This window comes from Magnolia sinica, chromosome 1, assembly GCF_029962835.1.
Source record: "Magnolia sinica isolate HGM2019 chromosome 1, MsV1, whole genome shotgun sequence".
NCBI classification, from domain to species: domain Eukaryota; kingdom Viridiplantae; phylum Streptophyta; class Magnoliopsida; order Magnoliales; family Magnoliaceae; genus Magnolia; species Magnolia sinica.
In genome coordinates this window covers 5,788,650-5,860,738 of record NC_080573.1, presented here as the reverse complement: position 1 = coordinate 5,860,738, position 72,089 = coordinate 5,788,650, and the positions used below count along the sequence as shown (strand labels likewise).

At 39.1% G+C, this 72,089-nt stretch overlaps 3 protein-coding genes across 3 annotated transcripts; 1 reads left to right on the top strand and 2 right to left on the bottom strand.

Annotated features, from left to right (window-relative positions):
- The first annotated feature begins 22,215 nt into the window (after positions 1-22,215).
- LOC131237675 (scarecrow-like protein 32) lies at positions 22,216-24,445 on the top strand. The gene has a single exon (XM_058235578.1). It carries the CDS (start codon positions 22,468-22,470, stop codon positions 23,803-23,805), a length of 1,338 nt encoding a protein of 445 aa, XP_058091561.1. The 5' UTR covers positions 22,216-22,467; the 3' UTR covers positions 23,806-24,445.
- A 3,219-nt stretch (positions 24,446-27,664) lies between these two features.
- Positions 27,665-38,472, bottom strand: LOC131237670 (alpha-terpineol synthase, chloroplastic-like). The gene is made up of 7 exons (XM_058235566.1): positions 38,233-38,472; positions 37,687-37,948; positions 35,242-35,617; positions 34,027-34,245; positions 29,343-29,481; positions 28,248-28,496; positions 27,665-28,077 (listed from the first exon to the last, which is right to left on the bottom strand). Exons 1-7 carry the CDS (start codon positions 38,464-38,466, stop codon positions 27,775-27,777), a joined length of 1,782 nt encoding a protein of 593 aa, XP_058091549.1. The 5' UTR covers positions 38,467-38,472; the 3' UTR covers positions 27,665-27,774.
- Positions 38,473-55,312: 16,840 nt separating this feature from the next.
- Positions 55,313-66,892, bottom strand: LOC131237661 (alpha-terpineol synthase, chloroplastic-like). Its single transcript, XM_058235554.1, has 7 exons — positions 66,664-66,892; positions 66,129-66,390; positions 64,240-64,615; positions 60,679-60,897; positions 56,996-57,134; positions 55,890-56,138; positions 55,313-55,713 (listed from the first exon to the last, which is right to left on the bottom strand). The coding sequence occupies exons 2-7, from the start codon at positions 66,199-66,201 to the stop codon at positions 55,648-55,650; spliced, it is 1,122 nt and encodes a 373-aa protein (XP_058091537.1). The 5' UTR covers positions 66,202-66,390; positions 66,664-66,892; the 3' UTR covers positions 55,313-55,647.
- Between the last annotated feature and the right edge of the window lie 5,197 nt (positions 66,893-72,089).

Here is a 72,089-nt window from a genome sequence, read left to right as displayed (position 1 = left end):
TTAGATCTATCTTAACACAATCAGATTCCATCAATTCAATTTATTCCTAAAATATTACTAACAAGATCTGAAATCATAAAAACATTACTTTATTAAAATTGTCTCTACACACCTATAAATGATCGTGTAAATGATCTACACTATCCATTGTATAGATTATGAAGAAATTAGTAACATAATAAAAAATTAAAAAAATTTAAGGATTAAAACTTATCTGATTAAGCCTTCCTAGAATCTCATCTTTATTATTACTAAAAAAAACGATCCCTAAACCTCTCTCTCAACTAAGAATGTCTCTATCAACTTAACTATTAACTTGCTTTTATTTTTTTATTTAAAAATAAAATTTTTAAATATTTATTTTAGTTTTTTTTTTCAATATACCAAAATTTAGGGTTGTTACATTCTATCCCCTTAAAATAAAATCTCGTCCTCAAGATTTAAAAACTAACATCTCAAAATTTTCTTGTTTTAATGACGTTGGTCACGCTTATGTTCTGAATGATTTTAGACAGTGGATTGGTCTTTTAGTTTTTCTAGTAGTGAATTTATAAGTTGGTAAAATTTTGTTAAAAATTACGGTTTATAGAAGATTTAAAAATTCAGACAGTGAGGGTTGTCTAGAAATAAACATTTTTTTTTCCAGTTAAAAATAAAAGTAAATTTGGTTTAATTTTTTTAAAATTTTTAGTTTCTTAATTATTTTCTTTTGAACTCGATTTATCAACCTACGATATGGCCTTTGAATCACCTTAATTAGACTTGTACTTAATTAATTATGAGTTTATCAAATAAGATGATTTTCGTTATTTAACAAAATATAAGGGGCAAATTTTGTTTTTTAATTTTTTTTTATAAATATTATAGGGTCTTAGGTTGAGTTTATAAGTTTTAAACATCACAAAAATCAATGATCTCATATGTTGCATTTCTCGAAATGATCAATGGAAAATTTCAAATTCGGACTGACAAATACAATGTTATTTATGGAATTTTAACATTCGAACCAAAAGTTAGAATGACTTAATTTGAAAAGTATGTCATTAATTATCTGGTGAAAAAAAAAAATCAAATTAAAATCATTACTATTACTTTTACTAGGGTTTTCATCACTATAAAGGGAAAAAAAATCATAATGTCCAACAGTTGAGAAATTATCGTGCACGCGTGGATTAGGTGAGGTAGGGGTATAACAACTTAATGGGCGAAGCTATGAGGCCCACCTTGATGTATGTGTTGTATATCCACACCGTCCATCCATTTTTTCCAAGCTCTCTCATTTTAGGGCATGAATTAAAAAATAAATAGAACCAAATCTCATGTAGACCACACAGCAAGATTGAATTCCCACCAATAGAAACTTTTTGAGGGCACACAAGTTTTAGATGAAGCCGCTATTTGTGTTTTCCCTTCATTTAGGTGTGAACACCATGGAAAGCACACACCAAGTTCTCCTTTTGCATTGAATTATTTGGCCAGGTGAATGGAGTGTGATATTGACTTGAATGTAAAATATGTCTAAATCGCAATTGTTACTAGCTAAGTAAAACTTTGAAATCTATGGTGTGCTAGGAATCATAGAATAACTCTTGGATTTGAGATTCATTTTTACGAGACTCATTTGGTTGATTTGCATCATACATTCTAAGTAAGGGCTTTGGTCATGGAAACGGAATGGGTTATGAATAATTTTTCATTCACACGATGTGTGATGTGGTCTGAACTTTATAAAATATTTTATACTTTGCAAATTGTAGAAACCTCAAACAGGTTAATTGATCTGCCGATTTAACCTATTAGCTATTTCTAAAACCCTTTGAAATGCACCTTAACTTGTGTAGTCCCTCACCGTGTGTCAAGTCCGATGAAGTATTTTTATTGAAGCTCGACTAGAGTCGAAGAATATTTTTCATCTGGTTTTGGGTGGGATGTTTCAGTAGGTCTGTGTATTTATCAACATGTTAGATGGCAAATAAACATTATAAAGGGTGTTAGGAAGGTTTTAATGCTGGGCATTCAATCACCATTGTTTTCCAATAGTGTAGTCCACTTAAGATTTGGACCTACCTCTGTTTTCGGACCATGCCCGAAATAAGCTATAAAACAGCTGGATGACATGGATATACAATGTAGAAGAGGATTGAATACTGAGTAATTTAGTACATGAGTAAACCCCATGGGGCCAGTGTGGATGTATATGTCTTATCCATGCTCTCCATCCATTTTTCCACGTCATTGTAAGGCATAATCTCAAAATGGAAGCATATTAACGTTGACCACACCATGGGAAACAATCGGGATAATGATGTCCATAGTTGAAACCTTCCTAAGGTCCAAAATGATGTTCATTGTCATCCAGTTGTCCATAAGGCCGCGAGAACATGGATGAAGGGAAAACACAAATATCAACTTAATCCAAAATTTATGTGGCCCAAAAAATATTTAATGATAGGAACAATTCACATTGTTGTTTGTGGTGGCGTTTGCTTGAGCTTGGGATATGTTTCAGTTTTGGTCTCATGCCTTAAAATAAATTGCAAAATAAATGGAGTCCTTATTCATGCCTCGGTAGTAGACTCACAGGAGTTTCAACACGTGTTCATGGGTTCGAGTACCCTTCCAGTGTAAGTGCATAAGTGTGTGTGGGGTGTGAGAGGTGTGTAAAACAAAAAAGCTAGTAAAATGGATGGACAGTATAGACAAGAAATATACATGGTGGCCCAGGGCCTCACCAATGGACGTTGATTCCGCGTGAAAGCATTTCACAGGAACTTTCTATGATGAAAAGCTTGGTACCGTGATGTTAGTGGGAAATCCATCTAGTCCATATATTTTGCTAGATCATATTAGAACATGGTCTCAAAATATTTTTCTAGATCATTTTAGAACATGGTCCCCAAATCTCAGGTGAATACAATAAAACATCCTCCGGTCCACCATGATGCTTATATGCTAGTTATATCGTTCCTAAGGTTATTTTTGATGTGATAAAATTGAAAACACAAAAATATTAACCTAATCCAAAACTTCTTTGGTCCCATGAATGTTTTAATAATAGATGTTCAATTCTCACTATTTGCTATCAAGCAGTTCAATTGAGTTTTGGATCTACTTCATTTTTGGGAAATGGATTTCTCACAAACATCAACTATCCTCCCACGGGGCAATTCGACTTCTATATCCAGGTCAATGAGCACGTGACACGTGTATATTGGGATGGCAGGAGTACAGTATTTCTATAGTCTCCAAAACAACCAAATCATCTTGAAAATGGCCCACTGAATCTGAAAAGCACATTCAGATTTGGATTTTGAAATATTACTTTATTAAATAGACAAATAAAAGTTATAGGAATGACGACATGTGAATGTGATCTCCATCAGCTTCCTATACAACGCCAACTTAATTGCAATAGGATACTTCAGATCTTAGCCGTTGGTTAAGAGTCTCTTTCAATGATCCAAGCCGTTTATATGATTGTCCTCACCGTACGTGGATGGAGAATACCCAAAAAAGAGCTCACAGATTTAAATATTTTAACCCCATGATCACTGAGATTGTCCATACTGAAATGTAAAGAGTGAAATGATCAAAGATGGAAAATAAAATAATTTCTATCTAAGAGTATTTATTGTTTTGGCTGTTCTACATCCAAGGTGAGGCCCATCATATAAACGGTTTAGATGATTGAAAAATGACCCAGCATCAAAAGGCTAAAGTCCTTGCATATCTCATTCCAATACGTACGGATGTATTCTAGCCTACCACTAGATGGGGCATAGGCACTAATCAGCCCATCTTCTGCATACGAAAATCAACGGCGAGCTATTTGGTACGCTGTCAGAGTATAGGAATCCATAAGCATGCACACTTCCACTATAGACATCACAAACAAGTACCACGATCCAAACTTTCCAATTGGCTGGCCACACCGTAGATGGTCCATATCCCCCAAACCAGATTGATTGGACGGTCCTAACTTTTCTGGTAAGGAAAACAGTGGGCCCCTCTATTTGAAATGCTTGGACTGCACCTTTACTCCAATTGGAAATTGCCGTGTGCCTGTTTATGGATGGTCGTACCCTGTCAGACTATCAAAACTAATCAAGAATGACGTGGCCACAAAACGTGTGGTGGCGATTTATTAATGTAAAAGACGAGCTGGGAGTCATTAAAACGAATAAAATACATGCAAGGAAAAGGAGCCGATGTTATTTTAGTAGACATGATTTTCAGCTTTTCTAGATGGTGGGGGTCAAATGTCAATAAGATCTCACCGTAGAAATCTACTCAAAATTTGCTGACTCAGCTTACTTTCAATCTCACCATTGGGAGCTTTTCCTACCTCCTCACTCACCTTTACACGGATCACACGTGCCAATCTTAGTAAATACATAGGACATCCGCGAACATATGGTAGGCCAATGATCAAGATGGTCACATGCATGTAAAGATCAAAATCGTGCAGTCATCAGGTGGGCTACCCCCTTATGAAATGAATGGATGGTGTGAATAAAATAACCACCCATCAACGTTCCACTTGCGGTTGTCGTGCTCCAATGAATGGATGGTGCTGATTTGTACATATGGTCACCTTCCAAGCGGGCCCCGGCTTACACACTGTTCGGATGTTCCACACACTTTCCAGGATTACACGTGTGTTGAGAACATAGGCGCGCGTGGAGACTGATGTAGGGCGAGCAGATGCCCACTAGATTCCCGACCGGATCATTTGATATATTGCGCAAGTGGGTGCACGGCCCATGTGCATCTTTTGAATCTTATAAGAAAATCACCAAGTGGAAAACACCCATATAAAATTTTTGGTTGTTGGTGCATCCAAAGGGGATGCTATGATGATGAGAGGTGGGCCCCACTTGATAAATTAAGAGAGAGCGAGCAATCTCATCCAATGATTAACTACCCAATTATGACATTTAAATCATCAACGGTTAGGATTAAGGGGTCTCATATTGATAATGGGCCCTTCGTTTTTCTACACCATTGCTAAGCTTTCATAACATGGAAACAAATGTTCTTTAGATTTGTTTATAGGAAGTCATTAGCTGTGAAACCACGACGAGGTATTTCATTGGCAATCTTCATTTTAGAGATGTATTTTAATCCTATTTATGTCTAAGCTACTGTTTAAAAAATCATCTTTGGATAGACTTAGGTGGCAATTTGCAGGTTGAGTTGATCCAAAACAATGCACTTATCATATAAAGCTATCTGCATCCAAGCCCTCGGCTTTTATCTGAGTGCATTAAGATACGGTGTGTATCACAGTAAGAGTATCACCCCTACATGAATTTGAGATTGGTCATAATTTTAGTGCCACGCCAACCGGTATGCTTGATCATAACATCAACCCTTAGATTTAGACCATTGATCAATTAGTCCCACCATATAAAACTTTTACATGTGTAGTATTTAAATAGTGTGGATAGATCAGACCTGCAATGTAATCGTGTCATGATTTGTGGATCTCGCCACACATAGCATATGAACGCTCCTTAGATCCACATAGGTAACAATGAAGAATCACATGTACCTGAGTGCAGAAGAAGCTCTTAATTACAAAACCATGAAGAATCACATGCATAAACACGACAAGGACAAGAAAAGAAATGAAAATTATAAGGCAGAAGAGAGAAACAAAACTCTCTATTAAAAGAACATTTTTCTCACTATTGGCAGTCTACACTAAATAAAGCCAACATGATAGGAATCATATCCTATTCTTATCCAACTTAGGCCTGAAAACAAAGCAAACATAAACAAGAAACAAAATGATTAAATAAAGGCAATCCACTAAAATTAACCGATAACCTTTAGCATAGTTTTGTTCATATAAGTGCGTTAAATCTACATTAAGTTGAAGTGCTTGGATGCATACAATGAGTTTAATTACACTCAGATGAACTTATATGCACATCCAATTGTAGATGAGAGAGAATAATATGTGAATTTGATAAGGTGTATTAAAAGGATATAATTTTATTTATTTATTTATTTATTTTCAGGTGGGGAAGATTATTATTGTTTTTCTTTTTGGGCTTTTCTTTAGTTTAATTGTGGAGCAAGAGGACGGATTGTTGTTATAAGGGGCTGTTTGTTTTCTAATTCACCATTGTACTTACGTGTAAATATGTAATAATTATTTACTACTGTAATTCCGACAACATTCTAAGACCTACGTTGATATTTTGCTGTTTGAACACTAAAATCAATGATGATGTAAATTTCAAGTGGGGCTCGTTGTGATGTATATGGCTTATCTACGCTGTCTATTTGTTTTGTTAGCAGATTTTAGGACATGAGCTAAAAAAATGAGGAAGATCCAAAGTTCAAGTAGACCACACCATATGAAATAGTAGGAATTGCACACTTATAGTTAAATACTTCTTGGGAATCCCAAAACTTTTGTGTCAAAGCTGATATTTGTGCTTACCCCTATCCATGTTTGTATGACATTATGAATATGTTAAAGGATAAATAAGCAATCTTATAAGCCTTAGGAAAAAAAAACTTTCAACAATGGAAGTTTTATAACCACTATTTCTTGTAGAGTGGGCCACTATAGCTTTGGATCTGCTTCGTTTTTTGTGCTCATTCCCTAAAATGTTCATAAAGCATATAAACGATGTGGATATGTCACATACATCATGATGGAGCCCAAAATTTCAAGTTAGTCTTTTCTGATTGATTTTCAAAACGGAAACACTCCTATAAAATCAAACCGGCTTAAGGAGTAATAATGACCTATTTACCATATATTTCCCCCGAAAGTAAAAAAATAAATAAACTCTAAATGGAATGGCATCAAGGGAAATTTGGTCATTTCTATTACCCACACAGTCAGTATTGTTAACCTCCATCATCCTAATTCGCAACTGGGTCCACCTATCAAATTTAACTCGAGTGAGTCAACACAGTAACTCAAGTGAGTAATGCTTTTCCTAATTATTATTTTATAATTATAAAAACATATGATTATACAATTTATGATCCATGTATCCTTCATGAAAATGAGTAGTGAGCCCCACGCACATGCCGACACACGTGTAATGTCCTGGAAATTAATGAATCGGGCTCCTCAAGGTTGTGTCCTGAAACAAGTATAAAGTTGTTCCTTTTTCACGCATAAATGCGGAGTCTGTGGCCCCCAATAAAGTCACAATCTTGAATTTTTAATGAAGAAAACAGCTAAAAATGAACATTAGAAAATGTAACCTCGATCGTTTAAAGAAGCTTCTTACTCATCTTAAAATAATATCCTATGGTATTCTATTCTAATAGTTATATGTATTCTATGTAACGTGGGCTGCTAAGAGAGGGAAAGTTCTGCCTTATTTAAGACTATAGAAGGTTCTTTAATTAGACAAAGAAAGGGTATTTAGATAATTTTATTATAACGTTGGCAGATTAAGGTAGTTGATGAGAAACACTGGAAATTTGTACTCCCAATACTATTGTCAAAATAAACTGTACAAACTTGGGCTCGGACCCAAAAGGACCTAAAAAAATGTATTGATTTGATTTTCTAGCTGGCTGATTGTTGGATACTTAAATGGACAACTGAATGAAACAGTCAATGGCCAAAATTCATTAAGGAATGCTTATTAATAAGACAATACGAAACATTAAACTAATCCAAATTATAAAAACTAACTTCTTTAATGTGGGATTCTGCAACTTGGACGGTTTGATTGAGCTATTGTATATAGGCAGCTTTATATACCATCACACCATTTGCTTATAAAACCACACTTCTCTCCACGTCCTGTATACCGCTTCTTCATCTACACCACTATTGTATGTGACATTTCTACTAGTGTCATAGTGTCAAAGGCCGATAACCAAACGTCTTTACACTTGTCTTTCTCTGTTGAGATTGGAAATAAGATTTTTTTTTTTAAATTTTTATTTATTTATTTTAACAATGGTCCATTAGGCTATTAGTGCATATTGCAAGTTCCTTTTAATATTGTTTATGTTACCTTGGATCCCTCCACCCACTAGTTGAGTGAGGAAGCTCACTTCTACCTAGGAAAGCTAGAGATAGGTATGTCACCTTGCATCAATGTTGACTTTTAGGTTTGGCAGGATGATGTTTTATTTTTATTATTTTTGGTGAGCTGCTCGCCCAAGTTGGGAGGTGGCTTGTCTGAGTGGGGCCATGGTGCCAAGGTGGATTGGAATCCACTACTAAGTCCGAGTCGACTTAGATGAGTTGGCAATCCATGGGCAGGGCTCAATAAAAGTAAAATTGCACATTAGAACATGACTCGATCAAATGTGGTTTTTCTGACTCAGCTAGTTATGATCAGGTCATGAATAAACTCAGAACCAGAGTCAAGTTGCTCTTGAAGCTTCACTAGTCTGTAGTTGTCCATTAGTTGGATGGTAAATAGAAGTGCAGCTTATGATGTTGAAAAAGGTTGGGTGAAATTGTGTGGACTGTCCAATTAGTCATTTTGCATTGTGGAGACCAGTGTGACAAATATCGTGGAGATTTTGAATATCTCCCAATGATATTGGGATAAATATTCTGGTATTATCGTGAAATTATCATTTGATTTCTTTTCATGCTTTTATTCAATATTATCTAAAAAAATTAGTAAAAACATTAATGAATTTTTAAAATATAAATTTATTTAATAATTTATAATATTTTTTCAACAAAATTTCTTATGAGAAAACTTATTATTATTATTTTAAAAGTGAGAGTACACCATCTATAACATTGTTAATATTATAAATATTTTAAAAAATCATAAAATTTAAAAATATCTTGAGAAATTTTGAGTGAAGGCCGATAACTAAATTTATCACTATGGTGGAAACCATTGAAACCTTATGGCCAATGGCCGATCCTTGAGGTCACCCGTCTGATGGACGGCGTGGATCAAATTCACACAGAAGTGCTAGTAAAGTTTAACAAAGCCCACATGGTGAAGTCCAAAGAAACCCTTTGAAATTTTAGGATTAATCACATAATATCACACGTTTGAGTTGTGTGGAGCCCACCATGACGTCTGACTGTCGCACCCTCATATTAAGCCTAGATCTGAAAATCCAGCTTGATCCATAGGTCTGGTGGGCCGCACCAAAGGGAACAATGGGGGATATTGGGAAGGTTGACGCCCACTATATTGAGAATTCCAGATGGAATGTCAGGTCCACCGTGATGCCACTCCGAAAGTAAGGTGGGCCACACCATGTGAATATATTGGTTTTACTCGTGATTGTACATTGTTTCCAGTGGTGTGTCCCACCTGATTTTTTAAAATCAGGATTAATATTTGGATTACAGTGACCATGAGAAGGAAGAGTAGATGGACGGTTTGGATTCCATATAAACATCACGGGTTGGTCCCACACAGCTTGAATGTAATGTGATCATTACCCTTTGACATTTTATCACTGACAGAGTGGTTTAGTCATGCATCCTCGTACGTTTTACTAAAATCCCAAGCGTGGGCCATTTTGTGCTGATGAAAGTATCTCCATTTCTTACACAAATCCACTCCACTGTCACGTGGTTGACATGAAATCAATCCAGACCCGCCAATTTGTGGGCCCCACTGTCCAAGGGGCCACAGTGCAATAATTCATGCCTCCATTGACATTTTAAGAGCATCATGAGGAAGAAAATCTTCTCATCCTTCCATTCTCACAGGACTAGTCCTTGAGCCCCCCTTATGCATAGGGAATTCTTCCAAGCCATAAAACCATAGAAGAAAATAACCCCAAAAGCATCTAACAACCACAAATCCCAGTGGGCCCAACCTATTTATGTTTTGAGAATGACCAAAGTCTTCCAAGGCCTAAAAATATCCACCATAGGTTATTATCATGCAATAAAATCCTCAGCCTCCCTGTATGGTGAGGTGGGCCCCCATTGATTCTGGCGAGATGGGACTCTTCAAAACAACATCTACAACATGGTCCATGGTGCGCCACATGTCGGTTGCGCGGGCTTGCACGTGTTTCGAGTGACCTGACGTGCCGCCCAAGTGGCAGTAGTCCAAGACCACAATTCATTAAGATTCCAAACTGATCAAGAACATGTAGCATCAGACTAGTGCTCATAGGGAAGATATTGGTTCCTTATAATGGCATGTAATCAATGTGCCGTTGTGCTGAGTGCATGTTTTGGCATTGCATAGAAGCTTCATGGCCCATGCAGGCCTATTAGTCACTGCCAGACTGGCACAGCATGATGTAACGCTTGTCGAAAATGAACAGTGACCAAGTAGGCCCGGCGCCGGTCTTCATGTTCCAACCTCCGACAACAGGTTTGATAGTGAACTTTAGGGCTTATGCCCTATTTGATAGATGGACCTAGGTCCACTTCTTTAATGGGCTTGGTCTTTCTGAGTCTTATCATGGGCTTGTATTAGGCTTGAGTTTAATAGGTTAGGCTCAACTAATGTTTTCTGTCCAAGAGTAAATGGCTGCGCCTGAGCTGACACCAAGATGGCCCGCTGTAGGTTTACTAGGATCATGGAGATAGAGATTATTAGGGCCGTCTATGGGCCGGCTCGCCTCGGGGTGAGTCCCATGCCTAATATTCAATCCTGCTCAAATGGGAAGACTCCAGCTGTTTAGAAGTTGTTAGTGTCACCAAGGGCAATTATAGCAGGGAATTGGTTTTCTAAGAAAATTTTGAATTTTCAAAAAATATGAAAAAGATTTGAAATAAAGGTAAGGACGACTAGGTAATATAAAGGTGTATATGCTTCATTATGGATGGTTTTGATTTTACCTGCTTCATTATGGATGGTAGCATTGTTGATATAAGTAGCCCACAAGCAATTGCGTAGCTTGCTCCTAAAATCCCACTTCAAAAAAAAAAAGAAAAAAAGAGTTTTCTAAAATACAACCCAAGCAATTTCTCCCACCCACTTCACTTAAAAAAAAACAAAAGAAAAAGATTTTGCAATATACATCCAAAGCGTTTTTTTTTTTTCACACGCCCTCACACTCACCTGCCCTCTCACACCACACAGGGTCCTAAAACCCATGATCTCGTGTTGAAACTCTTGTGGGTCCACCACTAAGCCATAGGGTTGCAAGCGAATACATCAGAGCTATTGCATCGAAAGTTATTGCTATATAGGAAATGTGTTAACCCTTTTGGTCTCGAGTCTTCTTCCAATAATCGGAATCGTTTATATGATGGATCTCACATTAGATAATATATGTATATAAAAAACAAAATCATTAGATTTTGATATTTTATCAGTTTAATCATTTGACTTTATTCTTTTTAAATTAATGGTCTCCCTAAACTTCAAATGACATTTGAAATAATCAAAGGTTGACATACCTGAATTAGATACTTACTTGTGTATTCCAAACTCATAGTTAAGCCCATCATATATATGGTTTTGGTCATTACAAAGGAATTAGATTTGATGGTTGATATCTTCGGCATCAAATAATGCGTCTTTTCCAATATTGCTCTTCCAACCTCCTCTCTCTGTCTTGCAAACTGTATTTATGTGCGCTTGGGCTTTGGCCAAGCTTAATAATCTCAAGTGGACTTAGGTAGAGGTTTTTCTTTGTGGCCTGGTCTTGGATTGACCTGAGCTGAGCCCGAGCTGGCCTGTTGACGACCGTAGAGATCATAGGACGCAACAGCTGGGGCTCCACGCTTTTGGTTGGTTTTCAAACGAATTCTTATGTGTTTCGGGCTCATGATAATTATCATACTTTATTGCTGTGTGGGACCCACCTGTGATGTGCATGGGGAATCCCATCCGTGCATCTGATGCATCTATTCATGATCACCATGCATTCCAAGAATCATCCATATAAAAAACTCAGATAGGACACATCATAGGAATCAAAGTACATTCATGCCTATACTCCCTATATTCACTTGTTGTGGCCCATGTAAAGTTTGGAGTTACTCAAGTCACCGTGGATACAAAATCTTCATTTTGAATTTTGTTTGTGGGCGTCCCCTTTCTAATGCCCCCACTCATTCCACTTGGTGTGGCCCACTTGAGTCATGAATCAGGATGAGTTCTGGGATCAAGTCCTAACAATGGCAGGCACATTTAATGGGTGGGTTGGATGGCACTCACACATCATGGTGGCCCTACATAGCTTGAATGCATGGTAAACACCATGTGTTCATATCAAATGCAATGTATCAGGACACGCATATAATTCTCTGCAAGTTGGAGGATTGGGTTTTAAAAAAAAGTACGAGGATTGAGTGGAGGAGGAATCATCCGTTTCCTTGGATGCGGAAGAATGTGAATAGCATGAACAGTTTCCTGATGTGCCCATTTTATACAAGTAGAGCACTTGGTTCTGTGACTCAGATCTTCTATTTGATGGCCCCACAATTTTTATTTTTATTTTTTTCTTTGAATCTGGACAGTTGCAACCTTTGACCATCTACTAGTAGGTTATAAATTAGATGGTCGATATTGTCTTATCAAGAATACTTTAAGAATAATAGTCGATTCATGGTGTGGCCCCACATTACAACAGTCTGTTAAACAATGGGACCCACTCGTTGGCACGTGCGCAAAGCCTTGTTAAAAGTTGGATTATTTCTTGTAATAGTTCACCACTATTTAAGAAAAGACGCCAAATCATGGACCCAATAGTGGATAGAACATAGCCAAGAAACAACACTCAGAACATGATATTTACTATCTGATTCTGCCCTTGGAATTTGGACCACCCATTACTTCTAGCAATATATTTAATAGCCATGAATTGGATGGTTAAGATTGCTGATGGCTGTGATTTTAGAGATGTACCCAATCCATAATGCGACTTGCAACGTGGTTGGGCTACATATGAGTGGCACATGTAAGAAAAGATGATGTAAAGGGGGCTGCAAATGCATTCTTAACACAGATGGACCAAAAAAGCCTGAACGAAAGCTAGTAGAATGTTAGAATTGTGTCTAGTCTATGTAAGGGCATGGCATAACTGAACTCCTTTGAAGATATTCATTTTGGATATAAATGCAAAAATTGTAGTTCAAAGTTGATTGTAAAAAAATCATAAGTTTTGATTTGGACATCGTCACAAAATGCATGACCTATTGATCTTTATGTAACGTTGCATTTGTGGTTGACCCGCCCATTATGCTAGTTGAATTTGTTTGTTTTGTTCGAAAACGCACATCTTTGGTATCAAAATTGAGATTTTATGAAAATTTTACTATTTTTGGTAAAATTTGTTTTCATCATATCTCCCACTTCCTACGGTTTTAGAATTTTCATCTCTTTAATTTAAAGGTTGCTTGTAATTAGGGTTGGAAGTTGGGCAAGTTCAACCCGGCCGACCCGTGATCGACCCGATATTGGGTTAGGCTTGGGCAAGATGTATTAGGTTTAGTCTCGAGCTTGGGCTATACAAACACCAACCCGATAAAACTTGGGTCGTGTTCGGGTTGAGGTATCGGGTTGCCCAACGCAACTCGAACCCGATCGTTATATAAGTTGCTTATAAATTATAATTGAGTGTGGATTATCTGTGTTAAAGGTACAAGAAATTCCAGTGCCATTGGGTTTCATTAGTCCATGTCATTTCCAATGATTCAAGCTAACAACATATGCCAGATTTCATTAGTCCATGTCATTTCCAATGTTAAGTTGCAGTTTTTTTTTTTTTTTGTTGGGACCCTCTCGAAATCCTGTAAATTTCTCTGATCAATGACACTGTTGTAGCATGAGTCCACTTTATTATTATTATTATTTTTAAATAGATTACGTGTTACACAATACAACTTTTAAAGGAATAGTTGTCCTATATTTTAGCTTTTTTTTTTTAATTAAAAAAATGAAGTTCTTTAGATAAATAATTGTATATATAATTAATAAAATCATAGGTACAAACAATAAGATGTGTATTGAAAATATAATAAACTAATGTAATAATAAAAATATTAGCATGCATCAACCCGACCAGCCCAACCAACCCGATCGAGCCTGCTTGAATTGGGCTTGGGTTGAGAATTCCTAACCCGGGGTTGGGTTGGGTTGGGTTGAGGTATAGGAACCTTGGGTTGGGCTAGGGTTTAACACCAACCTGACTTTCATCCTTAATTGTAATAATGCCCTAAATGCTTTAGTAGAGCCTTAACAGACATTTCTATATCCGGCAAATTTAGCATTTTTACTATTTTAGCTAATTTCTATTTGAATTAGAATTTTGGGTATTCCTTATAAGTGATATAATCCAACAATCTAAGATTTTTATTCAATAAAAGATTTCTGAATTTTCTCTCTTTCTCCTTCTGGATTTAAGAACTCGACTTATGAATTCAAGGTCTTGACTATTAAAAGAAGATGGTGCTCTTCTTCTTGTCACTTCTTGCTCTTCCCTGTGTTAAAAGGAGAGTTTGTATGTCCCAGGATGGAGGAGAGGGGATGTGCTTTGTAGATAGTGGGCTTCACCTAATTAACCAAACACCTATTATTCTGCTTAAAAATCCTTCCCATGTCTTTTAATCATGCTAAGTTTTCAGCCTTTGTTAAATTAATTGCTAGAAAAATTTTCAACCCTATTTATACATATAACAAAGATTTACTGGAGGGAGATAATACCAGGCTACTCGCTTAAAAAAATTTAAATGACAAGAATGCTCCTTGAAGACATTTTGAATTAGGTAAATACCCTTGCGTGTGGTCCAAATCTTTTCTAATGTCCTTTTAAAAGACAGACAGAGAGAGAGAGAGAGGGTTAGTGCTCTCAGAAGTGCTCTCCTTCGAAATCTTTTCTGATGTCCTTTCAAAAAACACACATAGGGAGAGAGGGAGGTAGTGCTCTCAGAAATGCTTTCCGTCTAAGACATTGTGAATTAGGTGAATATCCTTCTCTATATTCCAAATCCTATCTGATCTCCTTTCAGAACCCAAATTCCTCTCCCAAAACTGATTAAGTTGATGAAATTATCATTAGCTAGTCGCATTATAGATAGTAGAGATAGAGAATAACACAAAGAAAATGTACATTGGGGCTTGATGATTGGCTTAAATCCAATATACATGGCCAGTTAAAAAAGAAAATTGATAAAAAACGATCGTCCGTTACAACATCAAAGGATCGATCATGCATCTCGCAGTGATTCCATAAACCAAAATTTAAAACAACTCGCATCATTGTGAGATCTTGTGGCCCTGGAAAGTTATCAAGATAGATAATGATATGTGAATCACTATTGGGAATACCTATAGGGCCCACCTTCCGGTCATCCAGACCATTCATTTACATTATGGATGGGTCATAATGCAAAAGATCACCTCCACGAATTATCTCGACTGTCTGGTTAGTGGCTACAGTCTGAATTCAATGGAAAATGCATGCATGATTATATGCGTAAGGTTTTCTTTCCAAGCTGGATTCACTATAAAGCTTTGTAGGCTGATCTTAGCCTACTATGCGACGTGTGGTGCCCACCATGATGCACCATGATGTGTGCATGACATTCCATCCTTTTCGATCATGTGTTGCCTTAGGTTTTTTGTGGTGCCCAAAAATCAGGTCTATCCAAATCTCAAGTGGGTAACACCACAGATAACAATTGGGATGGGACACCCACCATTGAAAATCTTTTAAATGGTGCATGACGCAGGACACTGTATTCTGTATATGCCATCCAATCCATTCAAAGGTTGATATTTTGCTACATGATCTATTCATGATGTGGCCCACCAGAAGAGGATTCTGGATCATGAAAAGGTGGGAATGTGAGCATGATGGTGGAGGCAAATTGATTTCCCAACTGAAATATATCTAGGTATCAATGGCATATATACAAGTTAGGTCCCTACTCATGACTTAGTGGTACACACCATGTGTTTCAACACAGAGATCTTGGGTTCAAATGCTCATTTAGGTGTGGTTCATGTCCAGATTTTGAAGTAGTTAGGTTAGACCTATACAAAATGCATGTTTTTATTTTCCTGGCCTAGTCTCAGTCCATTGCAAACCCTAACTTCCATTACCTTTAAAATAATCAACATGCCTAATACAAGTGACCCACATGCATGTGGCAAACATGAAATTGGGAAGACCTCGAGTCCGTTCACCAGGTTTGGCCCTTGGGGAATGTGCCCTGGGATGGAAATCAAGGTGGTCCATTCATCAGGTAGAGGACAAATGTACCTTGGAATGTGGACCGTTGGTTATCCATCTTTACCGTACACATGCACCGCACCTTATTAGTGGACGAATCTGATTTTCGCCTGAGGCATTTTCAGTGTTGTAATCACGATACGAGTGATTGGAACCGTCCACATTCTTGTTACGACAGAAGAGCAATTGAAACTTTTCTAATTCATCTGCAGGCAGTAGAGGATTAGATAATCTGTTAGAGTGGGGTCCAGGAAATGAACGGTTTCTATCATCAGCCCATCTCAACCAACGGGTTGAAACGTGTTGGGTGAGTAAACACGTGGATCCTTGTTCATAACAACATGTTGAGATGTGGAGAATAATGCATTGTTCGCAACGGTAGTCCTTTTGTGACGGTGAAGTTTTATGATCAATGAGACGTTGCCACGTGGCATGCTTCACGGACTCCACTAGATGAATCCAGATGAGCACCTGGAAGGGAAGAAGAGTAAACCTCCATTAACAAATTGCTTACGAACGTATCCTAGTGGGCATTTCATTTGAATCGTGTGATCGCCGAGGCTTGCTTATTCCACACGGATGGATCCAGGCCAATGAGTACGTGGGCACACGTACCCACGTGTGTGAAATATTCTGAACTTTCTATTAGGTGGGCTACACTGTTTAGATTCTGTACTAAAATGGTGTGACGCTCTTTGGGCCTACCATGTTGTAAATGTGGAAAACGGTGATTGCTCTCACCCCCTGTTTATGGGCAACTACAAATGCATTTTTATTCATGTTCATATTGACACGTGTTTATAATTTTTAGTGCTTAAAGATTAATATTATATATATATATATAGAGAGAGAGAGAGAGAGCGCTCAGCTGCGCACCCGTTTGCATGGAACTCGTGTGAACTTTTTGAGAAATCATCACTCGTGAGATGTAAGGTGTGCATATGCGTAGGTGATGCCTCTCTCTCTCTCTCTCTCTCTCTCTCTCTCTATATATATATATATATATATATATATATATATATAAGTGGTATAATTGGACTTGATGGTTATACACTTGACCCATTGCAATATGTCCACATGTGCATGGATAAGTGTGTCTTAATATCCATTAAAATTACAAAACGCAGTTGGTAAGTAATTTTATTTCTGAATGCAAAAACACTCTTTATTTATAATTCAATGATCATATATTATAACTATTTATCCAAAAGTACATTGGTTTTAAGTACGGGGGATTAGATAAACCATGAACATATATGAATGTTTAAACGGCTTACTACGGCATGAGTTTACCCAAGTACAAACAACCACTTATTTGTAGGGTGCATACAAAAGGTTTTAGCAATTAAAAGTTCGAAGGGCCACATCAACCGGAACAGTATAACACTGTGGTCCAACCCTCTAATTTAATCCTTTTTTGGCCCACCTGAGTTTTGGATTAGGCTGAATTATATATCTTTCATTCATCCTGATAAGTCACTAGTGATGGACAAGTTTGATGAAAGACACATACTATGCTCTACATACTAACCTATGGTTAGATTACAATCCCCGCCCATTGTTCCTTGTGGTGATGCCCATCTGAGTTGTGGATGTTGCTGATTTTTGACCCAATGGCCAATAGAGTGGATTTCACACATAATGTGGTGACCTCAAGGAACTTTTGTGTGCTGTGCAAAAGATATATTGTGAATGATTCCTGTTCTCAGGTGGGATATAGCATACAAAACCAAAGGGACGGCCAGAGAATTTGTTTTAACGGTAAAACTGTCTGATTTTTGAGGCACAAGATCTAATCATTATTTCCAATCAGATGGAAAGCTCCGATCTGGTACCCATTCCATAAGGTCTCGTGTAGCTGCGTGTGGATGGGCAGGAAACATCTGAAAAAAGGAGGAAAATTGCAGTGTATGATTAGAGGCCACGGACTCACGTCCAACTCCTAGTTTGTTCTAAGTGAGTGGGACGAGAACCGTCCATTGTCTTCCTCTTTAATATCTACTCAAGGACAAAGAAACGAACGTTAATCTAATTTCAAACCGATGTTATGGCGAAAGTTACAATGATTAGCATTAGTACTAGCTATTTATATTAAGCAAGCATTTGGACCTCTCATTGTTTTATATGAGGTGTGATGTGTCCATTGTCCCTTTGCATGTAATTTACGTAGTTTCAAAATACTGAATGATTATGCTAAGTTAACATGCTTCACTATTTATTTTGCCAGCGTGTAACATATGCAAAATATCTAATCCGTGCCAATGGTGGATCGTGCCATGGAGATCATTTGGGTAAAAATCGATTTAGCCCACTCATTATACTAGCCACACAATATGAATTAATCAATGGCCAGTAATCTTCACACAACACACAAATGTCGTCTGCCCTATGCAACGAATGTGGACCAGCCTGATTTTCAGGCCAGGAAATCTTCATGGTGGGTCCGACATTTCGCATGGCTTGGATGTCTTGCACATTCTCATTCTAGCTGGAAAAAGGTGCAGCTTTCTATGGGCTACATGCATGAGGCAGTAGCTTTGATTAATTACCACTTGAATGGATTATCACTTACTGATTTTTGTAATTATCATTTAGTAACTTCACGTACTATAATATTCTCTTAATATTTAAATGACAAAAGTGCCCATTGGGGTCTGATTATATATTAATAGTAAAATACAATAAGATATGATCATAAACAATTCTTTTTATTATATGTACAATTAATTTAAAAACTCCACCTAGCACTCGAAAAACTCACTGAGTCAACTCAATGATATGTGGGCTACTCAGTTTCTTAGAAACCCAAACAATATTTCTAAAGTGGACACAAGCTCGTCTGAGTACTCATAGCTGGTTCAGGAACTTGGAAAGCCTGAAAATATCAAACCATATGAACATTTTATTATTTTTGAAGCTTGGAGTTTTGAGCCAGTATTCCCACCGAGTTCTGAGTCAATTGGACGTGGACTGTCACCGAGTCCGAGTAGATTTTCAACTCTTTAAACCTTGTAAATGTATGAAATGGTGATTGGGTTTTTCTAGTGCAATAAGCATAGAAGGATGAAAGTGATGGATCTTCTTGAGGGGTAACCAACATCTTCTATAAATGACAATATTCTATATCGTCTCATGTGAAGATGAATGGTTAGATTTGGAAATTTCAGTGAGAAAAGCCAATGCAAGTAGGGAAGGGAATTTCAACATTTGCATGAATTCGAATCATTCCAATTTCCATACTTGAATTTGGTATCCCTTTTTTTCACTCCCACTCTATGCTTTCCAAATACAATAGTGAGACGCATTTTCATCTAAGGGTGCAATAGAGAGGGTTCACTGCGATCCCTCCATTTCTCAAAGGGACCAACATGGATACACGTTCAAATGATCTGAATGGTACATCTGATGGGATGCATGATCAATGTACTACACCCCGAAAAATGTTAAAATTGATGGTCCCAACCATCCAATATGTGGATTCAATGGATGGCCGTTAACGAATCGATGGTGCACATTCAACTAGAGAGATTCATGGACCAAGGTGCCCAAACCCTGTGATTTATGGATCATGCCCATCCCCAATGTCCAAAATCCCACTCAGTGGACAAATATTATCCTTATGATCAAGCAGCCAAGTGGGACCCATCCAATGGTAGTGTGGATGGGTCCGGTCCGTCGCGATTAGCCCCAAATGGGCCCTGCGTGAAATTACAGTGTCCTCATGCAAGCACAGTGGATCAAGTTGTCGTTTGTGGTGGATTTGCATGGCACAAACGACCAAAGTCCATTTCTTAGATGATGTATGTGAAGGAATGATGGGTCGCTATCAGTCCTTGCGCTCAAATAGAAAACCAAATAAATTAAGATGAGAAGCTTGTATTTTGTCATGGAATGGCATTTCAAGGGCTTGCATTCGACAAAGGAATGGCCGGCTGGGACACCCCCTTTAACCTACTCTCCACCTTCTATTCAGCAACGAAAGAAAACCAGCTCACACCATTCGATCAAGAAACATAGAGAGAAAAATTAGAAGATGGGATTGAAAATAAAATGACCAAAATGACCTTGGCTTGGGTCATGGAAATGCTTCCTATTTTGTGGGAGTGATATTGAAGAGGACCCGAATTTCTATTGTAGAGAGCCTGGGCAACAGAATGAGGTGGGGCCCACTGTGATGTTGCGCCTGACATCCACTCGGCCCATCATTTGTGCCAGCTTATATTAGGATGTAAACCTGAAAATAAGTTCAATCCAAATCTCAAATGGGCCACACCACAAGAGGGATTGTGAATGGGGGATGCCTACAGTTTTGATCTTCTTGGGGTTCCTGAAAGTTTGGATTAGTCTGATTTTTGGATTTTCTCTTCTTCATGGTGGAACACACCTTATGAACGGGTTGGATGACATAAAAACATCACGGTGGGCCTGGGAAGGTTTCATCGATGGGCGTCACCATCCCCACTGTTGTTTGTGGTATGCCCTACTTGAGTTTAGGACGGACCTGATTTTTTTATTTTTTTCATACACAATGGGCCGGAAGTGAGACAAATGATGGATGGCATGGATGTTATGCATACATCACGGTGGGCCCCACAGGTTTTTTTTGCACGGGTTGGCTACAACAACTGCTGTAGAAAATTCGCCTCCTCTTATAGAAGAGAAGAGTAATGAAATCATGTTCCTGGGCTGCAGAGAATTATAGGGTCATGAGCCTTGGGAAATGTACAGTTTGCTGAAGCAAACGTGGGTCGCATGGTTTGGTGATTTAGACCGTTGATTTGGTGGGATCAACCGTGTATGATGGGCGCCCTAAAAATATCCTCGAATTGATGGTCCGAAACCTTCCAACCATCGCCGATTTCTGCTGAATGTGTTCTGTTGCTGTATTTTCTCTTAACCATTTATTTATAGGCAACCAATCAAGGGTTAGGTTTTTCACTCTTTGAGATTTTTTAGCAGGAACCCATCCATGTGGGTCGTATAAAACAAACGGTTATGAATCACAGAAGCATGGGCCCAACATGTAGGACCTGAAAACCCTATCCCATGTGGGTCCTATAAAACAAACAGTTATGGATCACAGAAGCATGCATACATGGGTCCAACATGTACAGAACTGGGACCCAAAAACCCTACCGTTCATCATTGGTAGGAATGTCCATTTGACAGTCACATAAGATAGTTTTCTCACTACACTCAGATCCATAGCTCAAGTGCTAGACTGAGTGAAAGATACCTCGTTTCAACATTGAGGTCTTGGCATCGATTCACTGGTCGGGTGGCTAACAGTGAAGTGTGATCTGACAGTGGGTGTACTAACAAGCTAATAATTTATTTTTATTTTTTTAAATATAGTTTCTTACTAAGAATTATTATTATTATTTTCATGAACCTCTAAAAAGAACTAGAATTTGGATATGAAAACAAGGTCATTTATTTCCCTAAATAAGGGTTTTGTAAGAAAAAGATCAACGATTCAAAATATCACTTTTTAGGGTTTGAGAATTTGCTTCAAACGTGTGTTCTCCTGAAGAAGAAAAGGGTAAGCGAAAAAGGTCAGGAGAAAACTTAGGCATTCTTGTCATTTCAATGTAAACCAGAGGCAATTTCAGCTGTGGCTTTGGTAGTTTAAACAACGATATTTTCTTGCTGAGTCTCTCTCCACACGTGGGTAGTCTTGTCCTACCCACACTGCCATCACATGTGCCAATATGGAACAGGCATGAAAGATCCAAGCTTTCCATCAGGTAGGCCACACTGTTTAGATATTCTGGCCCAAAAATCAGTTTATTTCATCACTCAAGTGGGCCACAGAGTAGAAGACTTTTAGCCATTTATTTGTTTTGTATGCTGTAGTCCACCTTAGTAGTGAAATGATCAGACTTTTTAGGCAGAAGAACTAAAGAACTTGGCCCACCTGACAGAAAGCTCAGATCTCGCACATTTGTGTCATATTGGCATGCGTGTTTGCGTGTGGATGGGCAGGGCTCCACACACGTGGCAGCAGCATACTTCTTGCTTGCATATATATAGAGCATGGAAGAAAGTAGACTGTGGCCCATCTCTCTCTCATCCGCATTTAGAACACCACTCCTTGTAGAGATTTCCAAGTCCCAAAACACCTCAAAACTCCGCAATCCCAGATCTTCCACAAGATAAACCCTCCCTCCTTAATCCCCATCTCACCACTTATCATCCGCCACGTGCCCAAATATCACCACAGTTACAACCATCTGCATCACTATACCATCGTCTCTTTTATCAAACCCTCCATGCGCGAGAAAGAAAGAAAATCCAAGGCCTAACCCAAACCCTAATTCTAATCTCTCCACATCCCTTCAAAACAAAATGAAGGCCGAACTTAGGGGCACCCCAAAACCTATCACCCTCCCAAACCCTAATCTCTTCAACACTCCTCAAGGTTCTCTCTCTGGTGCCCTAAAGGGCTGCCTGGGCAGCTTAGATGGCGCTTGCATAGAGAAGCTTCTCCTCCACTGTGCAAGTGCCCTAGAGTGCAACGACATAACCCTAGCGCAACAAGTGATGTGGGTACTCAACAATGTCGCTTCGTCACTCGGCGACCCTAACCAAAGGCTCACCTCATGGTTCTTGAGGGCACTCATCTCCAAGGCTTCTAGGGTTTGCCCTACTTCCATGAACTTCCATGGCACTGCTACCCTTCAGCGGGCCACGACAAGATCGATGACTGTGACTGAGCTAGCAGGTTATGTGGACCTCATTCCATGGCACAGGTTTGGTTTCTGCACAGCGAATAGCGCCATCTTTAAGGAGATCGAAGGGCACTCAAAGGTACATATCTTGGATTTCAGTATTACACACTGTATGCAATGGCCTACACTCATTGATGCCCTAGCAAAGAGGCCTGAAGGTGCTCCGTCTCTTCGCATCACAGTGCCATCCTCTAGGCCACCCGTTCCTCCTTTGCTCAATGTCCCTTGTGAAGAAGTAGGTCTACGTTTGGCAAATTTTGCTAAGTTAAGGGATGTCTCCTTTGAATTTCATGTAATTGAAGGCCCTTCATCTAATCCTAGTGATGTTTTATCGGAGTCCTCTTTGCTCCACCATGAATTTCTCTTGGCCCAGCTGAATCCCTCTTCACTGGACCTTCGAGATGATGAGGTCTTAATCATTAATTGCCAGAATTGGGTGCGATACTTATCCGATGAGCTGGTTGTGAGCACTCAAGATCCTTCTCTCCGAGACAGGTTTCTAGATGCTATTCGAAGTCTCAATCCTAGTATTGTTGTTGTGGTTGATGAGGATTCAGATTTGGACTCCCCGAGCCTCACATCAAGGATTACTGCGTGTTTCAACTATTTGTGGATACCGTTTGATGCTTTAGAGACTTTCTTGCCTAAGGATAGTTGCCAAAGGATGGAATATGAAGCCGATGTCGGGCACAAGATTGAGAACATCATTGGCTTTGAAGGGGTACAGAGGATCGAGAGGTTGGAATCCGGCAATCGGTTGGTGCAACGCATGAAGAAAGCCCAGTTTCAAAGTGTCCCATTTTGTGAGGAGACTGTGAGGGAAGTGAGGTTCTTATTAGATGAGCATGCTAGTGGCTGGGGAATGAAGAGGGAAGATGACATGTTGGTGCTCACATGGAAGGGCCATAATTCAGTCTTTGCTACAGCTTGGGTGCCTTGTAGGATTGATGAGTAAAAGGGTGAGGAATGACTTATTAGGGGCTCTAAGGTATGTTTGGATGCTCAATCTGATTGAATTGCCTGAATCCAATCTAATATAGTAGAAATGACCAACTTGGGACTATCTCAAGATAGCTCTCGTAATCGATTAAGAGCAAAATGGTGTTTGGACATTATTTTCAACTAAAATGGTGCCACCCCACTTGGTTCATTTCTTCTCTGTTGAACTGGATTTTTGAAATTCAATGAAGCGAGCATCCAAACGCACCATAGGGAGATGGATATACTTTGTGGTCCAAGGTGAGAACCACGACAAAATATGGTAGCTTTCGCCGTTGGGAGAAGGCTGCAAAAGGGTACTGAGACATGGAGGAAAATGGAAATTAGGTTCGAAGATAAAGTTCATGCATGTCACCGTTGTGGTCGAGCCATGGATATGTTCACATGAAGAGAAATGTACATATTGTCCATATGTGTGAGACTCTGAGCAGATCCTCTTCTTTTTTTTTTTTTTTTTTTGCATGATTCTAGTTTGGAAGCTTTAGTGTAAAATACAAATTAGTGCACTTGATGTGATTGGAGACAAAACGCCCCATAAGCTATATTAGCCTTTTCTTAATGCCCTGTCAAGGAAACAAGAATGTTAATTTGTTAAATCCGTCAACTTGTGAAATTCCCGAATTTGCATTGAATTTTGATTTGGCAAATTGCAAAATAACCTGTTTTAGAATAGAACCATAGATCGATCCATGAATTTTGTACGTTTACTACTATGGTTGAGCATTTATTGCAATGAAATAATTTTTTTATCGCTTTTAAAAGATTCTTATTTTATAATTTGCCAGTCTTTACTTCTTTTTCTTCTTCTTCTTCTTCTTCTTCTTCTTCTTCTCTCTCTCTCTCTCTCTCTCTCTCTCTCTCTCTCTCTTTATTTATTTATTTATTTAATTGTTTGGATTTGGATTTCCACAAATCCATGGATGATGATGGTATGGATTTGCAAAATTCATGAATCAGGCAGATTTTCAGTAAAAAATAAACACAGAAGATATGAAATCCATTGATTTCACAAATCCCTAACCCAAATCACTCAATCCAAACAGATTTTGGGGGAAATGATAACATTATGGCAAGTACCACTATTGTGACAAATATTGCCAATATTATGAGATTTTCTTGCCATAAAACTAAATGAGATTATGGGGAGATCTTCTAAATATTTATAGTTTTTTTCTCTCCCTAGCATAAATATAACCATTGCACATGTATGCACACATGCACGTGTACTTTTAAAATTATTCATTAACAATAAATAAATTACTACTATTATTTTTTTATGGTGATTTTCCCATATTTATCTCAAGAAAATCCTCAATTTTTTTAAAAATAAAAAATAAAAAATCCCCAGAACGCCATTTGTCACTATGACGTATCATCTGTCCAACTTATGCCACTTGCGTAGGACATCAGTGCCATAAAAACAGTAGGCCCCACTACGAAGATTACTTGGGACAAAATTCAGGCTGTTCCACTCATCAGGTGGGCCACAACCTTGGAATCGATGTGGCCCACCTAATGTGGGGATCGGCCTGATTTGATTAAGGATGATCTTCATGACGGTGCCCGCAGTTTTCATGTACTATAGAAGTGCCATGTTAAGGAGAGAGACCGTTATAGAGTGGTGGTGGAGAGTGATTCAGCGGCGGTGGTGGACATGTTCTCGAAGTCGGACCAAGTTCTGTGGAAGGCCTTTTATTAGAAAAGGCACTACGAAGACCTCAAGAATGTAGCCATCATCTCGATCGTCCATACCCCTAGAGAGGCCAGCAGAGTGGTGGATAGCTTAGCCCGCCTTGGCAGTGCTGATCAGCAAAACAGGGTCATTACAGACCCTTCTCTTCTCCTTCCCCTCACCAAAGGAGACCTAGTCCTACACAGATCAGGCCTAGGAGCTGTTAAAATCAGCTCAAATCTGGATAACCTTTCTTGGTATTAGTTTATGAGGGTCATGATAGGCCGCCCCTTTCCCTTTTTTGTTGGGGTGCACGGCCGATTAGACATTGTGTAATGATGCTGTTCAGTTCCCTCATCTAATATACACATCTTGAGTTAAACAAAAAAAATGTTGAGGAGAGAGACTGAACTGTACTCAAGTCTTGGTACCTTGTTTGTACGTGATTAGCCCTTCTTTCTTAGTCCGGCTGACAAATCAAACGGTATGAAATCTTTTTTCTTTGGTGCATATACCTGTCGTGGCTAGTAACCGTTGGATAGAAGGCTTTTCTAGTGGATTGCACATGGATCCCAAATCACTATGTTTATGTTGTGGGATCACCAACACTGCCGAAGGTGAACAATGCCTGCATTGCCTATGTCCATACAAACCCTAACGTCCTTTGGAAAAACTGCGTCCTGCAATCCAGGCAGTGTTCTGTAGGGCCCATCATGATGCATGTCTTTTATCCATCCTGTCCATTCTTTTTTACCATGCCATTTAGCTTTGACCCCAAAAATGAGGTAAATTAGCTGCTTTCTTTGGCCGCCTTTGATTGTCCTTTGATTTCCTTGTATTATAAGCCACAAGAGGCTCAGTTGAGTTGGTCATACGGCTGTGGAGGTGGAAGTGGTTTGCTTGCCTCATATCATTGTAAAGGCCTACTCCAGATCAATAAATTTACATGGGTTCCAACCCATGGCTCATTGGTAGACAATTCATTTCAACATTGAGGTCATGGTTCAAGTACCAATGTGGGAGTGTGTGTTTAAAAAAAAAATCAATAAATTTACAATGGTGTGATCCTGCCAAGTAATGTGCCTGAGGCATATAGACAATAATGTGGACACCATATTCCATCTAAAAGTTTCTAGGGTATGCATCAACCTTCCAAGCATTCCCCATATTCCCCATTGCTAACATGGTCTGGCCTGCCTGAGTTATGACTTAGTAAGGATTTTGGTATTTAGACCTAAACGATGGGGGCACATCTATTGGATGAGTTGGATGGCATTTCACACTTTATAGTGGGCTCTACAGAGCTCGAAAATATGGTAATTGCCATGTGATCATGCCCAAAAAGAAATCTGGCAGTGATTGAACAATCCTTATCATTTAATCGTGGTGCCCACAAATTCTCTTACTGAGGAAATCCATGGCTTTGGGTTTTGGGTATAGAGTACAATGTAAATGTGCAAAGATACTGAAAGATTACCATACATTGTAAATGAGAAAGTTACCTTAAATCTAAGGTAAGGAAAAGTTCAACTTTCATCGAGTGGACCACACTTATATTTTGCTATTTATCAATGGCTACACATCATTTTCATGGTATGAATCCACTTGATAAGTTGGTGAGGTTGAGTTCTTCACCAGGTGATCCTCATGGTGGTGCCAATGTATTGAAAGGGAGGATTTCACATGCACTTACAGGTTGTCCACCGGCCGGTTGAACTTGATACCTTCTCATCTAGGGCTTTGTGTGAAAGTTCAAGGTCACCCAGTGCACCAGGCAATTCCCTTCTTAAAGTAACCATCTATTTTCCTAGAATGTGGATTAGATGGTTACCATAATCTGACCAAAGTGACAGGATGCCTGAGATGATTGATTGGGCATACACCCTTTTTGTTTTTTTTTTTGTTTTTTGTTTTTTGTTTTTTTTTTGTTTTTTTCCATAAATAGTCACTTTTTATCATCTATTTCAAGCTATTCATCCAATGGTTAGGATAATCCAAATCAGTAAAACTTTCTCCAACAAAGGCTCTAATGAATAGGATTGACTGAATGGACGGTGCAGATCACAACTGTCCAAAACGCAACTAGGTTGCCTAGTGCACCAGATCAATTCCATTCTTTAATCTAAACCAGTGAAATCAATGATAATGCAAACACATAAATATATTTTCACATACCAAGGTTCACAACAATAGGCTACATGCACACGCGACCACAAAAATACTAGCCCATGGATTACATGAATCGAACCAAGCTTATATCTTCTTAAGTGGTATGGGCTCAACCAGTAGTGCTGTGACCCGAGCCTTGGTCTCTTCATGTGGACGACCGAACCCATCTCCGAACTGGTACACACATTCAGAAATCCGCCCAAGCCCTACACAGCCATTGATGAAAGCTGGAGGGAATGGAGAACAACTGAGGCACTCCTCACTTAACTTCTTCCATGTTTCATCGATCACACCTCTAACATGTTCACGAGCAGCTACTTCTGAGGCACCGGTTTCATGCATGTGACATTCCACGGCTTTCCGTACATCACCTCTTGCTAGCTCATACTATATCAATGAAAAACATGCAATTACATGTTAAACAACAATCAATGAATTAGTGGAGTTGTTCTTGTTATCTTTGCAAAGTCCAAACATGCAAACGGGGAATTTATATGTGATATTCAATCAGGGCACAATGACGATGAAGTTTGAGAGAGAAGGTAAAGCTTGCATACCGTCGAAGTTCCCACATCGTCGCAGAGTCGGAGAATGATGGATGGAAAAATCACGAGATTGTGATAATTCTCCAGACCTTCTAATACCTCCTTTGTGATCTTCAATCTCATTGAAAAATAGCCATGAACGAGTATGATGGGTGCTCCTATGGAGATCCATCCATTGTCCAGGTACTCCTTAAATGGTGGCGTATGGCCGCTGTAGTACCACCTCGCCTCGGTCATGTATGTCTTACACAAATCTCCCCACTAAACAAGCACAACATTTCAAGATAATCAGATAAAAGTATATGGATATGTCTATGCAGGACACCAGTAGTAGGGATTGGCCGGTTTTGGAATTTGGGCTTAAGCCCAAGCCCATTTTTTTTTATTGAAGGGTTCAAAATATTTTCATGACAGACCCTATCAGTTTGTCTTGGGTCAGGTGCTTAAGCCCACGCCCTTCAAGAGAAAGCCATAAACAAGCACGGAGCTTGGATTTAAATGAGTCCAGCTTGACCCCTTGGCCTATGGGTGGAAATGGGCCAGGTAGGCTGGCCCGCAGAACTTGATGCCATGCATGGACCTATTAGTTCGGCCGCTGGTCTGGGCCCACTCAATTTACAGGTCGGGCATGGGCTCATGTAGTTTTAGCCCAACCTGGCCTGACCCATACATGTGTTATATCCTACAAATATGCCATTCCAATTCTTGAACGTAGACCATTTCATTGCCCTAAAATGCCTATTTCTTCGTGCATATATGGTCTACTTGATCAACAGATAAATTAAGAACATTCCAGCAGGAAATGAATATATATATATTTCAATTTTCGGACTGCGTTGGTTTGGGTCCCACCAGGCCCAGGCCTAACCAATTTTTCAGGCATAGGCTTCGGCCTATTGTGCTAGGCGCATGCCTGGTTCGGGCCTTGGGTCTTAAGTGTTGAGTCAGAATTGGGGCTAGCCAAGCCAAACCGGGCCTTTTGCCACCCTAACATGGGCTGAAAAGACCAACTAGGCCATTTGGTTATGGGTTAGGTGGAAAGCCCAAACGGCGCGCCTGGTCACTGTTATAGTGACAAGATTGAGTACTAATGAACTGATGCAATACCATTTTCTTTAGGCATGGCAAGACATCCACACCCTGTTCTTTTAGAGTGTCATAAGCCAGTGCATTAACATTGTTGAAGAGGACCATGTAACATATCTTCATGTATTCTGGAAGCTTTTCAATTGCATCGGTGGTCCACCTGAAAGTACCATCAGATAAGAGGGAGAATCTCTGTTAGTTAAACTATTACATTTCCATTACTCGTCCACTGATCCATATGTGATGAGTAGGGGTCACCACCGTTCTCTAACGGTGTGAAACTAACATAGGAGCCTACCCATTTTTTTCCACATTTCAAAGTGTCTAACTTATGGGTCTGGGGTCATTGCGTCGGGATTCATTTTTCAATGACTCTGATCAGCAGGAAGAACGAAGGATGTACCGATTGGGTCTATCCAGCTGTTGGGCCTCATCTGCATGGCTTATGTTTCAAGAGTCACACCTACCAGAAAAATTTATCCATCACTTTCCTTAAATCTCCCCCTTCAAATTTTGACTGCTAACCATTGCAACCGTCTGAAATTGCTTTTCGTTTATATCTTACCAACGATTTGGACGGATGGTCCACATTTTAGGGCTCGTTTGGATAGTAAATTACTTTACATAAGTAACTTATACCTCAAGCCGCTTACACTGGTTTCTACTTGTGACGCAGGGGAGGACGTGAGGTCGAGCACCGTCTTCCTCAAGAGGATAACTATTCCGAATCCACGGAACTTCTCTGGACTCCTCACAGAGACTTCTCGAATCCACGAGGAAAGAAAGCAGAAAATAGAAATAAATTCTAATAAATTCGAAATTGATTAATGAATTATTAAAAACGAGTTCACAACCCTTTAAATAAGGGTACCAAGCAATGGGAAAGAAATCATAATCAAACTACAACTCAAACTCCTAGAATCCGCGACTTACTATAAATAGTAAACTTACTATTTATAGACGGTCGTGATGTCTACTAGTGCGCAAGGTTTTCGGCCAAAAATAGTAAGTGTCCTATTTGGCTTCACCAAACCGTTCCCCTAATTATTCTAAGCTCTTTTCACGTTGGGCACAACTCCTAAAGCCCGATGGATGAAGAGTTATAATCAAACTAAAACTTACTATTTATAGTAAAAACGAAATTAAAACAGGGAAACGACCGTCGATCAAGGGGTTTTTCGCAATTTCGGGCTGCGCAACCCGGCGTGGCTGGGTTGGTTGGCTAAAGTAGCTCGTTCTACCCCAAAATCATATATTTTACGTCAGATAATTCATTCCGGATTGCGAGATACGCCCGATCTAAGGTCCGATGGTCCGGATCACTTTTGTCGTCGACCGGGCCTTTTCTAATCCATCTTGGCCATAAAACTATCCGTGACCCGCTCTACATCAACTTGTTCAAAGGAGAAACAACATATTTATCAGCCAAACAGTAGAAAAGTATACTCAATTTCCAATGGAAGAACTTATCTCTCAATTTTGTTTGTTCCACCCTTAATATCCACTGTCTATCTTGTGGGACCATCCTTATATGTGGACTGTTTAGTTTGCTATATTAGGGCCACGTTGGCCCCTCTTCATTTTGAATTGTCCATCATGCGAGGCCAACCTTTAACATGGTCCATTTATTTTGTTATAGTAGGCCCACCTTGTGTTAAATCACCACTTTCTCTAAGAGCTCGAGCCGTTAAAGAAAGTGGTATCAATGTATATAAGGGGAATTTAAAAGCCCCATCTTCATTTTAAGATGGCCGTCATGTGGGCCAACCTTCAATGTGGACCATCCACCTTGCGAGGCCCACTTTTGAAGCGGGTTGACCATCATGTAGAGCCACCTTGGATGTGGGTCGTCCATTATACACAGCTCATCTTGGATGTGGGTTATTCATGAATATGGGCTTACATTCGATGTGAATTGTCCTCATGTGGGGCCACCATCAATGTTAATGTCCATCATGTGGGCCTCACCTTCAATATCCACCGCCCATCACATGGAGCCCACCTTTGATGTGGACCATCCATCATGTGGGCTCCACCTTCAATATTCACCACCCATCAGGTGGAACCCACCTTTGAAGTGGATTGTCCATCGTGTGGGCCCCACCTTCAATGTGGGTCGTCTATCACACACAGTATGCCTTTGTAACACACGAAAGAGCATGACACAATAATGAGAAAGATCATCATCCTCGTCAAATAGGTAAAACCATTAATCCACAAAGTAGTTCTTAAATCTAGAGGTAAAAAAAATATATTTTGAATTGTATTATTCAATAATAATTTTAAAATGCTTGATTACACCACTTATATAAAAGACTCAAAATCTTAATAGAAATATTAATTTGAGTAGAATAAAAATTACTCGAAATAATAAGTTTTGCAAAAAAAAAAAAGTCCTAAAATAAATTTATCAAGCATTCATGGCATGATTACAATTAATTTGTAAAAAAGAGGAAATTCCAAAACTCTAGAATGAATGAGATAAGACAACTAAAATATACTAAAAATAATAAATGATTTCTAAAAATGTAATTTTGAAATGGAAGGGTACATTTTCTTATGAAATGGACGCACACGAACCGCTACGAGGGTTGGCTGAACTTGAATGGCCTGCTATATAAAGATCGATAGGTCGTGTGTTTCGTGATAATACCCAGATCAAAAGTTATGGCTGGTTTACGTCCAAACTTCGAATGACAATTTCTCTATATCCAGAATGAATATTTTTGATCTGAACATATATACCTGGGGCCTAGTTACGTCATGCCTTACTTAGAACTACATCATGATCTGATGGACTATGTTTGCTTCTTCTGTTTGGACTTCTTTCGATCTGTGCTAAGAATATGTCCGCAACTCGCTTTACATCACTTGGATATGGGCTATTTATCATTAGGGAACAATCTTTGATGTGAACCGTCTATTATATGAGGCCCACCTTGATGTGGGTCATCCATCATGTGGAGTCCACCTTCGATGTCCATTGCCCATCATGTGGATCTCACCTTTGATGTGAACGGTCCATTATGTGGGCCCCACCTTCAATGTAGGTCATCCATCATGCGAGGCTCGCCTTGGATGTGGGCCATATATTATGTGGGCCCATGTTACTATCCATCACGTGGGAACCTCCTTTAATATGGACTGTCCATCATGTGGGCCCACCTTCGACATGGACTCTCTATCATGTAGGGTCATATTTGACCTGAACAATCCATCACACGGAGAGATGGGAGGGGGAGAGAAATAGAAAAGTAGAAAGTTAATAATTTAGTCACCGTATGGAATCCAAACAGCCACTTACTAAGTGTTAGGAGTGTATTCACATTTATTTGCAGGAGTATTTTGGTCATATAGAACTACATGAAAAATACATGATTTAAAAGAACTGTTAAAAGTTGGTTGTACTTTTAATAGATGCATAGATATAGATTCATTTAAAATAGAAAATAAAAATAAAAATTGCACTATGCTTTTAGACCACCATAAGTTATAGTGCTCCTAGTTTCATTTGCACCATAGAAAATCCAATCCATTGATCCAGACTATTAATTAGGACCAGCAAAAATTTCATGGTCTACCTTGCAATTGGTATGACAAATAGAACCATTTGATCAATAACCTTTCATATTAACGGTCAAGATCACAAAATAGTCCCACTTAAAAAAATTGATACATCTATTTGTTAGGACCGGTCATGGATTGCTTCCAATTATAATGAATCACTTTTATTAGGCAACCGTGGCCATTCCATCCATGGCATGGAAAATGAATGGCTACAAACAATCAATCATAGATTGAATCATGTCATCTGAATCATAGCCCATGAAGTGTGGTCTTCACTCAACGGATCGTTCACAAATCATTCAATTTAATTTGAACACGTGGACATTAATCTCCATACACAATCACCTGTCCAACAAATACTTTTTATGAACCATTCATGGTTCATATTATCATTCAAGATGCACTCTGTGTTGTATTTGATGTCTTAAATCAAGTTGGATATACAGCCTACCAGTGCCATCGACAAACTATTTGATGTCACTTTCGATGACATTGAACTGTGCTTGATCCCTTCGAGATTTTTCAGATTCTTTCTAGTTAGTCACTAGACTATTAGGGTGTGCTTGATCCCTTCGAGATTTTTCAGATTCTTTCTAGTTAGTCACTAGACTATCAGGGCGTCTTATCGATGCCATCAAAGGGCGTTCGATGCATTTTTGATGCCATTGAACATACCTTGATGGCATTGAGAATTTTCGGAAAGGATTGTTGAGGTGTTATTTCGATGCCATCAATGTGGCTTCGATGCCATTGTGAGATTTATTTTCTTACTCGATTGTGATCCTTCTAAAGGCTATATATTAGAGTATAATTGGGATTGGAAGGTATTCCAAGGATTTCTAATAGTTATAGGGTTTCAATGGTGTAGCAAGGGTTTGATTCAATGTTGTTTGAATTAGGTAAGTGCTATCTATCGCTTTGTGTTGTGGTTTTTTCCCGCAAGGGTATTTCCACGTTAAATTGTTGTGTCTGCTTGGTGCGATTGGATTACATCTCTTGGCTCACCTCTGAAATCATCTTATTTGGTACCCCAACACTATGGGGGTGGAAACCTGCCCCCTACCATGCTGTGGTACAGTGGGGCTGTATACCCTATCAAAACCCATTTGCAGAAAGTAGAAATGAAATCAGTACTAACCTTTGGACGGCATCTGTGAAGAGCTCTAATTCATCCAACGAACCATAGACGTCGTAGACATCATCAATCATTGTTATAATTTGACTAGCTTGAGTAACCACGTCCCTGGAATATTGATATTGTGGCTCAAAGGCCACACCAAGACCGAACAAAAAACACTCCACCACACGATCTCTAATAAAAGGTAAGATTTCCATGGTACCCAGATCTTTCCACCACCTACAAACACACAATGAATCAATTACCAGATAGAAAGAAATAGTACTGTGCAACGTGTATGAGGAGAGTTACCATCCTAACATACGATGTACCGTTAAATGTGTGTCCAGACCATAATTTCAGGACCTGGTGGGTCAACTTGGTACTCAGGTTAGCAAACTCGGCCTGGTCACCAACTGCGTCACTAGGTCAAGATGTACTTGGATTGAGCATGACTCGGGGCTGACTCGCCACAGTCCACCTACTCCAAACACGAGTCTGTTTCATCATATATATATGTGGGAAAAGGTACTATGCGCTCGACCTCATAAGCTCCCGTGAGGTCGAGCTGTGTGGGCTCCACTGTGATGCGTGTCGACCATCAACACCTTGCATTTGATGGGTCCCCTCTAAATTATGGGATATCCCAAAAATCAGCCGTATACGGAACTCAGGTGGGCAATACCATCTAAAATCATGTGAAGACACCGTTAAAACATATAAAAGCACTTGGTGGGGCCCACCTGAGTTTTTAATGATGCTGAAACTTGGTCTGAACCCTCATCCAAGTGGGACTCACATAATGGATGGGCTGGATTTGCAAACCACATCTCGATGGGCCCAAAAAACTGATTATGAATGTTTTAATGGTGCATAGCCCCTCCCCACTTCTGTATGTGGTGTGGCCCACACAAGTTATGGATTGACTTGATTTTTGAGACCTAGGCCCACGATGGAATGGTGCATCTGACTGATGGGGTAGATTTTTGAAGTGCATCACGGTGGGGCCCACACAACTCGACCTCATAGGACAGACTTGTGAGGTCCAGCGCATTGTACCTTTTCCCTATATATATATATATATATATATATATATATATATATATATAAATATATATATATATGCTCAGCTGAGCACCAGTTCTCATGACTTCTTGTGACAATTTTATAAGAACTCATCATACGTTATGTGAGTCCAAAATCTGAATGGTCCATGTGATGCATGCATGTCCTTACCTGGCCATGTCTCTAACATTGTTCTTATGAAAGGCTTGCACCCTGTTGTAATCCAATTTAGCCAGTTCAAGTAGGAAAGGCTTCATGTGCTTTTCTTTCTCATACACCTCCTCTATGTACCACCTAGCTTCTAACCTTGGTTCCATGTAATGCATTGGAAGTTCCAATGCATGTGTCACTTGTTTGGCAAGACTTGGGTCTATGTTCCCTTTGATACCCTTGAGATGTTTGGTTGTGAAGGCTTTGGCCACATCCAAGACAGTTTCTCCTATAAATCCAAGGTGTGAAGCTTCATACAAACTCAACATCCCTTTTATGTCCTGGCTAAGGTATGCTTTGAAACTACCTGTCTCATCCATGAAGCTGTTGAACACATCTGCAACATCACACCAGAAGATGGGTGCTTGCTTGAAATTTTAAGCTGCGTTTGGATGCACTATTGAAACCGAATGCAATAGTTAGTTCACTACTTATCCTACATTTGAATGAACTGTGGAAAACAAAATGTTTTCTGTAGATGTTACGTTTTCCATCCATTGCGACAATAAAGTAATCCATGGAAAGTTATTATTATTATTATTATTATTATTATTATTATTATTATTATTATTATCCATAGTTTTCCTCAAAAAAATGGCATTTTCCTTTGGGATTTTGACATTACTGGTAGTGTGGTATGGTCAAATTTCTAAAAACGAATGGTTTCAAATATTTTTACACTAGTCAGCTGATAGGTATTAAAACTATTTTTAGACCAAATTGCCCCTATACACTAAAAAAGGTAATGATGAATGAAGAGAGGATGGTGGCTCTAAATCCTGTGCTGAATGGTAATGTACCTGGTTGTATGTGGGCTCATTTTGATTTAAGTTTTTAATGTTCACGGTCTATCAGTTGTACGAGCTCATCGGAATATATAACTTAAAAAATGAAGCTTATTTATAGATGAAGTGGACCAAACCACATTAAATAGTATGACTTGCACGCAACCGTTGAAAACTATCAGGTGGGCCATAGACCTTTTCTATAAATATGATATTTTTGCTTTCCTTTAATTTCATCCAATATTTATGATATTATAAATAGGTTAGATGGCATACAAACATCACTGTGGGCCTCACAGAGCTGACTTTGTATTGGTCTTGGTTAATCACATGTAGTTACGATAAAAACTTGTGTGATTTGACCATTATGATTCTTGATGCCCATAAAAAAAAGTTGATTATATCCATTTGATCACAGGGCCCATTAAAAAGTAGATCTCCGTTGATAATATTTATGACTTATGATTTTCATAATAATGTGTGAACTTCACGCTGTTTCGAACTATCAATGGCCCATGGTGAGAAAAAAAATATCAACTATTTGCTTGAACAATATATATTCTCTTGTTGTATTGTGGGCCATCAGATCTAAAGATTTTGGTCATTTTCTGGACATTTATCTTCTTTAAAATATAGTGTTTTCCTTTTCTCCCGGAAAAGATAATAATCTTCATTTCCATACTTTTAATAAGATAGATTTTACTCTTTGACCATTGACCATTTCAAATTTCCTTAAAATCACAAATTTAAATAAACAATCATTTTAGGGTTATTTTCACAATTTCCTTATTCATAGTTTTCCTTACACGAGACATGTTAGTTTCTAACTTTCGCGTTCTTCATATCCACTAATCCAAATAGTCCTAAAAAGAAACGTCCAAATCTTACCTTTCTTAGTATTTTATTTTAGAGCTAGGCTCTCATTTGTAATTAGACGATTTTCAAGGAGAACTGGTCATCTATATCAGCAGCACAACAATATAATCTTTGCCAATAACATCACACTTGGTGTGGGACATCTCTACGTACTTTGAAAACCGTTCGCCCCACCATGAAGATCTCCCCTTCTAAAAAATAAGGTTGATTCCCTCACAATGTTGGCCACACATATATGTTGAGTCAGACGATAGGCCGTCCATTGATTCCAATGGTGTGGTCCATCTCATGAACTAGCTAGCCTGACTTTTGGGTCAGGTGATGATATTCACAACATCCCCAGTTCCCATCTCTGCATGCTTCTAGGCCCTAAAAAAAAATCAAAAACAAAAAGAAGACTGGTGGTGGGGCATGTTGGCATGAAGAACGGTTCAGCAACACAGGTTGTCAATTGAGTAAATTTCTAAGTTAGACACTAGCTTGATGGGAATGGTACAATAATTTGGTAATTTGATCTCAATCTAACAAATTATTGCAATTTACTACAACGGCGCATCCAAACTTCGCGTGTTTGGATGCTAAGTGAAAATCACCAAAATATAATTATCTTCTTTAGCATTCATATGGAGGGTGTGTTCTCAAGGGGAAAAAAAAACCAATTCATTAAACTTGTTATTGCGATTCAATTCCATACTGCAACCAAACACAGCAATCCAAGAAAATGGAACCTATAGAGCATATGTACCTTGTGAGACCTTGTACCCATGTTGTCTAAGTAGTCTAAAGCGAAGGGCCGTAACATTTAAATCTTTCTTCATCTCTTTGTCATTTTCGCAGTTGGATATTGCATCTAGGGCTTCCTTAATCTCTAACTCAAAGAGATAAGCCAACCCTAAACGTTGGATGACACCGATCAACTCGAGTAGAGTGAAGGGCTCAGTTGTTGCTCTGAGCAAACACTTTGATTCTTCTGCAAGTCGCTCGATGCCTCTAACATATGCGTCGTCCTGTGCAACAGATGTATAATAAGGAAGAATGATGTAGCTAGTCCTAAAAATGGTGACAAATCCCCACTGTAAATCACGCAATCCTAAACATGGGCCCCAAACTACCATTACACCAACCAAACTACCGTAGGATATGATTTCCCTGTTCAGCATGGATTGCTGGTCATTTTTCATTTTAGCCATCCATCTGATGGCCACCAATTCGATGGTTGATATGGTCGATGTGGCTACTGTTTGGGACACATGAATCAAATCTACAATGGATGGGATAACAATTAGATTACCGTGTAATCAGTCTTCAGTGATTGCACAAAATCGTAATCCAAAACGGGTGGCTGGTAATTCGCGTTCCGGCGTATGATTGTTGGTTGCACCATGTCAGTTGTCGCTGCACATCTGATGTACCTGGCCACGTGGACATTGGTCTGGGCACTCTGTGGCCCACTTCTAAGTGGCAAGCGTGTGGGGGAGAAAGGTGGGGAGAGGGAGAGGGAGAAGGAGAGGAGATTAAGAGCCATTTTTACGTGAGCTGTGATTGCTATTCTCATTTGTAATGTATTTATAGGAGCCGTTGGCATGAAACATGTGTGAGTCCTTGCGTGAGAGTACACAACGTTTGCAGTGAAATAGGACCGATGCTATAAGCATCCGAACTGCTCATCTGCTGGAACTCATCTGTGCAGTGAAGTAGGACCGGTGCAACAGCGATTTTAGGATACATATATATTATCTTAAAATGGCTATTGCTCGAAAAGAATCCGACGCTATAATGATCTGAACCGTTCATCTCCTAGACCTCATCTGTTCTTTTTCTTTTTCTAAATAAAAAAATAATTTCCGAAAGGTGGGACCATACCACACCATCAATTTTATTGATATCAAAAATTTGGTTAGGTTTGCAAATGTAGATCTATTTTAACAATTCCTCATCTCCTTTACTCCACCGTTGATGGTATGTATCTGCAAGATCATACGAGATGGATGATCCCAGGCACTTCTAAGAGGACTTTTGATAATTAGAAATGGACGGTTGTAAAAGGAAAAGAAAAACTACAACCTTCATGCAAAAATCGATCGTCCAATGAGAAGACCAGGATCATCCAAACATTGGCAGGCATTGCGGGCCCACTGTGATGTATATGTTTTATCCATGCTGTCCATCCGTTTTACCAGCTCATTTTATTGCATGAGCCAAAATAAGATGGAAAAGCTCAAGGGGACTACAACATTGGAAACAGTGGTGGTTGAACGCCCATTACTAGAAACTTCTTCATACTAAAGTTTTGAATCAAGCTGCTATTTGTGTTTTCCCTTCATCAAGATCTGTGACCTTGAGAACTGCTAACTGGTTGGATGGAAAATAAACATCATGGTGGGCCCTAGGATGGTTTCAATCGTGGCGTCATTATTCTCACTATTTCACGTGGTGTGGTCTACTTGAAATTTTGATGTGCTTCATTCTTGGATTAATACCCTAAAAGAAGCTGGTAAAACGGATGAACGGTGTGGATATAAAACAAATACATCATGGTGGCCCACTGGCAGGGTCACCAGGGAATCTGCTTCTGTGAATGGCATGCATGGCAACACCACCTAATCTGTGGTCCAGCAGAGATGAAACGATTAATAGCCTGAATGGCGTACATGTCAGCACACCCGCTCGGGCCTGCATGGATAACACCAAATAAGTTATTTTTTCTACTTACAGCTGTAGATAATTAACTTATTTCCAACAAATAAGTTTGATTTATGATTAATTATAAATAATTTTTTTATTTAAAATTACTTAATCATTTCAGTTAATTTTTCCAGCTGTTTTACTTTTCATAAGTCACTGAAGAATGGTATAGGGGAGACGAAAGAGAGGAGAAGCTGATAAGTAGAAACTAAAATAAAGTTACTTGTGATATAAGTAACTTATCTTAACAACTTATGATCCAAACCGCCCTTAATGTCTCTATTTTATTTCTAAGCATAGATTGCGAGAATAATAAATTACAGATTTATAATTAAATTTGCAAGTAGCTCGTACGTCCATGTACTACTTCTCAACTTTTGTTATTTTTTACGTGGCGAGTCACGAACTGTTGGATCAGAGGTCATGTCAAAATGATCCAAACCGTTTATACAATGGGCCTCACTGTGGATGGATGATACCCAGAAAATCTTCAAAATTGGACGATGATATTGATGGTCCACGAAACAAAGGTTTCATTCCATAGTCAAAATAAAAGAGTTAAATGAGCATAAGGCATTGATATTCTAATATGAGGGTTCTCTTATTGGGTGTCCGTATTCAAAATTTTCACGATGAGGTCCATCAAAGAAATGGTTTCGATCACTGCAACGTGACCCAAAATCCTACATGCTAAGAGTGGAGGATTCAAGATCCTACTCGCAGATGTGGCCATTGCAATTCAGTACCATCTTAACTAGATTTTGTTTTTGACTTGGAACATGCTTTGCAGAGAAAAGTTCAATATGCTGGCATACTGTGATGGATGACACGCAGGGAATTGGAAACTATTGAGAAATTGCAAGCATGCCATCTTGTTGTATTATGAAAGGCATCCAATGGTGCTATTTCAACAAACAAGTGTCTACAAAACACATGTTTGAGCTATCCGACCAACGTGATTTTAAACCTGATTTTAAATTGAGTGTGTGTGTGTGTGTGTATATATATATATATATATATATATATAGTGTGTGTGTATATATATATATATATATATATATATATATATATATATATATATATATAGTGTGTGTGTATATATATATATATATATATATGTACTATGAGTTTGGCCTTATGGTAACTTCCCATGAGGTCCAGCTATGTGGGCCCCACCATGATGTGTGTCTATAATCAACACCGTGCATTTGATGGGTCCCCTTTAGGTCATGGGATACCCCAAAAATCAGCTGTATATGGAACTCAAGTGGGCCACATCATTTAAACCCATGTGAAGACATTCCTAAAATACATAAAAAGCACTTGGTGGGCCCACTTGAATTTTTGATGCAGCTGAAACTTGGTCTAACCCCTCATCCAAGTGGGACACACACAATCGATGGTCTGGATTTGTGAACCACATCTCAATAGGCCCCATAAATGATTATGAGTGTTTTAATGGGAGGGTCAGCCTTCTCAACTGTTGTATGTGGTGTGGCCCACCCAAATCATAGATTGACTTAGATTTTTAAGCCCATGGCCCACTGTGAGGTCAACCTCATGGTATCAATCCCCCCCCCCCCCTCACACACACACACACACACACACACACGTCAAATGATACTATGAGGTCGAGCTATGTGGACCCCACTATGATGTGTGTCTAACATCAACCTCATCAATCATATGCACCTTTCCATGGTGGGCCATGGACTTAAGCATCAAGTCAATCCATGATTTGGGTGGGCCACATCACCTACAACGGTTGAGAAGGGTCACCCTCCCATTAAAACATTAATTCATAATCATTTATAGGGCCATCGCGATGTAGTTCACAAATCCAGACCATCGATTGTGTGTGTCCCACTTGGATGAGGGGTCAAACCAAGTTTCAGCCTCATCAAAAATTCAGGTGGCCCCACCAAGTTCTTTTATATGTTTTAGGAATGTCTTCACAGGGTTTTAAATGGTATGGCCCACCTAAGTTCCTTATACTGCTGATTTTTTGGGTATCCCATAATCTGAAGGGGACCCATCAAATGCACAGTGTTGATGTTAGACATACATCACGGTGGGGCCCACACAACTTGACGTCATGGGAAGTTCCCATGAGGTCGACCTTATAATACCATTTCCTACCATTTCCATATATATATATACAACTTCTGGTTAGTACTCAACTACTAATTAGTGCTCCACTAGAGTACTAAATAATTTCCCTTTCTTGAAAGGGTTAGAGAATCTCGGAGAGATATATATCATTACCAATTACATGGATGATGATTGAATATTCAAAGCATGGATTGCATTGCCTTGCGTGATTTTCTTTCAAAACTAAAATTGTTTGAGATATTTTAATTATTTGTCAGTTTTCACTAGTATCAAATGCATTATAGTGCAAATCAAAGAGTAATTAATTGGAGATCTTAGTTAGCAAATTCAACTGGGTCAGCAAGAGCAATAAGCAGCCAACAGTATAATTGAAAATCGCATATTCATTCCAAGGGGGAGTCTAGTAAGGTGGGCCCTTATTGACTAACATTGCATTTTGACCACTTCATGTCATATTTGGACCATATGAAATATACAGGTTGTAACGTATAGGTCTTGAACCACGTCTGGTAAACCATAACATGGCCTTTTTCATAATGGAAAGTCATGGCGAAGGCAATAGTAAAGGCCCAAGTGATTTTAGATATTAGTCCATTTTTTTTTCTTTTATTTATTTATTAAAAAAAAAAAACTTGATTTGTTCTAGTTGGGCACAATTATAAGTACATAGGGCTTATATGAGACAGTGGATTTGGAACCTCTTGGGTTCAAAACCCCCAGGATTTAGAATCCTCTCATTGTGTTTGACACCTTGGATTTAAAATCCCCTATAATTCAAAATTAGATATGCATATGATGTAGAGCGGGTCGCAGATAGTTTCATGGCCAAGATGGATTAGAAAAGGCCCAGTCAACGACAGAAGTGATTCGGACTGTCGGACCTTAGATTGGGCGTATCTCATAATACGGAATGAGTTATCAAGTGTAAAATATATAATTTTGGGGTAGAACAAGCTACTTTAGCTAACCAACCTTGCTATGCTGGGTTATGCAAGACGGATTTGCGAAATACTCCTAGATCGGCGGTCGTTTACTTATTTTAATTCTGTTTTTACTATAAATGTTAAGTTTTAGTTTGATTATAACTCTTCATCCGTTGGGCTTTAGGAGTTGTGCCTAACTTGAAAAGAGCTTAGAAAAATTAGGAGAACAGCTTGGTGAAGCCAAATAGGATACTTACTATTTTTGGCCGAAAACCTTGCCCAATAATAGACATCACACGACCGTCCTATAAATAGTAAGTTTACTATTTATAGTAAGTTGCAAATTCTAGGAGTTTTAGTTGTAGTTTGCTTCTGATTTCTCTCTCATTGTTTGGTATCCCTATTTAAAGGGTTGTGAACTAATTTATTTAATTCATTAATTAATTTTAAATTTTATAGAATTTATTTTCTATTTTACTTGCTTTCTTTCTCATGGATTCGAGAAACCTTTGTGAGGAGTCCAGGGAAGTTCCATGGATTTAGAACAGTTATCCTCTTGAGGTAGATGGTGCTCAATCTCATCATGTTCATCCCTGCATCAACATAGTATATTTACAGGGGTTTGAATTCAATTAATAAATCAACTTTAATATCTCTAATTAGTGTACGTATGTAATGTTCGACAAAATGGTTGTAATAAGCCCGTTGAAGCAAGGGATCACATTTGAGTGACTAACCAACAAATTTTAACCGTTGATTTACATGGACAATGTTTGGATGGCGCATATTATCTTATTATAGTAAGTATAGTGATGCAGTTGATAATTTAATTGTTTTATGATAACATTAGTGGGCCATGTGCACAATAGATTAGTAGCCTAGTGACACACATGTTACACATGCAACTCTTAGAAGGATTTTAAATGTAATCAAAGCTTCTACCTTGGATTTCAAACCCCTCTTTGAGGGGATTTGAAACCCCTAATTACTCTATAGTGCCAAACATAGTAGGAGATTTCAAATCCCCTCAAATCCCCCTAAATTCATGATGCCAAACGACCCCCCCTTAGGTTATTAACAAGGAAATCCTAGCTGCAATCCTATTCTTGTGTTTAGAATTTTCAACAACGAGCTCTCATTTAATCACAGAGGTATTTTGCCTCTTCTCGATGATCTTAATTACCAATATAATCCTCAACCCAGACTTGCGGGCATGCACATTCTACAGGGCAACTAATAAGACCAATGCTAGATTTGAAGTCATAAGGTCATACTGCATTAAGGTGTTATTACAAGTGGGATTTTTCATATTAAGCTTAAAAAGATTTGCCACAAGCTCTCGCTACTATGATAATCAATGAAATGAAAGATTCAAATATGTATGTTGATACATTTATTTATTTATTTATTTATTTTTAAAGGAAGTGGGATATGTATGTTGATACTAGAGCTAGTACCCACATGACAAATGATCCAAGTGATTTAACTTGATTCCCTACAATGGTCCTAATAAGGTGATATAAGGATATGGTTCCTAGCTAAACATTTTTCATATAAGTAATTTCGTTGGTTGGCAATATTAAGTTAAAAGATATTCAAGTTGTTCCCAAAACTAAGAAGAATTTAATGTCTCTAAGTTAGTAAAGAATAATTCTGGTATTTTTTTAATTTATTGGTTCCAGGTTTGGGATAAAAATTTGAAAAACAAGTACGGTTCTAGCAACAGAGAATAAAAGAAAGAAAGAAAAATAAATCTATATGCCTTAGATAAAGATGCAGTTGTAGCCACAGTAGTATTCATATTAGGAAGTCCTGTCGGACTTAATCTGTATGCGGAATAGTCCCACGGATCTGCCCGTGCATGGGACATGGCGATCAGGGGGTCGGATAGCTTACCTAGCTGAGACGACGCCATGGAAGCCGGATAAGAATACCAAAATACCTGTAGAGCTTAAGATATTCCTCTCCTTCACACCCTTTCTACAATTCAGAAGATGGGACTCGAATTTCTGCCGTGGTGTAGGATCGGGGATCCAGCTCTCTTATATAGAGTCTGTGGAGAGAGAGTTTGAAACCAATCACAACTCTCTCTCTCCCCCACGCTTCACATTGTAGCATCCTAGTTCAACTCAAATAGCTATTTGCGTAAGACAGCTATAGCATTCCAGCCCTAGTACGCAAAGCTACGCAGATAGACTACGCAGTGCATCACCTGAAGTAAGGCCCACTAGTCTACTTAATCATCCAGTCCAACTGGATGACAATCGAGACCATTGATCAGTAAGGCCCACTAAATAGAGTTCTTACATTCTCCCACTTAGGCCTCATTGAGCAACGTCAATGATAGTCATATAAAATTATTTTGAAAATAAGTTTTGATCTTTTAAGAAAATATTCAAATGGTTAACCAATGAAATAGTTGGACAGTATGAGTAATGCTATTCAATCTGGTCCATCAAGTCAGTCAGCATCGAAACGTGGTAGTCATCACAATATTTAATTTAGGTGAAGTGAGTCTAAGCGCGATCACAAATACTTTCAATCTTAACGACATAGATTACGAACTAGGAAATGTGGTATAAGGATTACATATTTTAGTGTGATGATATGTGCCTATCCTTAAGAGGTCCTAAAGCTTTTACATGTCTCTAACGAGACACGACTGTAGTTTTACTTACTCAAAATTTGGGTATATATATAGAGAAACAGAAATAAATCTTTATATCAAAATCATCCAAACAAACTGTATAAAACGAGATCTCTAAGTGTCTGTGAAAAACAAAATACGCTTAACTCTTACTAACTGAAAACATCTATAGGATCAATGACTCCCATGGATGTTATATGCTCCTGAAATAGCGTGATAGGGAGCCCTTTAGTGAGCGGATTTGCAATCTTCTGCTTAGTGCCGATGAATTCTACGGACACTTGATGATTCTGAACCCTTTCCTTTACAACAAGGTACTTGATGTCGATATGTCTCGACCTTAACGAATGCTTGCTGTTACTAGAGAAGGAAATAACAGCCGAATTATCGTAAAATATTCTCAATGGTTTCAGGATATGCTTCAGTTCCCGCAAACCTGAGAAGAAACTCTGTAACTATAGTGCCTGATTAGATGCCTCATGACAGATAATAAATTCAGCTTCTATAGTGGATGAGGTTGTGGTAGACTGTTCACGCTTTTCCACGACATAGCTTCTCCCACTATCATGAAAATGTATCCTAAAGTAGACTTCTTAGTATCAACGCAGCCTATGAAGTCTATATTTGAATATCCGATCAACTCTAACTGATCAGATCTTCTGTATGTGAGTCTGAAGTCTTTCGTTCTCTGAAGATATCGTAATACTTTCTTCACAGCTATCTAATGTTACATTCCTGGATTAGATAGATATCTTTCCAATATTCTAGTGACAAAGGCAATATCCAATCGCGTACAGACTTGAACATACATGATGCTCCCTACTACTGATGAGTACGAAAATTCCTTTATTCGATTCTTTTCTAAATCATTCTTTGGACACTGAAATAGACCAAATTTGTCGCCCTTCACAATGGGCAACTTTCCTGAAGCACAATTTTGTATGTCATACCTTTCGAGTACCCTAGTAATAAAGGCCCTTTGTGACAGGCTAAGCAGTCCAAGTGTTCTGTCACGGCGAATCTTAATACCGATGACGTAAGAAGCTTCACCAAGGTCTTTCATTTCAAACCTTTGAGATAAGAATTTCTTGGTGTCGCTCAACATCCTGATATCACTGCTAGCCAATAGAATGTCATCAACACACAAAATTATCATAATGAACTTACTCCTACTAGTTTTAATGTAGATGTATTCATCTGCAGTGTTTTCTACAAAGCCATATGAGGAAATTACTTCATGAAACTTAAGGTACCACTGTCGCGATGCCTGTTTCAACCCATAGATGGACTTCTTAAGTTTGTAAATCAAATGTTCTGAGCCAGTAGCTACAAAACCTTTAGGCTGCAACATGTACACATTCTCATTCAGATATCCATTGAGAAATGCAGTCTTTACATTCATTTGATGTAACTCTAAATTCATATGAGCTACAAGAGCCATTATGATCCTGAATGAGTCTTTCTTGGATACTGGTGAGAAAGTCTCCTTAAAGTCAATGCCTTCATATTGGTTAAAACTCTTGTTAACAAGTCTGACTTTATATCATTTGACATTACCTTTAGAGTTCCTTTTGGTTTTAAATATCCATTTACAACAAATCGGACTTATTCCAGTGGGTAACTCTATAAGATCCCATACTTTATTGTCTTGCATGGATTTCAACTCATCTTTCATGGCATTAAACCAACAAGAAAGATCAGCACTTTATTTGACTTGTGTAAAGGATTCAGGATCCTTTTCCACTCCTATGTCAAAGTCGTGCCCCTGTAAGTATACGATGCAATCGTCTTGATTTACAGGCCTTCTCTCTCTTTCAGATCTTTTCAATGGTTCAGCTTGTTGGGTTTGATCTTGATTTTCCTCATCAGTGGTTTGTATATGAGGTTCTACATAGTGCTCTGTAGTGACTGCAGAATCGACTATATCATTAATGTCCACGTGATCTGGATTGACTATGACAGGAGTCACAGTCCTTTGTTCATCAAATACAAAATTTCTTATGTTCGTGCTCCCACTATTTTTAGTGTCCTCAATGAATCTGACATTCTCAGTATCAACAATCCCGATGGAGTAGGAAGGACAGTAGAATCGATAGCCTTTTGATCTTTCTAGGTATCTAATGAAGAAACAACTTACAGTTCTAAGATCAAGTTTCTTTTCATGCGGATTATAAATTTTGGCCTCAGCAGGACAACCCCAAACATGTAGATATCAAAGATTTGGTTTTCTCCCATTCCACAACTTAAAAAGAGTTTTGTTTACTGCTTTGCAGGGAACCCTGTTTAGTATATGAATTGCGGTTTTGATCGCATCACCCCATAGAGATTCTGGTAATGTCAAATTACTGATCATACTTCACCCATATCCATAATGGTGCGATTGTGTCTCTCAGCTAAACCATTCTACTCTGGAGTACCAGTCATAGTGTACTGAGCGATAATTCCACAATCTTGCAGGTATCTAATGAATGGCCCTGGATTGCGTCCTGATTCGTCATATCTGCCATAGTATTCACCACCACGGTCAAATCTGACAACTTTAATTTTCTTATCGAGTTGATTTTCAAACTCGACCTTATAGATTTTAAAAGCATCCAAGGCATCTGATTTCTCACTGATAAGGTATAGGCACACGAAGCGAGAGTAATCATCTATAAAAGTAATGAAATATTTCTGGCCACTCCATGAGACTGTAGGGAATGGTCCACAAATATTTGTATGTATAACCTCTAATAGATTTAAACTCCTGGTTGCACATTTCTTTCTCGTTGTAGTCTATTTCTCTTTTATGTAATCAATGCATACTTTATAATCAGAGAAGTCTAGAGAATGCAAAATTCATTCTCACACAAGCCTGTCTAATCTCTCATGAGATATATAGCATAGCCGCCTGTGCCACAACATGGAGGAATTCTCATAGTCCAGCCTTCGCTTGGATCCCATTACATTTCCATGCAATGAATTAATATTATAGACGTGAGAGGAAATCAAGTCTAACTGGTATAAGTTGTTTACCATAGAGCCGGTTCCAACTTTAATCGAATTCAAGTAAATACTAAAATTTTTATTTCTAAAGTGGAATAAATATCCCAACTTATCCAAACAAGAAATTGAAACTAAATTATGCCTTATAGACGACACACAGAATGTATCTACTAAATTCAAAAAATGACTAGATTTCAACTTAAGCCCATAGACTTCTATTGCCTTCATGTTAAGCTTGACACCATTGCCTACGTATACTGAGTGGTCCGCATCAGTTGGTGGCCTGGCCCTGTAATAATTCCTTCATAGAAGTGCATATGTGAATAATAGTTTCAGAATTTATCCACCAGGAATCCGTTGACACATCAGTTAAATTATATTCAAAATAAACAAGAACAGAATGATTAACTTTCTTTATGAGCTAATTCTTAAAACCTTCGCAGTCTTTTTTTAGATGACCCGCATTTTTACAAAAAAAAGCACGGTTTACCTTTAACTCGTCTGCGTTTAGATCCATTTCCAGATTGATTTTCATGGTTTCTAGATGGAGGACTAGAGAATCATTATTAGAACCTTATTTCCTTTTCCTTTTGCCTTTATTCCCTTGCCCATGCTTTTGTCTTGAAGTTACCATATTAACATTTTGAACTTTTACCATTTGCCTGATCCTGTCTTCTTCTTGGACGCACTGAGTGATGAGTTCATCCAATGTCCACATGTCCTTCGGAGTGTTATAGTTTACCAGGAATGTGCCGAATTGGGGAGGTAGGTTGTTCATGATCAAATGAACCAGTTGATCGTTAGTGAGTACAAGCCCTAGAGCATGGATCTTAGAAACAACTTCGATCTGCTCTACAATGTATTCACGGATGTTGCCTTTTCTATCGTACGAGCGAGTCAATTTATTCAGAAGAATGCCAACTTCAGATTTATCAGATTTCTTGAATCGTTTTTCCATTTTAGTCAGGAAAACTTTGGCCTTATCTGTTTCAGGCATGACACCCTTCATCGATTCGAAAATCGAATACTTAATGACTTTCAGGCATGTATCATTTGACCTAAACCATGCAACCCATCGATTATATTCAGTTTCAGTGACATTATTAGATGGTTCTGGCGGTTCTGGCGTTATCAGGGCAAGATCTAATTATAGACTCCCCAATACAACTTCAATGGCGTTCTTCCTTTGAGCATAGTTAGACCCATTTTGGGCAGGGACTTAATGTGTATTAGTGGGAATTGAGACTGAAATATAAGAGATACATATATACTCACATTAGTTCATTATTTCACAAAACAATTTCGTGATTGTAAACAAAAAATATTAGACAAATCAATTCAGTTGTTAAGAGAGGCATCAACTGAATCATCCAAGATGAAGATGGGCCCAACCATCACATTCTAGTGAGAATCTGTTACATCATCATCATTCCTCATGTGGGAGGTAATAATAACATGCTAGTGATCCTCCTGAACATGAAGCTAAGTGATGTTAGTCATGTAAATCTGAGACACTCAATACCTGTGGGTGAGATGAGTCTTTCAACTTTACATTACCAACACCATTTACTTCACGTGTCTGCCATATGATAATCGTTTGTGTTTTTGTTACTGTATGCATAAAAAAGTGAACGCAACTGTATGCAATCCTCCTTATCCCAATGTTATAAGTTTGTACTTGTAAAGTTTTCATCGATTGAGGTCTAATACAACCGAATCCAAAACTACAAATATAGACTTTAGGATTGCTATTATAATCCTACCTCTCTTTGGATTATATCTTAATCAGTGCGATGCGGCCCATAAGATGGTCGGTATTGATCATTGAAAAATATATGAACCTTAAAGTGAAACATACGTACAGGTTTCACATTATATGTTCTAATGGTCTATATCAACTTCTAAGGATGGGTAATGGGCTTATTATCAGGCCAAATCAAGACTGTATAATCTAGACATGTTCAGAGAGCATAATAACATCAACTATCAACATTCACAAGATTGATGGTTAGCAAGGAAATTTGGATGGATGCATGCATGCAAAGAAGTCCATGGGATGATTAGCTTAACCCAAAATTCTAAATATTTATAAGACCATCTTCTTTGTAAATGAGTTCAAGTTATATGCTTACGATTGAATAAACAGACGGTCCAGATCATTTCTTAAATATGGAATAAAATCCCATGTCCCAAATGTGATCAATGGACCCAGATAATAAGTCAGGGCCCATCAACATAAACAAATAAGTGTTAGTGGGTCCTAAAAACGGACCCGCAAGCCAATAGTCGGGTTTGTTAACCCGATTGAATAAAATCGTTGCCCGAGCCCAAAAGAGGAATGAAATCCCTAACTTCATTCTCACGCCAGTCTACATGAGACGTGCAGGCAACGACCTCTTTCTCTCTCTCTCTTTGCCAGCAGTCGAACGATGGAAGCGAGAGGATGCTAAATGACATCTCCATAGCTTCCGGTGATCCACGACTCACAAATGGGCTGGTTAACAAGTCGTTGATTGGCTGGAATCTCCAGTTGGACGCCAATTAATGGAAGAGAGGGAAGATCAAGAATAAGGAGAGCGGAGGAAACTTCTAGAGTCGATCGATCACTGACGAATGGAATGGCCTCCAACTGTAATGCCTCGGACATGGCTGTCGGAGCTTGAGTGGAGGATTTCCACAGGTGACAGCCATGGATGATGGTGGGAGTTCCTCATCCGTCACGAGATCGAGTGAAGTACACTTCAGGTATGACAATGGAATCCCCAATCTGATTCCAGATTGAAATCCCCAATATATTTGTCTAGATTTGGGGTCTAATCTGGAATCCCTGATTAATGGGTATTAAAGTTTAAAAATCTCTGATTAATTCTAGAATTAGGGATTAGCACCTTAAACCCCCAATCTAGGATTCGAAATCAGAAATCCCTAATTCTGAATTTTTGGGAATTCGAAATCCCTAATTTCCTGATTTGGAGATTCCGAATCGAAAATCCCTAATTTAACATCTGGATTTAGGGATTTGAATTCGAAATCCCTAATTTTGGATGCGGGAATAGAAATTCATAATTTGAATAACTGTTTTTAGGGTTTTCGAAATTCAAATCCCTAATCTTAATATTTCTGGATTCAGGGATTTGGAAATCCCTGATCACAACTGTTTCAGGAATTCAAAAATCCCTAATGTGATTAGATATAGCTGGATGTGATCATTCATACCTATGCACAGATGGCTCTGATACCAACGGTGGGACTTAATCTATATGCGGAATAGACCCACGGATCTGTCTGTGCGTGGGACATGGCAATCAGGGGGTCGGATAACTTACCTAGCTGAGGCGCCGCCATGGAAGCCAGATAAGAATACCAGAATACCTGTAGATCTTAGGATCTTCCTTTCCTTCACACCCTTTCTGCAATTCACAAGATGAGACTCGAATTTCTTCCATGGTGTAGGATCGGGGACCCAGCTCTCTTATATAGAGTCTGTGGGGAGAGAGTTTGAAACCCATCACAACTCTCTCTCTCTCCCACACTCCACATTGTAGCATCCTAGTTCAACTCAAATAGCTGTCTGTTTAAGACAGCTATAGCATTCCAGCCCTAGTACGTAAAGCTGCGCAGATAGATTGCGCAATGCATCACCTGAAGTGGGGCCCATTGGTCTACTCAATCATCCAGTCTAACTGAATGACAATCCAGACCGTTGATCAGTAAGGCCCACTAAATATAGTTCTTACAAGTCCTAGAAGATATTTGGCATTAGCATTTGGGATATGTAAGCTTACTTGTATTTTAAATAGAAAATTACAACTGTTGCTCTTTTTAGGCATCATTGTGATCTCTGGGATCCTGCATCTATTGCCTCATTTCAGAGTATGAGATGTTATTTAATTTGTATTGATGACTACATTAGATTTATATAGTTATCTCCTCTGAAAAAGAAATAAAAATTCTTTAGCTAAATGTAGACATTAGTTGAAAATCAATTCTCATTTGGATCCTTGCTCTTGCTCGGGTGGTAGAGTACTCTTTCGAGTTTCAACACTAGGTCAGGGGTTCGAGGATCCATAGGTGGTGAAAGCCCACTATAGGGTGAGTGTGTGTGTGTGTGTGTGTGTAAATAAAGAAAGAAAAAAAAAATCAATTCTCATAAATATTATATTTATATATATATAAGCCATAAAAAATGTGATTTAGTTAAAAGAATTTATTGATTATCTTGATAATTGTGGAATTCTCGGACAGATCTCTTATCTAGGAACACAGTAACAAAATGCATAGCAGAATAAATAAATAAATACTAAGACATGGTCGAGACAGGTTTGATTATTCTACTTCATGCTAATGTCCTTAAAACCTTATGGGTGAAATACTTTTTAATAGTTACATTCCTTATTAATCAATTGTCGTAAACAATGTAATAAACCAAAAAATTTCATGCACGCTCGAGCAAGTACCCGAGTACACATTTACATATATACATATCCACACATGTAGGTCATATACAATTTAGAAGGCCTATTTCGAGAATCCTGATTGCAATGAAAACTTAGACACCACGTAAACAGCCCAAGTATCCACCGTACATCTTCAATTATGAGACCCAACACACAAAATCCACCGTAAACATAATCCGAATGTTGTAATGGGAGATTACCCATACATAAACATCTAGAATAAGAGCAAGTTACAATTTCAAGAAGAGTGAACCGTTAAATGTTAGGTTCCTTACTCTTGCTCCGGTTGTAAACTCTCAGGAGTTTCAACACCCGTTCAAGGGTTTGAGTATCCATAGTTGGTGAAATCCAACTACGGCGTGAGTGTATAGGGGTGTGTGTGACTAAAAAAAAAGAAGAAAAGAGGATCGTCCATTAAACTTCAAGATCAAATATAAACCTATGACAATCAAAACCGACCATCGACAGGCCACCATGCACATTGTTCGAGATTATCCCTGATACGTGAGAGTTCCTGAGATGATCTGTGTGCACGTGCGAGAGTCCAAACCCACATCTATCTACACTCATTCCTCTCCTTTACTCGTTTACACGATTGATTACACCCATCCTTGAAGGTTGGAAGATTCCTCAAATTGCAATGTATCTTTATTGTAATATTCTATATTAAACTCTTGTTTCCATGTAGAATGTATGCCAGATTAGGTTTTTTATTTGCTTACTTGATAAATTTCCCATTTGTGAACCTTACATGCATTACATGCACTGTATGATTGACGATTGGCTATTGAATTTCATTTCGATTGCCCGATGAATGAGTTTCATTGATCATGATATAATTGAATTTGAATGGTAAGACTTTGAATTTGGTTAGTTTGGGCGATGAATCTATGAGCATGTCGGGATTGCTCATATGTGTCCATGTTGTGATTATCGCTTCATGTGATCTTGATTAGGCGAGCATGTCAGGATTGTAACAACCCTGATGTCTGGTCGTGCAAGATTTAGGTACCCCTGATCCGTAGGCATGTCGGGATTACTCATGTTCGTGCATGTCAGGATTGCCGCAGCACCAAAGCGGTTAGGCGAACATGATGAGATTGCAGCCTGATGCCAGCAATGGTAGATCATGATTTTAAGTACATGCCTTGCATGGACCAAGTAGGTGAGTACGTTGGATTGCAATCTAAATGTCTGAGACATAGAAGTTGTGAAAAGTTACTCTGCGTAATTAATCCAAGAGGAATAATCATGCATTCATGACATTAACGTCATGTTTCAAGTGGGTCCTTACTCTTGCTCGGGTGGTAGACTCTCAGGAGTTTCAATTCCCGGTCAAGGGTTCGAGCACCCATAGGTGGTGAAATTCCACTAGCATGAGTGTGTGGGGTGTGTGTGTGTAAAACATATATAAACATATATATATATATATATATATATATATATATATATATATATATATATATCTCTATATATATATATATATATATGTATATATATATATATATATATATATATATATCAATAGTGCGCTCCTGCTAAGCAGTGTGCCTGCGGCATATAAACAATAATGTGGAGCATCAGCCTTCCTAATATTCCCCATTGCTAACTTGGTCTGGCCTGCCTGAGTTATGAGTTAGTAAGGATTTTGGTATTTAGACCTAAACGTTGGGACCATATCTATTGGATGAGTTGGATGGCATTTCACACTTTATAGTGGACCCTACAGAGCTTGAAAATATGGTAGTTGCCATGTGATCATGCCCAAAAAGAAAACTGACAGTGATTGAACAATCCTTATCATTTAATCGCGGTGCCCACAAATTCTCTTACTGAGGAAATCCATGGCTTTGGGCTTTGGGTATAGAGTACAATGTAAATGTGCAAAGATACTGAAAGATTGCCATACATTGTAAATGAGAAAGTTACCTTAAACCTAAGGCAAGGAAAAAGTTCATCTTTCATCGAGGGACTACACTTATATTTTACTATTTATCAATGCCTACACATCATATGGGTCCACCTGATGAGTTGGTGAGGTTGAGTACTTCACCTGGTGGTGCCAATGTATTGGAAGGGAGGATTTCACATGCAATTACAGGTTGGAAGCCATCCGTTGGGTGGACCGTACCTTGAGGTCCACCCGGTTGAACTTGATACCTTCTCATCCAAGGCTTTGTGTGAAAGTTCAAGGTTAACCAGTGCACCTGGGCAATTGCCTTCTTGACCTAACCATCCATTTTCCTAAAATGTGGATTGGATGGTTACCATCATATGACCAAAGTGACAGGAAAGGCCACCCTCCAAATGGATGCCTGAGATGAACGATCGGACATCCATTTTTATTTTTATTTTCATAAATAGTCTCTTTTGACCATCTATTGCAAGCTATTCATCCAATGGTTAGGATCATCCAAATCAGTACAACTTTCTCCCAAAAAGGCTCTAATGAATAGGATTGACTGAATGGACGGTGCAGATCACAACTGTCCAACATGCAACTAGGTTGCCTATTGCACCAGATCAATTCTATTCTGTAATCCAAACCACTGAAATCAATGATAATGCAAACACATAAATATACTTTCACATACCAAGGTTCACAACAATAGACCACGCGACGACCACAAAAATACTAGCCCATGGATTTCATGAATCGAACCCAGCTTATATCTTCTTAAGTGGTATGGGCTCAACCAATAGTGCTGTGACCCGAGCCTTGGTCTTTTCATGTGGACGACCGAACCCATCTCCCAACTGGTACATACATTCAGAAATCCGCCCAAGCCCTACACAGCCATTGATGAAAGCTCGAGGGAATGGAGAACAGCTGAGGCATTCCTCATTTAACTTCTTCCATGTTTCATCGATCACACGTCTAACATGTTCACGAGCAGCTACTTCTGAGGCACCGGTTTCATGCACGTAACGGCTTTCCGTACATCGCCTCTTGCTAGCTCATACTATATCAATGAAAAACATGCAACTACATGTTAAACAATAATCGATGAATTTGTGGAGTTGTTCTTGTTATCTTTGCAAAGTCCCAACATGCAAACGTGGAATTTATATGTGATATCTTTGTTCAATCAGGGCACAATGATGATGCATTTTGAGAGAGAAGGTAAAGCTTGCATACCGGTGAAGTTCCCACGTCGTCGCAAAGTCGGAGAATGATGGATGGAAAAATCACGAGATTGTGATAATTCTCTAGGCCTCCTAATACCTCCTTTGTGATCTTCAATCTCATTGAAAAATAGCCATGAGCGAGTATGATTGGCGCTCCCACGGAGATCCATCCATTGTCCAGGTACTCCTTAAATGGTGGCGTATGGCCGCTGTAGTACCACCTCGCCTCGGTTATGTATGTCTTACACAAATCTCCCCACTAAACAAGCACAATATTTCAAGATAATCAGATACAGGTATATGGATATATCTATTTAGGACACCAGTAGTGGGGATTGTCCAGTTTTGGAATTTGGGCTAAGCCCAAGCCCTTTGTTTATTGAAGGGTTCAAAATATTATCATGACAGACCCTATCAGTTTGTATTGGGTCAGGTGTTTAAGCCCAGGCCTATTGAGCGAAAGCCATAAACAAGCACAGAGCTTGGATTTAAATGAGTCCAGCTTGATCCCTTAGCCTATGGGTGGCAATGGGCCAGGTAGGCTGCCCCAGTTCTATGCCAGACATGGACCTAGTAGCTCCGCCGATGGTCTGGGCCCACTCAATTTACAGGTGGGACATGGGATCATGTCGTTTTAGCCCGACCTTGCCTGACCCATACATGCGTTATATATCCTGCAAATATGCCATTCTAATTCTTTGTTAGGCAACCCATCCATCTTGAAAATGGACGATTTCATTACTCTAAAATGACTATTACTTCCTGCATATATGGTCTACTTGATCAACAGATAAATTAAGAACATTGAAGCGGGAAATGAATATTTTTCAATTTTCGGACTGTGTTGGTTTGGGTCCCACCAGGCCCAGACCTAGCCAATTTTTCAGGCACAGGCTTTGGCCTATTGTGCTAGGCGCATGCCTGGTTCGGGCCTTGGGTCTTAAGTGTCGAGTCAGAGAATTAGGGCTAGCCAAGCCAAACCTGGCCTTTTGCCACCCTTACATGGGCCGAAAAGACCAACTAGGCCATTTGGTTATGGGTATAGGTGGAAAGGCCAACCGGCGTGCCTGGTCACTGTTATAGTGATAACATTGAGTTAATGAACTGATGCAATACCATTTTCTTTAGGCATGGCAAGACATCCACACCCTGTTCTTTTAGAACGTCATAAGCCAGTGCATTAACATTGTTGAAGAGGACCATGTAACATTTCTTCATGTATTCTGGAAGCTTTTCAATTGCATCGGTGGTCCACCTGAAAGTACCATCATGCAAGAGGGAGAATCTCTGTTAGTTAAACTACTACATTTCCATTACTCTTCCACATGTGATGAATAGGGTTCACCACCGTTCTCAAACGGTGTGAAACTAACACAGGAGCCTACTCCTTTTTTACACCTTTCAAATGTGTCTAACTTATGGGTCTGGCGTCATCGCGTCCGGATTCATTTTTCAATGACTCTGATCAGCAGGAAGAGCAAGGGATGTACCGATTGGGTCTATCCAGCTGCTGGGCCTCATCCGCATGGCTTATGTTTCAAGAATCACACCTACCGGAAAATTTTATCCATCACTTTCCTTAAATCTCCCCTTCCAAATTTTGACTGCTAACCATTGCAACCGGCTGAAATAGTTTTTGGTTTTTATCATGCCAACGATTTGAGCAGATGGTCCACATTTTAGGGCTTGTATGCATAGTAAGTTACTTTATATAAGCTATGTATACCTCAAGCATGATACATTGGTTCCTACTTGTTAAAAGGATAAGTATGTCTGGTAAACAACATATTTACAAGCCAAAGAGTAGAAAAGTATACTCAATTTTCAATATAAGTACCTATCTCTCTATTTTGTTGGTTCCACTTTTAATATTCACTGTCTATCATGTGGGGCAACCTTTTATGTGGATTATTTAGTTTGTTATATTAGGGCCACTTTGACCACTCTTCATTTTGAATTGTCCATCATTATGACTGTACATGAACTAAGTTAACTCGGTTAGCTCGCTTGACTCGACTCGAAAAAGCTCGATTTGAATCGGTTTGAAACTGAGTTCAAATCAAGTCGAGTTGATTTTTTAAGCTTGAAAAAATTTCAAATTAAGTTCGAGCTTGCCCGAGCTTGACTTGACTAGGATCGAATCCTAACTCGGATCGAACCAGTTCGATAACTCAGTTACTTTGATATTGATGTTGCTCACCAAGTGTTTGATGAAATGACTCAACGAAGTGTCGGCTGGTGGCAAGGAAGGTATGTATATGAAACAAATACTCTTTTTTCTTGATTTTGATGTTGCATACTAGGTGTTTGATCAAATACCTGTAAACAACTATTTATTATTGTTTTACATATAATAAGAAATTGAAAGTGCACTCCATGTGTTTGTAAAAATGCCGCACAGGCTCGATCTTGGTTCGAACTCGGCTCGAACTGGCCCGAGCTGCTAACCGAACTGAGCCAAGCTAGCCAGTCAGGCTTGAGGACCGAGTCGAGACAAGTTCAAGCTCCGGTCAGCTAGTGGCCGAGCTGAGTTCAAGCTGTGGTCAGCTAGTGGCCGAGCCGTGCCAAGCTCGACTCGATTCGACTCGTGTACACCTCTATCCATCATGTAAGGCCAACCTTCAAGATGGTTCATTTAATTTGTTATACACCTTGTGTTAAATCGCTACTTTCTCTAAAAGCTTGAGCTGTTAGAGGATGGGGTATCAGTGTATATCAAGGGACTTTAAAAGCTCCATCTTCATTTTTAACTATCCATCATGTGGGGCCAACCTTTAGTGTGGACCATCCACCTTGCGAGGCCTACCTTTGAAGTGGGTTAACCATCATGCAAAGCCACCTTGGATGCCGGTCGTCCATTACGATGGGGCTCACCTTGGATGTGGGTCATTCATGATTATGGAATTACCTTCTATGTGAATTGTCCTCTTATGGGGCCACCATCAATGTTAATGTCCATCATGCGAGGCTCACCTTCAATATCCACCGCCCATCACATGGAGCCCACCATTGATGTGGACCATCTATCATGTGGGCCCCACCTTCAATATCCACCGACCATCATGTGGAGCCCACCTTTGAAGTGGATTGTCCATCGTGTGGGCCCCACCTTCAATGTGGGTCATCCATCGTTTGAGTCCCGCCTTCAAGTTGAGTTTTCTATCACACTTGATTTGCCTTGGTAATATAGGAAAGAGCATGAAAGGTAAAACCAGTAATCCACAAAGTAGTTCTTAAATCGAGGAGGTAAAAAAATATATATTTAGAATTGTACTATTAAGTAATAATTTTCAATTGTTTGATTACACCACTTACATGAAAGACTCGAAATCACAATAGAAGTCCTAATTTGAATGGAATAAAATTTACTCGAAATAATAAATTTGGTCAAAAATAAAAAGTCTTAAATTAACTTTATCCAAACATTCTTGGCGTGATTAAAATTAATTTTTTTAAAAGATAAAAATCTAAAACTCTAAAATGGATGAGATATCACAATTAAAATTTACTAAATATAGTAATTGTTTTTAAAATTATAATTTTAAATCGGAAGGGAACATTTTCTTGTGAAACGAATGGACGTGACCCATTATGGGGGTTGGTTGAACCTGGATGGCCTGCTATATAAAGGGCAATAGGTCATGCATTTCGCGATGATACCTGGATCAAAAGTTATAATTAGTCTACGGTCTAAACCTCGAATGGCAATTTCTCCCTATTCAGTATGAATTTCTTTGATCTAGACATGCCTAGGGCCTAGTTATGTCATGCCTTACCTAGAATTAGGTCATGATCTAATAGACTATGTTTGCTTCTTCTTTTTGCACTTCTTTGGATCGAACTGTGCTAAGAATATGTTTGTGGCTCGCTCTACATCACTTGGATATGGGCCATTTATCATTAGGTACCAACCTTTGATTTGGATCGTCTATTATATGAGGCCCACCTTGATGTGGGTCATCCATCATGTGGAGCCCACCTTCAATGTCCATTGTCCATCATGTGGATCCCACCTTTGATGTGGATGGTCCATCATGTAGGCCCCACCTTCAATGTAGATCATCCATCATGTAGGGCTCTCCTTGGATGTGGGCCATTCATCATTAGGAGCCGATTTTTGATGTGGACCATATATTATGTGGGCCCACATTACCATCCGAACCACCTTTGATATGGACTGTTGATCGTGTGGCATACCTTCCATGTGGACTCTCCGTCATATAGGGTCTCCTTTGATATGGACAATCCATAAGACAGAGATAAGAGGGGGAGACAGAGAAATAATAATTTAGTCACTGTTTAGCATCGTGTTAGTAGTTTGTTCACGTGGGTTTGCAGGACCATTTTGGTCATATAGAAGTAGACGAAAAATAAATGATTTAAAAGAATTTTTAAATGTTGGTTGTACTTTTAATAGATGTATAGATATAGATTCATTTAAAATAAAATATTGCTCCTGTGTTTTTATACCACCATAAGTTATAGTGCTCCTAGTTTCATTCGGATCATGGACAATCCAATCCATTGATCCAGACTATTCATTAGGTCCAGCACAAATTTCATGATCTACCTTGCAACATACATTAGTCTGACGAATAAAACCATTTGATCCACAACCTTTCATATCAACGGTCAAGATCACAAAATAGTCTCACTAAAAAAATTGATCCAAATAGTCTATTAGTTAGGACCAGTGATGGATTGCTTACTATTCTAACGAATCACTTTTATTAGGCAACAGAAAATAAGAACAATCAAATCCCATTTCAGGTCGAAATCATGAAATCAGTAGTACCAACCTTTGGACGGCATCTGTGAAGAGCTCAAATTCATCCAACGAACCATAGACGTCGTAAACATCATCAATCATTGTTAAAATCTGATTAACTTGAGTAACAACGTCCCTGCAATATTGATATTGTGGCTCAAAGGCCACACCAAGACTGAACAAAAAACACTCCACCACACGATCTCTAGTAAAAGGGAAGATTTCCATGGTACCCAGATCTTTCCACCACCTACAAACACACAATAAATCAAGTACCAGATAGAAAGAAATAGTACTGTGCAACGTGTGTATGACGAGAGTTACCATCCTAACATACGTGTGTACCGTTAAATGTGTCCAGACCATAATTTCAGGACCAGGTGTGTCAACCTGGAACTCAGGTTAGCAAACTCGGCCTGGTCATCAACTGGGTCACCAGGTCAAGATGCACTTGGATTGGGCATGACTCCGGGCTGACTCGCCAGTATATATATATATATATATATATATATATATGTGGGAAAAGGTACTATGCACTCGACTTCGCGATAAGCTCCCATGAGGTCGAGTTGTTTGGGTCCCACTATGATGCGTGTCGACCATCAACACCGTGCATTTGATGGGTCCCCTCCAGATTATGGGATATCCCAAAAATCAGCCGTATACAGAACTCAGGTGGGCCATACCATCTAAAATCATGTGAAGACACCTTTAAAACATATAAAAGCACTTGGTGGGGCCCACCTGAGTTTTGAATGCTACTGAAACTTGGTCTGAACCCTCATCCAAGTGAGACACACATAATGGATGGGCTGGATTTGCAAACCACATCTCGCTGGGCCCAAAAATGATTATGAATGTTTTAATGGTGCACGACCCCTCCCCACTTCTGTTTGTAGTGTGGCCTACACAAGTCACGGATTGACTTGATTTTTGAGACCTAGGCCCACGATGGAATGGTGCATCTGACTGATGGGGTAGATGTTCGAAACGCATCACGGTGGGGCCCACACAGCTTGACCTCATGGGACAGACTCATGAGGTTGAGCGCATAGTACGTTTTCCATATATATATATATATATATATATATATATATATATATATATATATATATATATATATATATCTTGACTTGGATTGGGCATGACTCCGGGCTGACTCACCAATAACCACACACACCCTGAAATCATGTGAACTTTTTGAGAACTAATCATACATGGTGTGAATCCAAAATATGAATGGTTCACGTGATGTAACACCATCTGAGAACTAATCATATATGGTGTGAATCCATAATATGAATGGCACCCTCTAAGAACTAATCATACATGGTGTGAATCCAAAATATGAATGGTTCATGTGATGTAGCACCCCATGAAACCCCCGGCCCAAACTTTTACTTTGATCCAAAATTTTAGTGAGCCATTAAAAACGAAAACAGTTTCCTCCCTCAAGTTGCATCTCTCTTTGCAATGGCCTACCAGAGTTTTAAATTAGGATGAGAATTGGTCTATTGGAGTTTCATGAGATGCCACATCACATGGATCATTCGGATTAGACGCCCATAACACAGGTTATATATATATATATATATATATATATATATATATATATATATATATATATATATATATATATATATATATATATATATATATATATATATATATATATATATATATATATATATATATATATATATAATGCTCACATGCACACCTACTCACGTGAGCATCCATGCGCACCTTTGTACATCTGTCTTGGGAGAATCTGGACGGTCCAAATGATGCGGCACCCCTTTTAACTTATTGGCCCAGTTTTCAGCCTCATCCAGAACTCTAGCTGACCATGGCAAAGAAAAATGCAAATCAAGGGAGAAAAATGTTTCCTCTTATCATAGGCTACCAGAGTTTTGTATGGGTTTGAAAGTTAGGCCGGTGAGGTTTCAAGGGGTGCCGCATCGTGGATCGTTCACATTTTTGTGCCCAAGACACATGTGGAAAGATGTGCACAGGTTCTTACGTGCGCACGCATTCCTCTCTATCTCTCTCTCTCTCTTTCTATAAAAGGCCAAACATTTTTAATACATGTGCACGAGAAGTTGACCACTTTAACGCCACCTTTTACACGGGGTCTTTCCAAAACGCGGGCGCGGATTAGCTACGGATAGGGTGAGCAGGAGACTCGCTACTGAAGTGATGTCATCAAGTTTTATAGGCCCAACCATTATGTACGTTTTGTATCCACACCTTCCATCCATTTGGAGAGATCATTTTAGGGTAAGATCCAAAGAACGAGTTAAATCCAAAGCTCCAGTAGACCCAGCATAGAAAATAGTGAGGACCCACCATTAAAAACTTCTAAAAGCCACGAAAGTTTTAGATCAAGCTTATATTTGTGTTTTCCCTTCGTTCATGTCTTTTTTAACTTTTGAACTTAGATTTCAAATAAACAGTATGGTGGCCTTAGGATAGTTTCAACTGTAGAAATCACTCTCCCCAATGTTTTCTGTGGTGGGTCCACTACAGAATTTTATCTGTCTCATTCTTCGGCTCTTGCCCTAAAATGATATCTCAAAACGGATGAATGGCATGGATACAACACATACATTGGGGCCCACGTAACTTCGTGTCGTCACTTCGGTAGCGGAATCGCTGCTCAGCCTGTCAGTATCAAATCCGCATCCCCAAAACGCTCAAAAAGCTTACTTTATCAGGGTAAACCATCCTATACTGACATAGTATTTGTGGGCCAAAAAACTCTTGCTTTTTTGACCGCCACTTCAGTAGCGGAATCGCTGCTCAGCCTGTCAGTATCGAATCCGCGTCCCCGAAACGCTCAAAAAGTTTACATAACCAGGGTAAACCATTCTATACGGACATAGTATTTGCGGACGAAAAAACTCTTGTTTTTACGGTGGATGTTTTTACGGTGGCTGAAGACCTATAGCTACGGTTATAATTCGTAGCTATTGGTTTTGAATGCAAGGGTACCGAGCACTTTGAAAAGACGCTGGGTAAAAGGTGGCGTTTACAATGGTCAATTTCTCATATGCATGGTTTCACTCATTTTCTTGGTATGATGTCGAAATCCCAGGGTAAAAAAAAAAAAAACAACCACTCGTGGAAATGATATGGTAGGATCCACACTGGGAATACTCCATGGCAGACAGCCATTGGATGTCCCTAGGGTCTGAACATCCAACGTTTGCAAGCCGGCTACATTCACCGTACTGAAGCCTTTTTCTACATCCCAGGGTTTAAAGCCATAGGATGTCCAAACATCAAAAGTTCCCTCCACAAGATCAACTTAAGGTTAACCTTACTCAATTCCCAGAGTGGTTGTGATTATTTATGATGCTATTTCCAGCTGCTCATGCATCTTGGGCGCACCAGACAAATGTACTCCACATATTTCAGCATGGAACATGTGTGCACTGAATGTATATGGACCGTTTATTTTTGTCGCTATGATGACAGATTTTGCCGGATTTTAGTACAACGAGGCACAGGAAGATTCATGGTTGTAGGTAGCATTCTTCATATGCACATATTGGCATGCATGTATGACATGTTGCATGCATGTCCTTACCTGGCCATGTCTCTAACATTGCTCTGATGAAAGGCTTGCACCCTGTTGTAATCCAATTTAGCCAGTTCAAGTAGGAAAGGCTTCATGTGCTTTTCTTTCTCATACACCTCCTCTATGTACCACCTGGCTTCTAACCTTGGTTCCATGTAATGCATTGGAAGTTCCAATGCATGTGTCACTTGTTTGGCAAGATTTGGTTCTATGTTCCCTTTGATACCCTTGAGATGTTTGGTTGTGAAGGCTTTGGCCACATCCAAGACAGTTTCTCCTGTAAATCCAAGGTGCGAAGCTTCATACAAACTCAACATCCCTTCTATGTCCTGGCTAAGGCATGCTTTAAAACTACCTCTCTCGTCCATGAAGCTGTTGAACACATCTGCAACATCACACCAGAAGATGGGTGCTTGCTAGAAATTTTAAGGTGCGCGCGTTTGGATACACTATTGAAACCGAATGCAATAGTTAGTTCACTACCTAGCCTGCATTTGAATGAACCGTGGAAAAGAAAATGCTTTATGCAGATATTATATTTTCCATCTACTGGGACAATAAAGTAATCCATGGAAAGTTTTTTTTTTTTTTTTTAAATTTTAATTTTTTAATCTATGGTTTTCCTCATAATATGGCGTTTTCCTTTCCCTTAGAAAAGATGATAATCTTCATTTCCAAACTTTTTGTGAGATAGATTTTACTCTTTAACAATTGACTATTTCAAATTTCCTTAAATCACAAATTTAAATAAACAATATTCTTTTATTCATAGTTTTCCTTACACGTGACGTGTTAGTTTCTAACTTTACGTTCTTCATATCCACCAATCCAAATAGTCCTAAAAAGAAATGTCCAAATCTTACCTTTCTTAGTATTTTATTTTAGAGCTAGGCTTTCGTTTGTAATTAGACTATTTTCAAGGAGAACTGGTCATCTATTTCAACAGCACAACAATATCATCTTATCCAATAACATCCCACTTGGTGTGGGACATCTGTACTTTGAAAACCGTAGGCCCCACCATGAAGATCTCCCCTTCTAAAAGTAAGGTTGATTCCCTCACAATCTTGGCCACACATATATGTTGAGTCAGACGATAGGCCATCCATTGATTCCAATGGTGTGGTCCATCTCATGAGCTAGACTTTTGGTTAAGGTGATGATATTCACAAAGTCCCCAGTTCCTGTCTCTGAATGCTTCTAGACCCTAAAAAAATATCAAAACTAAAAATAAAAAGACTGTGTCATGGTGAGGCATGTTGGCATGATCAACGGTTCAGCACCACCAGTTGTCGGACCCCAACCAAAGGACGCTAGACGGACTAACCGGCGAGACAAAGAAAACAGCTGGACTGCCTTACCATGGGAGAGTCTTTCTACAATGAGAATGAAGACTCTTTTTTTTCTTTCTGGCATGGGGCTGCCTCAGATTCTGCATGAACTATCTCACAGCACCCACTGCAAATGCAATGTCAGTGAGATATCATTCTGGAAGAGCTAGAATTCTAACATTGTATTAGGATCTACAGGCCAAGGGACAGTCTCAGGTATACAGTTTCTATGGGGTGTAGGCCTCCCAAAAGGGAGAGGAGATTAATAAGTGTACCTCGGGTGTAACTATAAGTAGGCTTTGGTGTGGGAAGGAAAGCCCGGAGTCCGACGGGCCCACTCACATGGAAACTCTAATGATACAATAATTTGGTGAATTGACTTGTGATAGCTGGCCTGACTAAGTGAAAATCACCAAATTATAATTATCTTCCTTGGTATTCATATGAACGTGTGTTCTCAAGGAGAAAAAAAAAAAAACACTTCATTAAACTTGTTATTGCGATTCAATTCCATACTGCATCCAAACACAGCAATGCAAGTAAATGGAGCCTATAGAGCATATGTACCTTGTGAGACCTCGTACCCATGTTGTCTAAGTAGTCTAAAGCGAAGGGCAGTAACATTTAAATCTTTCTTCATCTCTTTGTCATTTTCGTCGTTGGATATGGCATCTAGGGCTTCCTTAATCTCTGACTCAAAGAGATAAGCCAACCCTAAACGTTGGAGGACACCAATCAACTCGAGTAGAGTGAAGGAATCAGTTGTTGCTCTGAGCAAACACCTTCATTCTTCTGCCAGTCGCTCGATGCCTCTAACACATTTGTCGTCCTGTGCAACAGATGTACAGTAAGGAAGAATGGTGTAGCTAATCATACAAATGGTGACAAATCCACACTGTAAATCATGCAGTCCAAAACATGGGCCCCTAACAAACATTACACCAACCAAACGACCGGAGGATATGATTTCACTGATTGCTGGTCATTTTCATTTTAGCCATCCATATGATGGCCACGAATTCGATGGTTAATATCGTCCATATGGGTACTGTTTGGGACACATGAATCAAATGTGCAACGGATGGGATAATAATTAGATCACCGTGTAATCACTCTTCAATGATTGCACAAAATCGTAATCCAAAACGGGTGGCTGGTAATTTGCGTTCCGGCGTATGATTGTTGATTGCGCCATGTCAGTTGCCGCTGCACATCTGATGTTCCTGGCCACGTGGACATTGATCTGGGCACTCGGTGGCCCACTTCTAAGTGGCAAGCGTGTGGGGGAGAAAGGTGGGGAGAGGGAGAAGGAGAGGAGATTAAGAGCCATTTCTTTTCCGTGAGCTGTGATTGGTATTCTCATTTGCACTGTATTTATAGGAACCATTGGCACGAAACATGTGTGAGTCCTTGCGTGAGAGTACCCAACGTATGCAGTAAAATAGGACCGGTGCTATAAGCATCCGAACTGTTCATCTGCTGGACCTTAGGTTGGATTAGCTGTATCCATGAAATTTTAAAAGATGAAGATCCTAGGCATTTATAAGAGGACTTTTGTTAATAAGAAATATACGGCTGTAGAAAAATCGTGACCATCAGGCAACATTCATTTAGAGAGGTCCACCAGTCAGAGTACAGGATCATCCAAACACTGAAATTTTTGGAGTAGATAGCCTGTGGACAGTGGAGCTGAATGGATGAATAGCGTGGATCTCAGGCACGTGGGGCTAGACCCATGAATAGAGTTTATGAACCATCCGATCGTATGGTGATGCATATATATTATTTTAAAATCACCATTGCTCAAGTGAAAAGAATCCGACGCTATAATGATCCGAACCGTTCATCTCCTAGAACTCATCTTTTCTTTTTTCTTTTCTTTTTTAATTTCCGAAAGGTGGGACCTAGGACTCTGTACATCGAGCCGAGTCGAGTCAAGGTGGGCCAAGACTGGCTTGACTCGTCCATGCTCGGGCTCGAGTTTGTGCTCGGCCTCGAGCTTACCATTGGAGCTTAGTTCGTTTGCTGAGTCAATCTCGAGGTGAGCTAGTGGATTGAGTCGAGGCGATCTTACCTCGAATTGAGTCGAGTTTGCTCCCAACCTCGGTTGACCCAACCCAGCACCCAACCTGCACCCACAGTGGATTCAACGCAGCCATCCGACCCAACTGACCCAACCCACACCCAACCCAACTCCCCAATCAAATATTCAATTAATTAATTAATTAACTATATATATATATATATATATATGGAAAAGGTACTATGCGCTTGACCTCATGAATCCCTCCCGTGAGGTTGAGCTGTGTGGGCCCCACCGTGATGCGTTTCGAACATCTACCCCATCAGTCAGATGCACCATTCCATTGTAGGCCTAGGTCTCAAAAATCAATTCAATCTGTGACTTATATGGGCCACACCACATACAGAAGTGGGGAGGGGCCGTGCACCATTAAAACATTCATAATTATTTTTTGGGCCCACCAAGATGTGGTTTGCAAATCCAGCCAATCCATTATGTGTGTCCCACTTGGATGAGGGTTCAGACCAAGTTTCAACAGCATTCAAAACTCAGGTGGGCCTCACCAAGGGCTTTTATATGTTTTAACGGTGTCTTCACATGATTTTAGATGGTATGGCCCACCTGAGTTCCGTATACGGCTGATTTTTGGGATATTCCATAATTTAAAGGGGACCCATCAAATGCACGGTGTTGATGGTCGACACTCATCATAGTGGGCCCCACACAACTCGACCTCATGGGAGCTTATCGTGAGGTCGAGCACACAGTACCTTTTCCCTATATATATATATATATATATATATATATATATTAGATAAAGTCATAGCGAGCCAAGTTCGAGTCGAATCGAATCAAACCAAGATCCACTGCGATCAAATTCAGCTCGTTTTCAAAGCGAGTTAGGTTATATGAAGCTTGGCTTACCTCAAGTCCTTATTCAAGCTGAGTCAAGCCGAGCTAAATCCAGTCGAGCTAGCTTGGCTCATGTACAGCTCCGGTGGGATCTCAATTTTATTGATTTCAATAACCTAGTTATGTTTAGGAATGTAGATCTATTTTAACAATCCCTCATCTCCGAGACTCCACCGTTGGTGATATGTATCTGCAGATCATATGAGATGGATGATCCCAGGCGCTTCTAAGAGGACTTTTGATAATTAGAACTGGACGGTTGTAAAAGGAAAACAAAAACTACAACCTTCAGGCAATAAAATCGTCCATTCAGAAGGCCAGGATCATCCAAACATTGGCAGGCATTGTGGGCCCCACTGTGATGTATGTGTTTTATCCATGCCGTCCATCCATTTTTCCAGCTCATTTTATGGCATGAGCAGGTAAGAAAGATGGAGCTCAAGTGGACTACAACATTGGAAACAGTGGTGGTTGAACGCCCATTGCTAAAAACTTTTTGGTACAAAAGTTTTGAATCAAGCGGCGATTTTTGTTTTCCCTTCATCTGGATCTGTGTGAACTTACGAAACGGTGACCTGTTAGATGGAAAATAAACATCATGGTGGGCCGTATGATGGTTTCAAGTGTGGTGTCGTGATTCTATTTCATGTGGTGTTGTCTACTTGAACTTTGGATGTGCTTCATTCTTGGGCTCATACCCTAAAATAAGCTAATAAAAGGGATGGTCGGTGTGGATTAACATAATAATAATAATAATAATAATAATAATAATAATAATAATAATAATCATGGTAGCCCCATGGCGCTGCTATAAGGCATATCCATGTGGCAGGGTCACCGGGGAAACCGCTTCTGTGATCTTTGGAGCATACAGCCTATCGACAGCATAGATGGACGCAGATCAGGTGGTGTGTGGTGTTGTGTTGGCTCTTTGGAGCATACAGCCTACTGTGCTGTGTATGTTTTATGTCCGTGCGGTCCATCCATTTTGCCAGCTTATTATTGGGCCTAATTTGAAAATGAAGCAGATCCGAAGCTCAAGTGGACCACACCACAGGAAACAGTGGTGATTGAATGTCCACCATTAAAAACTTCTTACGGGCCGTAAAATTAATTTTGGATCAAACTGATATTTGTGCTTTCCCTTCATCCATGCCTGTGTGAACTTATCCAAATGTTCAACGACAAATAAACATTTCGGTGGGCCGTATAAAGTTTTCAAGGGTGAATGTCATTATCCCGGTTGTTTCCTGTGATGTGGTCCACTTAACTTTGGATCTGCTTCTGGAAACGGATGCACGGCATGGATATAAAACACATACATAATGGTGGGCCACACAGTGCCCGACACATCACCACACCAACCCCGGTTGATTGGTGTGGACAACACCACCTAATCTGTTGTCCAACAGAGATGAAATGATAAATAGCCTGAATCTCGTCCATGTCCGCACACCCACATTTAGGGCCCGCATGGATATCGCCAAATAAATTACTTTCAGTACCTACAGCAATTGACAAGTAACTTACTTTCGATAAGTTGGTTTATGATTTATTATAAGTAACTTATATATATATATATATATATATATATATATATGGAAAAGGTACTATGTGCTTGACCTCACGATAAGCTCCCATGAGGTTGAGCTGTGTGGGTCCCACCGTGATGTATGTCGACCATCAACACCGTGCATTTGATGGGTCCCCTCTAAATTATGGGATATCCCAAAAATCAGCCGTATTCGGAACTTAGGTGGGCCATACCATCTAAAATCATGTGAAGACACCGTTAAAACATATAAAAGCACTTGGTGGGGCCCACCTGAGTTTTGAATGCTGCTGAAACTTGGTCTGAACCCTCATCCAAGTGGGACACACATAATGGATGGGCTGGATTTGCAAACCACATCTCGGTGGACCCAAAAAATGATTATGAATGTTTTAATGGTGCACAGCCCCTTCCCACTTCTGTATGTGGTGTGGCCCACACAAGTCATGGATTGACTTGATTTTTGAGACCTAGGCCCACGATGGAATGGTGCATCTGACTGATGGGGTAGATGTTCGAAACGCATCACGGTGGGGCCCACACAGCTCGACCTCATGGGACGGACTCGTGAGGTCGAGCGCATAGTACCTTTTCCTATATATATATATATATATATATATATATATATATATATATATATATATATATATATATATATATATATATATATAAAAGATTATTTAATCACTTCAATTAATTTTTTTAGTTTTTCTACTTTTCATAAGTTACGGAAGAAAGGCACAGGAGAGATGAAAAGATCACCAGAACCTTTTTTTTTTTTTTTTCAAAAACCAGGATTTCATTGCTGAATATGGGGGTATGTACATGTAATTCATTGCTGAACATGGGGGGATGTACATCACCAGAACCTAATAAGTAGAAACTAAGATAAAGTTACTTGTGAAATAAGTAACTTATCTTAAAGCAACTTATGATCCAAATGAGCCTTTAATGTCTCTATTTTATTTCTAAGTATGGATTGTGGGAATAATAAATTACAGATTTATAATTAAATTTGCAAGTAGCTCTACATTGCCACACTACTTCTCAACTTTGTTATTTTTTGTAGAGACTCGAACTGTTGGATTAGAGGTCATGTCAAAATGATCCAAACCATTTATACAATGGGCCTCACTGTGGATGGACGATACCTAGAAAATCTTCAAAATTGGACGATGATATTGATGGCCCATGAAACAACTTTTAAAGGTTATATTCCATAGTTAATGTAGGGATGAATGTGATGAGGTCGATCATCGTCTTCCTCAAGGATAACTATTCCAAATTCACAGACCTCTCTGGACTTCTTACGGAGACTTTTCAAATCCACGAGGGAAAGAAATAGAAATAATTTAAAAATATATAAAAGAAACTTTTTGAATGAATGATTAATGAAATAAATGAGCCTATGACCCTTTAAATAGGGATACCAAGACTTGGAACAAGCTTAGGAATTAAACTATAACTAAAACCCCCTAAAATTCGCAACTTTTTATAAATAGTAAATTTAGTATTTATAGTAAGTGTCCTATGTGGCTTAACCACGTTATTCTCTTAATTTTTCTAAACACTTTTCATGTTGGAAACAACTCCTAAAGCCCAATAGATGAAAAGTTATAATCAAACTAAAACTTACTAAAAATAGTAGAAACAGAAATAAACATGGAATTAGAGCGTCAATCTGATGAAATCTCACAAATTTGGCATGGGTAACCCGGATATGCCAGGTTGGTTGGATAAAGTAGCTTGTCGTACCCCAAAATCATATATAATACGTCGAGTAACTACTTCCGGTTTGCAAGATATGTCTGTTTTAAGGTTCTGACGGTCTTGATGACTTCTGTCATCGACTAAGCCTTTTCTGATCCATCTTGGCCATGAAATTGTCTGCGACCCGCTCTACATCAATAATCAAATTAAAAGAGTTAAATGATCATGGGGCATTAATATTCTAATATGAGGGTTCTCTTATTGGGTATACCTATTCAAAATTTTCCCGATGAGGTCCATCAAAGCAATGGTTTGGATCACTGCAACATGA

Bases quoted from the DNA above. Each gene is read 5' to 3' on its own strand.
- LOC131237670 (XM_058235566.1), bottom strand. From the start codon at position 38,466: ATGGCTCTTAATCTCCTCTCCTTCTCCCTCTCCCTCTCCCCACCTTTC. The intron at 37,949-38,232 runs GTAATCTAATTG...TCTGTTGCACAG, and splicing joins CACTGAAGACTGATTACACG to GACGACGCATATGTTAGAGG. The intron at 35,618-37,686 runs GTACATATGCTC...GTGATGTTGCAG, and splicing joins TGGGTACAAGGTCTCACAAG to ATGTGTTCAACAGCTTCATG.
- LOC131237661 (XM_058235554.1), bottom strand. From the start codon at position 66,201: ATGAAGAAAGATTTAAATGTTACTGCCCTTCGCTTTAGACTACTTAGA. The intron at 64,616-66,128 runs GTACATATGCTC...GTGATGTTGCAG, and splicing joins TGGGTACGAGGTCTCACAAG to ATGTGTTCAACAGCTTCATG. The intron at 56,139-56,995 runs GTATTGCATCAG...GTGCTTGTTTAG, and splicing joins TGCCATGCCTAAAGAAAATG to TGGGGAGATTTGTGTAAGAC.
- LOC131237675 (XM_058235578.1), top strand. From the start codon at position 22,468: ATGAAGGCCGAACTTAGGGGCACCCCAAAACCTATCACCCTCCCAAAC.